The 70852-nt window shown below is 43.7% G+C and overlaps 3 protein-coding genes across 5 annotated transcripts; all 3 read left to right on the forward strand.

The window, feature by feature from the left end:
• The first annotated feature begins 7428 nt into the window (after positions 1-7428).
• ints1 (integrator complex subunit 1) lies at positions 7429-41555 on the forward strand. The gene is made up of 48 exons (XM_064314548.1): positions 7429-7583; positions 8136-8215; positions 8382-8669; positions 9371-9567; positions 10112-10249; positions 10656-10815; positions 11300-11405; positions 11845-12031; positions 12298-12443; positions 12544-12685; positions 13232-13408; positions 14120-14228; positions 14539-14659; positions 14967-15044; positions 15239-15396; positions 15545-15641; positions 16000-16091; positions 16370-16430; positions 16842-17039; positions 18337-18466; positions 18560-18739; positions 18868-19017; positions 19310-19489; positions 19916-20020; positions 20340-20507; positions 20772-20883; positions 21579-21737; positions 22245-22391; positions 23096-23194; positions 23707-23831; positions 25058-25312; positions 26135-26294; positions 27164-27295; positions 28729-28900; positions 29829-29952; positions 30047-30177; positions 31847-31934; positions 32618-32865; positions 33357-33486; positions 33970-34103; positions 34777-34969; positions 35433-35560; positions 37668-37777; positions 38420-38533; positions 39315-39385; positions 40224-40315; positions 40437-40546; positions 41062-41555. The coding sequence occupies exons 2-48, from the start codon at positions 8161-8163 to the stop codon at positions 41175-41177; spliced, it is 6573 nt and encodes a 2190-aa protein (XP_064170618.1). The 5' UTR covers positions 7429-7583; positions 8136-8160; the 3' UTR covers positions 41178-41555.
• A 7986-nt stretch (positions 41556-49541) lies between these two features.
• si:dkey-43p13.5 (homeobox protein unc-4) lies at positions 49542-53924 on the forward strand. The gene is made up of 4 exons (XM_064316265.1): positions 49542-49555; positions 50045-50162; positions 52207-52323; positions 53811-53924. The coding sequence occupies exons 1-4, from the start codon at positions 49542-49544 to the stop codon at positions 53922-53924; spliced, it is 363 nt and encodes a 120-aa protein (XP_064172335.1).
• Positions 50027-66669, forward strand: LOC135243533 (uncharacterized). Of its 3 annotated transcripts, XM_064315443.1 has the most exons (11): positions 50027-50162; positions 52207-52323; positions 55089-55198; positions 55496-55622; positions 56400-56569; positions 58510-58661; positions 61587-61740; positions 61977-62070; positions 62334-62409; positions 63938-64017; positions 64308-66669. In XM_064315443.1, the coding sequence occupies exons 3-11, from the start codon at positions 55117-55119 to the stop codon at positions 65155-65157; spliced, it is 1785 nt and encodes a 594-aa protein (XP_064171513.1). In that variant the 5' UTR covers positions 50027-50162; positions 52207-52323; positions 55089-55116; the 3' UTR covers positions 65158-66669. The 3 variants fall into 3 exon arrangements, with proteins under 3 accessions (XP_064171513.1, XP_064171511.1, XP_064171512.1); XM_064315441.1 differs by lacking the exons at positions 50027-50162; positions 52207-52323 and adding an exon at positions 54326-54482; XM_064315442.1 differs by lacking the exons at positions 50027-50162; positions 52207-52323 and having other exon boundaries at positions 54512-55198.
• Positions 66670-70852: the final 4183 nt, after the last annotated feature.

The raw sequence follows: 70852 nt of genomic DNA on the forward strand, positions 1-70852 counted from the left end.
AACGCCCTGTCCGAGCGAGCACAACGTGTTCTTCTCACAGAAAATGATCGTCAAATTCTTCCATCTTGGACCGCATAGCAGGAGTAGGAGAGTTTAGCGTTAGGGCATAAACTGTGAGGACTTGATGTTTTGTGTCCGTCGGTGAACACCAGCGCCATCTCTGGTTTCTGATTCCACCTGCTGCTGTTACACACTACACCCGTGGTTCTTAAACTCAGCCCTGGGGATCCCTTGGTATGCCAGTTTTTGTTCCAGCCACAATTGAAATCCCAGTGTTTTAACAAGCTGTTCATTTTCCCTGTTAGATGCTTTTCATATTTTGAGGGATTATTTACCCTCTTAAGCCATGTTTTCCCAGAAGTATCTATGCATACCATGAAGAATAAATGTCTCATATTCACATTGTGCTTATTGTACTGTATTACAAATAACTACATAAAAACTGTTAAAAGGTTACCTGAGGTGAATCAATAGGCTCCTAATTGGTAAGTGTGGATACCTGGCCACTAAAACCAACTATTTACTATATAATGAAGCATTAAAAGACAAAACAAATGATGATGAAAAATTATGAAAGAACTTAAGTACACGTGTTTAATGACCTTAACTGAGCAAGAGACTGGCTGTAACAAAAACCAGCGCACACAGGGGTCCCCAGGACCGAGTCTGAGAACTGCTGTTCTCACTCCACAAACGCTGCCAGCAGCTGTGGTATGAAGCCTGGGTTCACAGCTTCTGCCCTGGGGGACCCCTACGTTTGCTGGGCTTCATTCAAACCGCTGAATTGGAACAGGCTGCTAGCTGTTCTAAATTGGACACATTTAATGTTTATTGAGGGATGATTAACCCTTTTTTGTCAGAAGTACCACATTATGTCAGAAATAACTGCATGTCACAAATTGTTTGATTGTCCTGTTCTTTCTTTTAGTCCGTAAGATCAATGAACATTTTTTTTCTTATGGTAATGATTTTTTTAGAAAGAGGTTAAATTTTTTAATCGATCAGATTATATACTGACAGGCGACATTAGTGAAGCCATCATTGCTGGGAGTGTGGATACCTGTTCACCGAAGCTAACACAGTGGAGGTATTCAAAGACAAAGTAAATAGCAGCAAACCAAATTGTATTAATAGGTTTAAGGGAAGAAACGTGAAATAAGTTCTACATGTGTTTTCAACAACCTTATCTGATCTAGACAGTGGGTGTTTCAAATGGACATGCACAGTGGTCTCCCAGGACCAGTTCTGGCTGCCAGTGGCATAGTGGTTAGGTTTAATTCTCTCAATGGTGTAAGTGACTGAATAAGTTTCTCCCTCTTCACTTTCACTGATGTGTGAGTTCTGGTGGAAAATGTCTGCCATGCATCACCCAGGTGGGAGCCACACATTGGTAATCAAGGTAAATTTCTCCCTTTCACTGTGCAGCTCTCTGTGCATCTTGAATAGCTCTATGGTGCCTCGTAAAAGTATTTAGAACCTTTGAAGAAAGTTACAAAATTCTTCTGGATTACCGGACCAACAATGGTAACTGGAATATTGAAACATTTTTATATTTTTTGTTCCTTCTTCCTAATTTATGAAGCTGCATTACTTTATCTCTAACTTCCATAGAATGCTCTATAGTCTTTGTTTTCACACATTTCCCACCTTTCACGGTCTGACCCCATGATCTAAAGGTTAGTTTAATGGTTCACAGGTAAAGGCCAATGGTATGGTAATTCTGTCCTCATTAGGGCTAATTTTCATCTGTGTAAACTTGGAACTTCTAGAGCACAGGGGTTGAATACTGGTGCAAACAGAATATTTCAGTTTTTTTATTATTATGTTTTTTGTATTTATTTGCAAACATAAACCATTGTTATGTTAAATTAATTTATTTTGAGTTTCATTGTTTTAAATTAAATATGGCACAGAATGATATTTCAGAGTATCATTTGCAGGTCTGTACAATGCGGAAATTGTTAAGGGCCTGAATACTTTTTCAAGACACCGTAAATCCAATCCTTTTGACTTTTACCCAGAAGGCTGCAGGCTTGAATCCCCGTGACATCCAGAGCAATGCTTCACTTGGAATCGCTTCAGGAAAATATTCAGCTGCATGAATGTCAAGGGACAAAATGTGAAGTGTGCAAGTTTGTATGGATGAAAAATGTCTACTAAGAAATTTAATACAGTACTGTTTTTTAATGAAGAAAATCCTAATGTTGCAATGTCGATACTGAGATTTGTGCAGTTCTGCTATTGTAGGCTGCGATTGTGTCATCTCAATTTCTGTAAATGGGTTATTAACGAAACACTGTGTTGCCTTTGAAGTGTTATGCAGGAGCTTCCTTCTCCATTCTCTGTCAGTTATTTTGCACTTGTTCATAAAGGATACATTTTTGTTGCATTACTAATTTCCTCCAAAAGGAACTGACTAATGTGTAATGGAGTCTGTTCTACCTGGGAACAAAGCCATGAGGGCCCGTTTAAAAGCAATGCCACCGATGAGTCATCGTTGTGTTTTTTTGAAACGGGCCTGTGAGTGCGATTTCTCTCTGGGATGTGGGAGATTTTCATAGTCTGTGTATGTAAAGATGAGAGACGAGAGGTTCTTGGGGAGGTGAATAATCAGTTAAGCCTTTGTGTCGTCGATGGCTCATTCTAAATTGTCACTAATAAACCTGCTCCAGTGTGCGCTGTGGTACCCACATGTAAAGTCTAGGCTCGGTGTGTGCTGTGCGTCAATATTCTGTTCAACTGACATTTTCTCAATAAAGAGCGAATCCTACCGTGACTTTGTTTATTAGCACTGAGATGCTGTGTGCCGGGTGATACTAATCTACTGGGGGTTGTCTTGTATTGAACTAGCATTGTAGACTAGTGCAAAGGGTATTGTATTGGTATGTTACAAAAAAATGAAAAGAACAAAGAAAGGAGCCAAAAGGCTTCAGATGTGCATCAAAGCATAGAAAGAATTCCTTCTTAAAGCACAAATTCATATGAAATGTGTCCTACAGATGTTGCATTCCACGAAACCCAGTTTTCTTCTGATCCTCAGCTGGTGAAATCCAAGATGTATATACGTCTTTGTCGGGCATGGCCGCGGATCTGGAAGGGAGATGTATACCTGCAGGCTTTAGATGAGGTGGTACGACAGGGAGGATCAGAAAGGCTGTCAGACCTAAGGAGCCGGTTCATTTGATTGCATGCTGTGTGTTTTTCCTGCCTTCTTCACAAGCAAGTGCGTTTCCATTCAACGCTTCCATTCCATCTTTCCGTGTGCCACCTATGGCAATGACGCTGGGAAGTGAAGGATTCTGGGATGTGGTGAATGGCGCAAATGCTAACGGCATACCCCATTACTTGTCCTTAACGAAGGTCTGCGTTTTGTTTGCGTACGCGTGTTGTTTTTTCATGGCATGTGATTAACTTTCAGGATGTGCTGTGCCGTGACATCGTCGGTGTGGACAGTAGGGGATTTCACCTTTGACCCCTACACTTTTGCCACATTGTAAGATGCAGCTGAAAGTCAGTATTGCTTGACTGTACGTCATGGTCTTGGAATTTTCTCTTGCTGACATAGCAGATAATAAGTGTCAGTTTCATGCTGCCAATTGTGCTTGGGTTTACATTTTTCAGGTTTATTGTTTCTGATGACATATCTACGACTGTCTCTGGGCTACCGTAGAAAGAGGAAGCTGGTAACCTACCTGTTTTCTTTAGTTTTCTCTTACCAGTTCTGTACTAGTGTCATTTCTTTGAATGTGTTCTGCTCAGTGTGCCCTCTGTTTAGCTTGGGTTTCGTAAATAGCCTTTAGTCTGAAACAAAACTCCAAATGGAGAAAATATGAGTCAGTTGCTTTGGTTTGTTATTATAAAGGTCAAAGCTATTTTAATTTCACATTTGTACCTTCTCCTCATAGTGTCCTACTGATTTAACCATAAGCTTTTCTGTCTACTAAAAGTACTAAAGTTGATTCATTTCAAATGCCACATGTGGCGTGTTGCTTGTGTACTGTAGAACCAATTACTGATGGGAGACTGAGTATAATTTGGCTGGGGCTATTATAGGATATCTGTGAGTAATTGACTTGGGCCATTCAGTGAGTTTTAGTGCGAAGAACAATGCCTTCCTATTGTTTCAGTTAAGTTAAAAAAATTGCCAGTGAACTTTCCATTGCAGCACTACCTAATTTGCAGTTCAAGAAGCCTCACTCTACTGTTAAATCAGGCCCACTACAGGCCCAGGTTTCCATTAACCATAATGTTCTAAGCTTTGGTGGCATATTCACAGAGTGCAACTTGGTAGCACCCTCTCATGAGAAACTGACCACAAAACTCCTAAGCACATTTTCAGTTTCAATATCAGACACCCACTGTGAAATTTATTACAGGAAGTCCCACGAAATAATGAAAGAATAATTGGAGAAGGACACCTCACAATGAAACTGAAGGGTTGTGATTCTCAGTCTCATGACTTGACTTTTGCCAGCTTTCACTTTTACCAACCAGTGTAAGTTAGACATGTCTTCGTGTACATTAGAGCACTATTGAACAATTCAATCAGTTGAAAGAACAACTCAAAATACTTTCCTCATTTTACTAAGGATATGTAAATGCAAATATTATGACGGAATATTTGTAATACCTTTATTACCATATTTCAGATCATTTTTATCCTCAGCAAACCAGTTACATTTAATTTGAAATTTCTTTGAAAAATGTGTTTCAGTTGTGCTCAAGTTTCAATATTATTTTTGTTTTGCAATTAAATTTCTCCATTCAGACATGACAAAGTTTTGCTTGTTGATTAAAAATATTTAATCAGTTTCACTTTAAAATATAATTTTATAAGACTAAGATTTAAAAAATTAGTCTGCTTTCAAGGAAACTTGAAAAGTTTGGTGGTGACTTACATGTTATCTCCTGGTGACAATAATTAGGTTGCATCTTTCCCTACATATTTGTTGTACAGTATGAATGCTTTGACCTGGACAACAGGCACAGCTTTAGCCTTGCATTGCACTTCTTTGTACGTGAATAAAGTTTTGAATGACAATAGCCATCAGTTGGAAACTGAATCACACTCTGAGGCACTGGAGACTACAAAAACTGGCCCAAATAGCACCATCCAGTGTTTCTAAAGGGAAACTGCAACTCAGACTTGATGCCACACGTGCCGTGCTTACTAAAATGTTTTCGGCACACAAAAGCAACGTTTCTTACATGTTCAAAGCATCTATTTCTTTATATTATCTTTGAATTCACACCTCCTCAACCAAATAGATTTTCTAGAGATTTTCTAGAAATGGAGATTCTCAGTCTTCTTTTTTTGTGTATCCCATCATTTCCTAGAATTTTTCATTTATTCCTCTTTAAGGGGACAGCCAATCATAGTCCGGTTATTCCAACAACATAAAATGGAATTATATCGATTTATTTATCCCTCTATTAAATGTTCAAAGTAACTGTAAATGATGTCCAACAATAGTTGGAATCTGTGTGTCAACACGTTTGTAACTACTTTTCAAACTTTGCAACATAAAAAATATTAAACATAACCTTGCTTAAAATTCCTGATTTTTGCACATACATATAATTGCAGATTCTTGCACATATCCTTACTTAAAATGTTAAAATGCTAGATATTTGTAAAGAAGCTTGGTAGGTCATAGGAATCTACGCAGCGATCTATGGTCTAATACAAAGTAACAGGAATATTCAGTCATTCATAGCAACCATAACCATGTAAACACATACCAATACTTTCACTCAGTTATTAAATTCACATGTTTTTCAGTGTGCTTTGCCATGTGTGCTTTGTGGTGTTCTCCTTCAATCGCACGTTTTTGTTTTCTTTAGTCTGGCAGACCCGTCTGTGACTGTGTCCAAGCCTGACATCATTTTACAACACAGTCCTGGGACGTCTCTTAGAAACCCAATTCCTTTCAGTGAAAAAAAAGTGAAAATAAAGGGTCATAGTTTTTGCCTCAGACACACAAAGTCTCAAAACTCACATGGCTCATTAGGCTCATTTGTACTTGCTGTGGATAATGTACAGCATTTCAGACTTTATTATGTCAAAATAAATAAATAAATATAATTGTCTACTTTTCACTGTTTGTTTTATGTAATGGAGAAAGAGTTACACAGTGCTATATGATATAGCAGCACCTCTCAGACATGCACATCCTTACTCAAAGCTATGAAACTTAATCAACTTGCGGGGGGCTTTAGTGCCAATGTAGCCAGATATAACTGTTTTCCGGGGAATGTTGGGACCAGAACTGCTTGTAAACGAAACTGATGTAAATGTATTGTACTTTTTAAAGAATGCTTTTGTCCCCTTTCTATTTACAGGTGTAGCTCAACCATGGAGGTCAACAGATCTTTACTAGCAGCTGTTAGAGTAAACGAGCTTCAGAATGCCAGACCTTTTTGTTGCTGGCCTCTTTTGATATTTTTCCCCACTGTTCCAGGATGTCAACACTTGTAAAGCACCAGTGTGCTAAGGTATTTCATTTAGCTGTGGAGATGATGTCTGACCTTCATTGTCATTCCTTGTTACTATATGCATCAAAGCAAATAAGGCCAGTTATTGCAGTTTAAATAATGCCTGGTTTCTATGAGAGGCATATATTTTTCCAGTTCAGTACACTCTGGAAATTATTTTATAAAGTGGATAGAATGAATCTGGGGCAACCTCAGCTGTGTTTCGGCTCTTGTAGGTCAATTATTTACGTGTACACTACTTTTCCATTAAGAGGGTGTGTTGCTGACTATGTAGGCAAAACTAAGCTGTTATTTTGTTTTAATTTCTTAACGGTTGAGTTGAGTCATCCAGTGCCTCAGATCTGTCAGATGTTCCCTGTAGCCACCTACTTCCCCCCATGGCACTGTGCTTGCATCAGATGACATTTTGTTTTTTGGCAGGTTGTTATTTATTTTTTTCCTGCCCCCCCCCCCCCCCCCCCCCAATAAATAAATAAATAAAAATAATAAATAAATAAATAAATAAATAAATAAATAAAATTGTGCAGAACAGCACGTGAGCTAAAGATACTGTCAAATAAGCCCCTAGTACATACGCAAACAAATATGACTTTCATATTGTTTCAGTTAATCCTCACTACATGTGTAATGTCGTTAATAGTGTAATTGCAGGATAAATATACTGCGCGCGGTGAACAGCATTGCGACTCATCTGAATACGCAGTCACCACCAGGTTAGATTAAATGTCGCTTTGTATACAACTGGGAGGCTACACCACTGATCTATGTACTACACTGGGATGACGCACATTTCATCTGCGATAAAACGTCGTGCTATTTTTCTACGTATACATTATGAATACTTTTGATCTCTGCACTTTAACTGTATCTACCGTTTTCAACAAGTAATACCAAAGATATAATGTGTATAATTAGTAATCGAGTTTGTGGCTTGGCAGCGACTTCCGTTTTCTTTTTAAGCGAAAGTTGTAAGTTCCGGTCGTTTTATTCCGGGGTAAAAGGTTACTGTTTCTCAATCGCCGAAAAAATATGTCGCTGTAGCTGGTGAAATAACCAGTTAGTAAAATAACTGAGCCTGCATATCCTGGGTAAGCAAAACTACTTCTCCGTTGTTTATTTAGAATCCATTTATTTCATCTACTTGCAATGTTATTTGCTACCTTGCTTATTATTAACTGCAGGTAGCTAACGCTACAGTGGCTGCTAATTTAGCTGCCTGCCTGACTTGCATTCAAATATCGACAGATAAGCTAGTTTGCGTTCAGTGTCTGCAACTATCTATGTTCTTGTCAGCTATGGTTTGATTAACTTGCTAAGGAATCGGATGCTTAGCTGCTTAGACTTATCAATTTGCACGATGAACCTCATCAAGTTCTCTGAAGCAATAGCTTCTAAGACGGGAGTTTTGTATTTAGGCTATTAACCTAGCAGATAGCTAGCTGATGCTGTCTTCAATGAGTTTGTTTTCTGACAAGTATATTTTATAGGGAGGTAACCTAAGATAACACCAACCTTGTGTTTATTATTATTATTATTATTATTATTATTATTATTACCTTTTTTTGTTGTTGTATTCTTTACACATGCATAACTATAGATAGAGTTATGAGATTTTGACGATTTACTTCATAAACGACCAGGTATCCAGTATTGGCACAGATCACCATGAATCGCCCAAAGCCCCCCACAATTAGGCGTCCAAGCACTGCGAAACCTTCAGGTAAGTAACAACTGCGGGTGTCAACTAAATTAAAGATAAATACTGTAGATGGTTGAAGTAACTGCTGAGTATTGTCTTGAATTTGGTTAAGACACTGTGTGGCATATAAATCATGGTATTCTAATGCTGTCATCTTGAATTTCAAACATTATCGCTCGCTGTTCAGGTCACCCTCCTCCTGGAGATTTCATAGCTTTAGGGTCTAAGAGCCAGGCTGGGGAACCGAAAGCGCCAGCTGTTCTCCTGAAGCCTGCCTCCACGGGTTTGCCTCCTGATCGCAAGAGGGAGACCCCTTCATCTCTGCCCTCCTCCTCGGGCCTGTCCAGCCTCTCCAAGCGGCCCAAACTCTCCACCCCTCCGGTCAGCGCTCTGGGGCGGCTGGCAGATGTGGCTGCGGTGGACAAGCGAGCGATATCGCCCTCTATCAAGGAGCCTTCGGTCGTGCCCATTGAAGGTACTGTCAGAGTCACATGACCAATTAAAGAAAAGAGAATGGGCCTCCTTCATGAAACATGTATTGTGCATAAAATGTACAAACAGCCAGCGTTCATAATCTCATACACCAGGGTTATGCACAGAAACAAAAAGGTCTGCACATGTGTAATGAATCATCTTTTTCATAGGAACATTTTTAAGAACAAAAGTAAGAATAATTTAAGCAAAGTTTTGTGGATGAGGCCCAATGTCTTTGAGTGGGATGGGTATTAGTGACTTTTATTACAAAGACGTAATAAAAGTGCTGTGCGTTTAGTCTGTCTTTTATTTTTGTGTACAATATTTTTGAAATCATTTTAACATGATGAAGAACACATGGGGGGAGGAAGGGAGTTTGAGGGGAGGCGTGGTTTACAAGAATAAAAAGGAAGAATGAATTCAAAGCAACTATGCACCTCAAATGAGGTTGACAAGAACTGACCAGTGTCAGACAGACAACAGTGTTGCATTACTTGCCTGGTGCAGCCTAACCATGGACAAAAATAAAAACCCAAAGGTATCTTTCGGCTTTCATTTCTCAGGAGTCGGGACAGTAAGATATCTATTTGGAACGTTTAATTGAATTTAATTGAAGTCTCCCCTGGGAAAGTTCTTGCGAGCTCTTTCGCCGGTTCCGTGCTTCGCTTCGGGAGCTCACGCGTGCGCCGCTCCCCCCCCCAGTTTCGCCTGTGGTCCTGCTGGACGAGATCGAGGCCGCGGAGGCGGAGGGCAACGATGACCGCATCGAGGGGGTCCTCTGCGGCGCGGTCAAGCAGCTGAAGATGAACCGCGCCAAGCCCGACATCACGCTGTACCTCAGCCTGATGTTCCTGGCCAAAATGAAGCCCAACGTCTTCGCCACCGAGGGGGTCATCGAGGTCGGTTTCGTTTTTCTGTGTTATTTTTTCTTTGTTACGCGAGATATGCGCCGTATTTTTGGTTGACCTAGTGCCTGCCAGTTTATTTTCTGAGGATCTACGTCTTACTGGAAAGTTTTAAAATGGAGAAACTGGACTGTTTTATTGTCTGTTGTGTCTTCTGATGTTTTCATCTTGAGACTGAGGACCACGTTGGAAATAAGTGTTGCTAATTGAGTATTTTGTGGAACCTCCAAGTCAAAAGAAGTTGGCACAACCTCCGCAGGGTACAGATTTAAACAGCGCATTCCTGAAAATTTTAATGCACAGTTACATTTTATTTGCTTAATTTAACAGACTGAACGGATTACCCTGCAGAGGCTGTTTTAACTTCTTTTCACTTGGAAATTCAACAAAAACATGCAGTTTGACCGGACATGCCCAAACGTTAGCATGCCACTGTAAAGGGCAAGAAACGTCACCAAAATGCTTTTTCTGGAACTGCCCCTAAAACGCTTTGCTTGGAGCTGACTGGAGGGCGGTGTCCTCGCCCTGTTTCGGACAGGCCCTGTGCAGCCTCCTGCGACGGGACGCCTCCATAAACTTCAAGGCCAAGGGGAACAGCCTGGTGTCCGTGCTCGCCTGCAACCTCCTGATGGCTGCCTACGAAGAAGACGAGAACTGGCCCGAGATCTTCGTCAAAGTAAGAACCGATCGCTTCGCGCGCAGGGAATTTGAAACTTATTGAGAGGTGGGTGTGGCACAGCGGCCGGGAATGTAATGCTGAGGTTGCAGGTTCAACTCCCTGGTGGGGAAATGTCACGAACATAAATTTCTTTGGTGAAAATGTAGCTGCTCTGTGAATAATTAGCAGCCGTTTGAGAGATTGTGAGTTTGTTAAAACTAATGGTTAAAATCTGTTTTTGTTTAGGCCTGGCCTAAACATAGAGGGTAACAGGTGCTGGACAGCGCAGAGAGTGTCGTAGCATGGGATCGAACCGTCAACCTCACAGGGGCATTCTTATATGGGTTTAGAGTCGTCTACCCCATGGGCCAAGATTTATTTTTAAATTTTGATAAATTGATTTCACGTTTTTGATTGGGTCCAGGTGTACATTGAGGACTCTCTGGGAGAGCGCATCTGGGTGGACAGCTCCCACTGCAAGAACTTTGTGGACAACATCCAGACGGCCTTCACCACCAAGATGCCCCCGAAGAGCATGCTCCTGCAGACAGACACGGGCCGCTCGGGCGGGGACCTCAGCGCCGGTACGGGGGGGGGGGGGGCGCTCGCTCCACTCCGCACAGCTTGACTGCCAGGGCAGAGCTGCTGGTTCCACAAAGCCAAATAACTTCCAGAATGTTCTTCAGAAGTCGTTTGCAGGGCTCTACGCTAACATTTTTTCCAAGAAGCACATATGCTCCTATGTTGAGAAACTTTGGAGCACGCTAAAGCATCCCAGTTAGTAGATGTGCTCCTAAATTATTTTTCCGGTTAGCACACATCAGTTTCTGGGAGCGATGCTCCTGAAGTAAGAGCACTACAGAGCCCTGGTTTGTAGACATGTAACTAAGGTTGTGGTCGGTTATCCAGAGGGAAATTCTGCGTATTCTGCACGTTTCCTTTGTGTAATCGCTGAATGTTATTCCCATTTTTAACTGCCCTCAGTGAGCGCTGTTAGGCCGCTGTGCAGTCTGCTATGTTTTGGGGTCCGGCCTCTCACCTCTCACCCCTCCCCCTCCCCCTCGTTAGGGAGCAGCCCTCACCCCTCCACCCCGGACGAGGACGACAGCCAGACGGAGCTGCTGATCGCGGAGGAGAAGCTGAGCCCGGAGGACGAGGGCCAGGTGATGCCCAGGTAACCGGCATTGACAGAGAGGCTCGTCATAAAACTTCCCAGCAGAAATTAACGAACATATCCGCGGCCATGTTTTGTCTGAAACCCGCTGCACTGTTGCAAGTGCAGACCTTCTTTTAAAATGTCCACCGCAACATTGGCTGTGTATGCGCTGTGAATTATGAACAAGTTGGTAAAACCAAAATGTGGTTAATATGCTGCCATTTTCAGCTACTATTAAAGCACTGTTCCTTAATAGTGCAGTGCTTTTCAGTCATGGACCCCAACTCATACTACTGTACACCCACCCCAAACCAATGCAAGGTGTCGCATATTGGTGCGGGGCAGGCCTACAGTTCTGATTGGGCGTGCCAAATTTTGGCGGGAAAACCCGAAAGGTTTGGGACAGCCACACAGGCTTGTTGTTAGCGTGTTCCCTGACGTACCGCGCTGGCCGCAGGTACGAGGAGCTGGCGGAGAGCGTGGAGGACTACGTGCTGGACGTGCTGCGGGACCAGCTGAACCGCCGGCAGCCCATGGACAACGTCTCCCGCAACCTCCTGCGCCTCCTCACCGCCACCTGCGGCTACAAGGAGGTGCGCCTGATGGCCGTGCAGAGGCTGGAGATGTGGCTGCAGAACCCCAAGGTGAGAGAGAGAGACTGGGAGAGAGAGACTGGGGGATAGAGAGAGAGAGAGACTGGGAGAGAGAGTGAGAGAGAGACTGGGAGAGAGAGAGAGTCTAGATGAGAGACTGGGAGAAAGAGACTGGTAGACAGAGAGAGAGAGACAGGCATAGAGAAAGCGAGCATATTATCTGCATAGTACTCTCTGCCAGCACTAATGTGCTGATGATGTCATAGAAATTTGTCAGTTACCATGACGCTAGAACACGTGTGCCCCTGTTTCCACAGCTGACCCGCCCCGCGCAGGACCTGCTCATGTCCCTGTGCATGAACTGCAACACCCACGGGGCGGACGACATGGAGGTGGTGTCCAACCTCATCAAGATCCGCCTCAAGCCCAAAGTGCTTCTCAACCACTACATGCTCTGCGTTCGGTAGGCCTCTCACTCGCCCTCGCCCCCTGTCTCTTGCACGCGGCCGCCGCAGGGCGTGACGTTCTGTCTGCTTGTCCCCCCCCACCCCCCCCTCCCCCAGGGAGCTCCTGAACGCCCACCGGGACAACCTGGGCACCATGGTGAAGCTGGTGATCTTCAACGAGCTGTCCAACGCCCGCAACCCCAACAACATGCAGGTCCTGCACACCGTCCTGCAGCACAGCCCGGAGCAGGCCCCCAAGGTGAGACGGGGGGCATGGTTGGGCATGGGCGTGGCCTCTAGGGTACAGGGTAGCAGGGAAACTTTCGATGCCAAAGGTGAAAATTCTGGAAAGGTTTTCTCTGGAGTTTCTCTTCTTCAGTCATTTGCCTGTAATGAGTCCAGGAATACATGTTTGTTCATGCTTTGATACGGGACTAAAGGATTATGTGAAATTTGAATAATGGGCATGGGTAAAAAGCCTTGGATGCAGTTAGTAATGGGATAGTGAGGCATCATGAGCCCTACATTGGGTGGAACCCACAGGCTCTGTGGGGTCCTTCTTCCCCCTGCCTCTGTTCATAATTTCAGTGGTTTGAACTTGCTCCTAACTGGCTTGGTCTGGTTGAGTTTATTACATTGCCTTCACCTATATATCAAGTGAAGGAAAGACAGAGGGCGGAAAACGTTGACTTCTCTGACCGCTATAAAGCATGCTAATTGTGGTGGCTCCGCCCACATTGTCGTCGGCGACGCCTCCAGCTGTAACTCAGCCCTCCCCCTCCTCCTCTCCCCCCGCCCCCCCCAGTTCCTGGCCATGGTCTTCCAGGACCTGCTGACCAATAAGGACGACTACCTGCGGGCCTCCAGGGCCCTGCTGAGGGAGATCATCAAGCAGACCAAGCACGAGATCAACTTCCAGTCCTTCTGCCTGGGCCTGATGCAGGAGAGGAAGGAGGCCACCTACGTGGACATGGAGTTCAAGGTCAGCCTGTCCGGCCAGTCAGAAGGTCGTCTTACTGCTAGGTCAATCAGAAGTCGTGTGTTGGAATGTTATGTGCGGCAATACCCTTATACCCTACTAAGCCATTGTTTCGGTTATTATGTTATAATGTACACAGCCTACACACAGCAGTCCATCAGTGCTGCATAGGAGGCCCATAGGATTGTTGCCTGTGGCGTCAGTGTAAAATGTTAGCTCACACACGTTACACTTAAGCCTTTTACAAACACTCTCGTGCAGTTATGTACACAGCCTGCAGAGTTGTACGTACCAACAATTGGCCTTAAACTGCCAGTGTTTTTGTATGTTATCTTTTATAAAAAGCAAGCAAAAGAGTAACCTACAAAAAGGGTGACTTTGGAAGTAAAATAATTTTGTATGTAAAACTCTGCAGGCTGTGTACATAGCTGCATGAGAGTGTTTGCAAAAAATGCTTAAATGTGATGTGTAAGAGCTGACATTTTGCATTGACGCCACAGGCCTGTTAAAATGCTAGCTGCCACGTTTGCAGTCACCCTCAGCATTTTCCTTTTCATTGCAGTTAAGAACCCATCATAATAAATCTCACTAGTAAAGGAACGTGCCGCATGGCGAGTCGTTAGCTAGCTCAGTCCTGTTGCTATGCTGAAGAGCGACTGCCGTGTGCAGGTAGTTAATGCAGGTTTGTACTGAGCCTCTGTGTGCTCCCTATAGGATCGCTTCGTCATCCAGGTGACCGACCTGCTGACTGTCTCCATGATGCTGGGCATCACCGCCCAGGTCAAAGAGGCCGGCATCGCCTGGGACAAAGGAGAGAAGAAGAGTGAGCTCTACTAAAACTAATACTAATGCTACTGCTGTTAATACTGATACTACTCCTGCTACTACCACTGCTACCAATACTACTACCACAACCACTACTACTACTATTACTACTAATACAATTTCCACTACCACGACTAGTACTTCTATCGCTATTAATACTGCTACTGCTGCTACTACTACCACTACCACCACTACCACTGCTTCTAAAATTCTGATTGTTTATTACTTTTACCTTTTCAGTGGGGAGCGGGAAGAGACTCTCTTCTCTTGTTGCCCCTTCCCTGAGTGTGGTTTTGTGTGTGTTTCAGATCTGGAGGTGCTGAGGTCCTTCCAGAACCAGATCGCCGCCATTCAGAGGGACGCCGTGTGGTGGCTCCACACCGTGGTGCCCACCATCAGCAAAGTGGGACCCAAAGACTATGTTCACTGGTGAGTGTCACAGGAAACCGTAGCGCAGCGGCAGAGCCAAAATGGTGGGCATTAGGCAAAACCCCTAGCTGGCAGCCGTGCAGCCTCATGGGCTGTTGTAATTGTGTACAGGGTAGGAACTTCCTGAGGACTTCCTATTAAAAATCATTCTGTGTACACAAATCTAATATATGATAGCAAGTGTAAGCTGTCTCTATCGTTCTGGATAAGGGTATCTAGTTAGCACAGATAGGGTGATCGCTCATATTACTGATGTGTTATCTGAATATTATCTCTGATGTAATACGTGTGTATCTAATTTTTGCAGCCTTCACAAAGTCCTCTTCACGGAGCAGCCAGAGACCTATTATAAGTGGGACAACTGGCCCCCGGAGAGCGACCGAAAGTAAGACCTATACTCTCTAAATGTGGGAGACTGCTCTTCCTGTGTGGTCTGTCTCTCAGTTAGAGCTGTGGGAGGTCAGAGCATGGGTCAGTGACGTGTTTCTGGTGTGCGTGTGTGTGTGTGTGTGTATATGTGTCTGCCTTTATGTGTGTCTGTGTGTGTGTGCTTGTGTGTGTGTTTGTGCGCGTGTGCAGTTTCTTCCTGCGCCTCTGCTCAGAAGTGCCCCTATTGGAGGACACGCTGATGCGCATCCTGGTGATTGGTCTGTCCCGGGACCTCCCCCTGGGCCCCGCCGATGCCATGGAGCTGGCCGACCACCTGGTGAAGAGAGCCGCCGGGGTGCAGTCTGACGGTACACCCCCCGACCCCGCCCCGCCCCGCCCCACATCCTCTCATGGAAAAACGCTACAAGTATCATGATGGTGGATATAAGCAAAAAATCATTCTGAATACGCGTTGCTGTGAGATTGAATTGAGGCCCAAATCTTTCTCTCTTCTAGACTTGGACGTGTTGCGAGTGGAGAGGATCCAGCTCATCGACGCGGTGCTCAACCTGTGCACGTACCATCACCCTGAGAACATCCAGCTCCCCACAGGGTGGGGCTCTCGGCCTGCATTATAAGCCTAACTTCCGCTTTACAAGATGCATTTTCAACTGAAAAAAAGAGTGTCAAACTCCTGACATTTCTGTCGCATGACACTTCTCAATGTCGTGCACCTCTAGAATTTTTTGTGTCGCGGACGCCGTCTTACTTTGTAATTGGACAGTTTACAAATGTCTACAAACGGTCAGGAGTTACCAAAGGGACAACAGAACCCTTCCCACAGGCCTTTGCCATAGTATAAATTGGCTTTGCACTGATTACTGATAACAGCTCAGCAGGGTTGTCTTTTCGTTCATAATAGCGTGGTTTCGTGCTCACTTGTAATATTATTGTTTCTGATGCTTTTTAAGGTATCAGCCCCCAAACCTGGCCATCTCCACGCTCTACTGGAAAGCCTGGCTTCTGCTGCTCGTGGTGGCTGCGTTCAACCCGCAGAAGATCGGTAACTCGCATTCGTTTGCTTTGGCTTGCTGTCAAATCGCATTTGTCAGCTGAATAATTTAAATGCAACCTCACAATAATACAGCATTTCACTCTCAAATATCTTAGTTATATATATACCTATATACCTAGTTATTCATGGCTGTTTTCTTTAAAGAGCATAACTCGGTAATCTTAAAATAAGCCCAGTAAAATCCCAAAATATTTCTGGAGGCTCTGTGTTATTTTGAACATTAACCAGTGAGGTTTTACATCTTAATTGTTTTTTCCTGACTGTAGGTATGGCTGCCTGGGATGGCTATCCCACCCTAAAAATGCTCATGGAGATGGTCATGACAAAGTAAGCCATTTATAGCACTTGGACAATAAAAAACTTTTACTCTGAAATTTTATTTCTTTATTCGTAAATGATTGTTAATACCGTAAGATGGTCGTTAAAGACTGTTCAGTCTTTTCTTTTTTTTGCAATTAAAGTGCTCGTTTAAAATCTCAACTGAAAAAAATGTTCTGTATATCATAGTATTTTTTATCTTTTGTTCTGTACGCGTACGTATGAAAAAGATGGGTGTAGTTGCACTGGGTCTTCAGTATTTTTACTGTAGAAGTAGCTGTGTCTTATGTTGGTCGTGTACAGGTGTAGAGGGCTGCTGTGTGTGGTAAGAGCTTGGTTTTGACGTGTTTGATGTGGAAAAGAGTGTGTTGTACGTGGAGAGCTGCCCCTGATCCGTGCCCTGTGATTTTGCGCTGGCAGTAACTACTCGTACCCGCCGTGCACGGTGGCGGACGAGGAGACCAAGACGGAGATGATCAACCGCGAGCTGCAGGTCTCCCAGCGCGAGAAGCAGGAGATCCTGGCCTTCGAGAGCCACCTGGCAGCCGCCTCCACCAAGCAGACCATCACCGAGAGCAACAGCCTGCTGCTGTCCCAGCTCACCAGCCTGGACCCGCAGTGAGGACTACAGAAACATACTGCACATACACACACACACACACACACACACACACACACACACACCAGCCTGGACCCGCAGTGAGGACTAACACGACACACACACACACACACACACACACACTCACCAGCCTGGACCCGCAGTGAGGACTACAGAAACATACTGCACATACACACACACACACACACACACACACACACACACACACACACACACACACACACGCTCACTAGCCTGGACCCACAGTGAGGACTACAGAAACATACTGCACATACACACACTCACACACACACACACTCACACACACACACACACACACACACACGCTCACTAGCCTGGACCCGCAGTGAGGACTACAGAAACATACTGCACATGCACACACACACACACACGCTCACTAGCCTGGACCCACAGTGAGAGCTACAGACGCACGCATGCACACCCACCAACACACGCTTAGCCTTAGCCTAGTACAAGCCCATACGCACATGCATACACACCCATGGCCATACACACCTGAACACACTCTCCCTGAATATGCTCCCCCTGAACCCACTGTCCCTGAACATACCCTTCACGAACATTCCTCTCCCTGAATACCCTTCACCTGAACACCCTCTCCCGGAACATTCCCTCCCTGAACACGCACACGCACACACTCAGGCTCCATGCCCAAAGGACAGCTCTCAGACACTGATGCGGTCGGCAGTGTTACGGCTCATTTGCTCTGATTCACTGCGCTCTAATCCTTAATGACTCACAGGCCTCTGCTGTGATGTCCTCTTGTTCCGCACCGAGTCCTCTCCAGTCCGGTCGGCAGGGCTTTCTCTTGGATCCTCTCCTTTCCAGCCTTTCGTTAAATTAATCCAGGGCTGAGTCATTCGAGGGCTTGTGTTCAGAGAAAATGTTTTGGAGAAAAGTTATAAGAGGACTTTTTGCAATCTGTGCAGACGGGGAGAAAAAATGAAAACATTAAATTATTATAATGTCTTACTGGAAAAATGTAATGAGCTCAGATCGGAGGGCCTTACTTTAGTGACCTTTTGTCAGGTTCATTTTGGGTCATAGCTATGGAGAAATGCATGTGCACTTGCTGGTTGCATATACGCACTTTGGTATGGGAATGTTGTTGGCCAGATCTGGTACTGTTGCTCATATTAATTGGATGAAGGCCGGTACGCTCTCCTGCATTTTAAGGCCCTGGATTTGGGCATCTGCTAAATGAATGCAAGGTAATTTAAATGTAGACAGAATTCAGGACTCAAATGACTGTTGGGTATTTGGCTTATCCCCCAGGGGCCCCCCTCGCAGACCCCCGCCCCTGGTCCAGGAGCAGGTGAAGAGTCTCAACCAGTCGCTGCGCCTGGGACACCTTCTGTGCCGCAGCCGGAGCCCGGACTTCCTGCTCAACATCATCCAGAGACAGGCAAGAGAACTACGTCTCCCAGCATGCTCTGCGCCCCGTCACCTGGCCTCCTATTCGAAGACTTAATGACCCGTCCTCTGCTCTTTCCTCCAGGCCTCCTCCCAGTCCATGCCCTGGCTGGCCGACCTCGTCCAGTCCAGTGAGGGGTCCTTGGACGTGCTGCCCGTGCAGTGCCTGTGCGAGTTCCTGCTCCACGATGCGGCGGATGACTCCACTCCCGTGGAGGACGAGGAGGAGGGAGAGAGCAAGGAGCAGAGAGCTAAAAAAAGACAAGTGTGTGGCTTCTCTCGGAAACCGTCTCTGAACGAGACTGCACTGTGTTCTCTCCAAAAACAAATATAACTGCAAACCCAAACACTCAGTCACACAGTGGTATTCATCTGTTTGTTCCCCAACCGCAGAGACAGCAAAAACAAAGGCAGCTCCTCGGACGCCTGCAGGATTTACTCCTGGGTCCTAAAGCGGACGAGCAAACTACCTGTGAGGTCCTGGACTACTTCCTGCGCCGACTCAGTTCCTCGCAGGTTGCCTCGAGGGTGCTGGCCATGAAGGTACATCGTGCATAAGAGCTACATAACACCTTAAGATACACAGCACATCGCATCGTTATAATCACTACATAATACAATCAGAAGCAGTGTGTGAATATTTATGAACACATGTTGGGTAATGTCATTTAAGACTTAGAACTTAGTGAAAGTCTGTACCCAATGCCCTATAATGGTCTATACCTTGCATAAGCACTTATAAATAGCTATGTAGTGCTTATGAAGTGCTTGCAAAGTCGTTAGGCCTGTATGACCCTTCGTAGGCAGTGTTAAAGCGGTGTGGTTCTCCTGGCAGGGCCTGTCTCTGGTGCTCTCAGAAGGGGGCCTGCGGGACGGAGAGGAGCGGGACCAGCCCATGGAGGAGGACTCGACGGACGCCGAGCTCCTCCCGGGGTACCAGTGGCTCCTGCAGGACCTGTCCAAGCTGCCCCTGTTCGACAGCGTCCGGGCCATGACCTCCAGCTCCCTGCAGCAGGTCAGCCGAGTCGGCCGGAGCACAGCCGTTATTTTGCCTAGCGATCGGAGACGGCGCCCTCACCAGGGCTGGAGGCTAACTGCAAGCTGATAACCCCATTATATATATATCGTTGAAATTCAATTCATAAATGGAAAAATCCTCAAGTCATTTTTTAGATGTGTTGGTAATGGAAGGTGACCAAGGTGACCCCTGGACATTTATGCACTCTTAACCTCATTTTAGTTGTGTGTGTATGTTGTAACAAGATTGTGTTAGCTGGATCGAATATATTGATCATTTTTTACTGTATCCGATCATTTTGGATTTTATTGTAGCAAAATTTGAGCATTGCAACCCCTGGTAAACAAGACTGTTCCACTGGTTTGTGAGGGGGCTTAAACATTGTGTTTTCCCCCTGTTGTTTAACATTGTCTCTCCTCCAAGGCCATTCACATGGAGACGGATCCTCAGACCATCAGCGCCTACCTGATTTATCTGTCCCAGCATGCACCTGTGGAGGAGCAGGGTCTTCACAACGACCTGGCCTTGGTAAGCGCAGTGTCGATCCATGGTGTGTGCGTGTGCGTGTGCGTGCGTGTTTTCATTCTCCAAGCCCTTCTGCTCTTAGTGTTGTAGCTCTTTAGCTACGGTTTTTAAGGACTTTTCTTCTAGAATGACTGAAAAGCTTTTGTGCCTTCAGCATTATGTTTCACCATTTAGTTTTTTTCATTGCTATTAGCAGCAGGGTTTGGAAAAGCGCTTTGAACATTGTATTCAAAACAGCCCGACATTGCCGGCATTGCCATTCAGCCCTGTGATTGGCCAGTTTGCATCACTCTCTCTCTCTCCTTCCCTTTCTCTCCCCCAGGACGTGGCGCGGCTCATCGTGGAGCGCTCCACCATAATGAGCTGTCTCTTCAGTAAGCACTCGTGCCGGCCTGAGTCGGACGCTGTCCTCTCCGCCCTCATCAGCATCTTCTCCTCCTACATCCGCCGCATGAGGAAGACCAAGGAGGGGGAGGACCTCTACAGCTGGGTGAGCCGGGCCTTCTCATTGGACCGTGCCCTTTCTTTATATGGAAATGGGTTGTGTTGTTATTTCAGCCCTTCTGGGCTAACAGCAGAAGCCCATAGGTCTAAGGGGTTCAGTAATGGCGTTCAGAAAGAAGTTAGTTTAAGTTAGATGAGGTTCGAAGATTGAAGTGTGGGCGCATATTGCCGCCCACACGCCTAACCGTGCAGTGCAGCGCGGTCGCTCCGCGCTCGTTCTTGCATAACACGGGAGACGTGTTTTTTTCAGTCCGAGTCTCAGGACCAGGTGTTCCTGCGCTGGACCACGGGCGAGACGGCCACCATGCACATCCTGGTGGTGCACGCCATGGTCATCCTGCTCACCCTGGGCCCGCCCAAAGGTACGCTCCCTCCCCCTCTGCTCACCCTGGGCCCGCCCAAAGGTACGCTCCCTCCCCCCCCCGCACACCCTGGGCCCGCCCAAAGGTACACTCCTCCCCCCCCGCTCACCCTGGGCCCGCCCAAAGGTACGCTCCTCCTCCCCGCTCACCCTGGGCTGCCCAAAGGTACTCCACTCCCTTCCCTGCCGTTATTTCTGTTACCGTTACCTTGCGAGGCTGGTGTCATCCCGCTAGGTTTGTCGGGCGGGTTTTTTCATTTGTCTTCTAAAAACGATTATTCATTCCTGTGTGATGTTCCTGTAAAAAACTGCAGCCCTTTTTATGCGTAGTTTCCCCCTTCCTGATTTCCTCTGTTGCATATTTGTCACCCTGAATGGTTTCAGACCTTTGGATAAAATGTAATATTGGGCAAAGGGAACCTGTGTAAACACAAAACACAATTTTTAAACGATAAATTCATCTATTGCAGGAAAACATTATCAAACACCCATTTTCACAGCACTGTATATAAATGAAATTAATTACACAAATGCTTTCATGAAGTTCTTGTAAAACGTTCTCTGGTATGGTAGTACACAGGCCCTCTGGTGGCCGTGAGCTTCTCAGGCTCTGGCCAGTTGGAGGGAAGAGAAGCCCCCTGTACAGTTTTCCGCACTGAACGGCTGAACAGCGCCCTCTTGTGTCTGTTCCGTCAGAGGAGAGCGATTTTTACAACCTGCTGGACATCTGGTTCCCCGATAAGAAGCCCCTCCCCACCGCCTTCCTAGTGGACACTTCGGAGGAAGCCCTTCTGCTGCCCGATTGGCTGAAGCTGAGAATGATCCGCTCAGAAGTTTCCCGATTGGTGGATGCAGGTATGTCATCAAAAAATGGCATTAAACATAAAGAAAGAAAATGTGATGTGTTTTGATTCTGAAGAATCAATCGATAAATCTAGTATCAGGAAGAGAATCTGTCAATTTTGGGTTCCAGAAGGCTAGTTTGTCTTCCGTGTTGGGTTTGGATCAAATTGACTTATTTTAAACTTTTAGTAAAAAAAGAATGACACTTTAGAGTAACTAGACCAGTATAAGTTCGGTTCTTGTTTTGTGTTTTTATTTGTTGGTCATACTCTGTAGTTGCTTCATGTCCTTTTGAATATATAGTTTCATTATATGGTGAATATAATAAAAGGATAAAAAATAATCTAGAAGATCAGTTTAAAATAATAAGTATCAGTAATCTGCTGAATTATTTTTTTTCATAGATGAATATTTCACAAATTAATGTATTCCCCCATGCATTCATCATTCATCATACATTTTTGTCACATATTAATGACACTGTGATTGACCTCCCTGAACTGTGGTGCTCTCCCGCAGCCCTGCAGGACCTGGAGCCACAGCAGCTGCTGCTGTTTGTGCAGTCCTTCGGCATCCCCGTCTCCAGCATGAGCAAGCTGCTGCAGTACCTGGACCAGGCCGTCTCCCACGACCCGCAGACCCTGGAGCAGAACATCATGGACAAGAGTGAGCGCCCCTCCGGCTAGCCCCGTTAGCCTCGTTAGCCCTGCTAGCCCCACTGGCCCCACTAGCTCCATTAGCCCGGTTAGCTCCACTAGCCTCGTTAGCCTCGCTAGCCCCGTTAGCCGTGCTAGCCTTGCTAGCCCTTCTAGCCTCACTAGCCTGGACTTAATAAAAAAAACTTACATTCTACTATGCTGAAACATACACTACAGGGAACATAAAATATCATTTCAGGAAAATATTTTCAGTGCTACAAGTGAAAAGGGTTTGCCATCCAAGACATTTGTGTTATGTCAAAAAAAATTAAAATACTGCCAATTCTCAGGAGGATACAGCTGTGCAGTTCACTCTGGTCTATAGCACCTGCTAGATGTAATTCTGGGGAAAGGTACTTCATCACAATAAAATGTCCAGTGTTAATTCAACACTTAATAGATAACATTTGGGATCAATGTATCTGTTAAGCTACCTGCTGTCTGTTATCTGTTAAGAGTTGAATTGACATTGGATATTTTACTGTGCATGTAATGGAACCGAACCAAATGCAGGCTGCTCACCTCATGTCTTTATGGCACTTCCGCCCGCCATTATGCTAGATTGTACTTATCGTTTGATGTCAGCCACGTGTGGCGTATTGCGCCACGCCGGCCTCTGAACCTACAGTGCGCTACAGCGTACAGACTGTGTGCGTGTGTCTCTCCTCTTAGACTACATGGCTCACCTGGTGGAGGTGCAACACGAGCGGGGCGCCACCGGGGGGCACACTTTCCACACCTTGCTCAGCGCCTCCCTTCCTCCTCGCAGAGGTAAGCCTGACTGTCTTTGGAATGTGCTATATATATGTGTGCCTACGTTTATCCAACGTCATTTGATTTGTGTTATGTTTACATTTGTCCTTATGTTTTATTAAATCATTTTTTTCCTTGATGCTTAATGCATGCCTTATGAAGCAGGGGTTATGTGGTTAAGAGTTTACTACCCCAGGGTCTGCATTATCTGTGCATTTACCCTACATTATCCGTGGTTATTGTATAAATTATGCATTTTCTCCACACACAGCGTGGCCCTTTATGGTGTAATATCACATATACGTGATTTAGAATGTTCTTAACTGAACATTCTAATGCTGATGTCACAATCACTGCTGGTAATTGAAAGCAAAGTTCTATAACACTGACTTTGAGACAGAAATCCTTACTCTTCAAAGGGTTAAATGAAGCATTCCAGGCGATTGCAGGCCCTGTGTCTGCTGCTGAACAGTGTTTTAATCCATCCACGCGTGCACAGATTAAGCCTTGTTGCCTCATTCCTCTTGCAGACAGTGCCGAGCTGAACCGAGCTAAAGTCACCGTGGAAACGCCCCACGGCGCAGTGAAGATGCGGGCAGCCAATCAGATTCCGGCCATCGGGCCTGACGACGATCTCACCGGAATGCTTCTGCAGGTACGAACGTGATTATATTTCACAGGTTATTTCATCACAAATTCACTTTTTCCACTCAAAATACTTTCTGCACAAAAGAGCAAGGAATACAGCTACACTTCTGTGCTTTTTTCTTGCCTTTTAGAAAAAGCTGCTCAAGTAAAGAAAATCATTAGTAAATAAATGATGAGACATGATTCAATTATTTTGGCTTTCTTGCCAGGAGCCAGTCGTCTTGCGAAATTAGTGCCGTTATTTTCCATTTTAAGGGTCATTTAGCTTGCACTGCTTCAGCTAGCAAGCAAACGATAATTATCACAAATTGGCGAGGGTAAATACTCAGTCCTCAAAGTCTTTTTCTTTCTGTCCCTGGTGTTAATTGATTTATTTGTGCAGACGGTGAGACTTGAAGCCTGAAAGCTGCAGGACTTCGCAAGCTCATTTCTCACTCCTCGCTAGGAGGTCTTTTATCGAGAGAGCCCTGCCAGAATTGGCAGCAGTGTAAACACAAGCATTCAATTAAAAATGCAGTGTAATTCACGGACATACACAGATAATGGCAATTCAAGCTTGCTGGAACATTTCGTCTGAAGATTTGAAACAATTCCTCTGAGATAATGTTTTGTACAGTCACTTTGAAATCACTCAGCGATATTAGTGTATGTAGTTAAGCCTCTCTAGGTTTCTTTCCCACTAGATGTTATTGCTCAGTGGTAGCTGTTAATGTTCAGTAGAGCCTGATATTTCTCAGTAGTAGCGGTTTTTGCACAGTAGTAATGGATATTGCTCAGTAGCTGTTAATAGTCTGTAGTAGTAGTTATTGGTCAGTAGTAGTTGTTATAGGCCAGTAGTAGCTGTTATTGTTCAGTAGTAGCTGATATTTCTCAGTAGTAGCGGTTGTTGCACAGTAGTAATGGATATTGCTCAGTAGCTGTTAATAGTCTGTAGTAATAGTTAGTGGTCAGTAGTAGTTATTGTTATTGTTCTGTAGTACCTGCTATTGATCAGTAGTAGCTGTTATTACTCACTAGTCTTTGTGATTCGTCAGTGCTAGCTGTTATTCAGTACAGTAGTAGCTTTTATTGGTCCGTAGTAGTTACAGTTGTAAGTATTGGTCAGCACTATCAGTTGTGCATCATTAGCTGTTCTTGTTCTATAGAAGCTGTTAGCATTTGTGTTATGTTTGTGTGTCGTATGCTAATTTCCTGTGTTTAGCGGGCAGTTCTGTGCGTGCTTCTTTCCTGCAGCTCTTCCCGCTGAACCCGGACCCTCGCTGGCCCAGCTCCCCCCCGCGCCAGCTCACCCTGGCCCTGCAGCAGGCCCTGGCCCAGGAGCTGGCCCGCGCGCGCCAGGGGCATGCCCAGCCCGGGGGCGTGGCTTCCCGCCTCCTGCAGGCGCTGGCGGCCCTGCTCAACTCCACCCACGGGGGCGCCCTGGTCATGGCCATGCACCGCAGCCACGCCCACTCCTGCCCGCTGCTGCGCCAGCTGCACCAGTACCAGGTAGGAGGCCCAGGCTCGCCCGGCTAGCCCGGTCACAGGGCCCCCGACGCTCCAGTGCCAAACGATCCCACCTAAACCGTTCAGCAGCTCGTTCACAAATTTGTTTTCTCCTCCTGAATTTACTGTCTCCCTCAAACCCATCAGGAGACACCCTTCAGTCCCGCCCAGATATCCAACATGAACTCAAAAGCCTGGGTGCATTGGGTTCCATTTAACCCATTCTCTTCCCTTGGTCTCTTACCTCGAGTGAGCTAACTTGTGATGAAATTTGTGACGTGCGATAAGTGAACTTAACGGGTGCTCTGCATGTGAGTACAGACGAGGAACAAACCAAAACAGCCGAATGACCCTATCCTTTCTTATTCACGTGCGGAGCTTTGCATTGTGGGATTTACTTCTTGTTGGGTGGGAGGAAAAACGAGGAAGCGAGGAAATGTAATTGCTCCCTCCCCTTTGATAAATCGAAACCAAACACCAGTTTTTGGCTGCTGTATTTCATCCCGCCATTTTAGAGATTCCACCTTGAAGCGTGGGAACGGAACGTCGGGAAGAAAGCCTAAAACTCCGATGTGAACGCACGCTCGGCTCACGCAACCTCACTCCCTGCAGGCCGCAGCCCTGCGATGCCAGTGTTTGTTCGCTGAAAAAAATAGCTTGCATGTAAGACGTGCACACAGTGAAATGTCCAGTGTCAGTTCACTCTAACAGATAACGTTTGTTCCCACTCTGTTAGAGCTGAATTGACATTGGACATTATACTGTGTGCGTGTTCGTCGATGCGCGTCACGCTCATTTCCCTCCCCCCTCCCCCTCTCTCCCCAGCGGCGCGTGCCCCAGGACTCGGCCTTCTCCGCGCTCTTCTTCAAAGCCGCCGTGCAGATGCTCAACTGGCTGGAGAGCCCGGCGGTGGAGCCGGGGCCCCTGCAGGCCCTGCTCAAGGGCTTCGCGGCCCAGTACTCCCACAAGCACCGGCTCGGCGACGGTATGTCCCCCCCCCCCCCCCGCCTCTCGCCCGTTACGTTCACGTTTAAAATTTTACAGTTCAGATCAACATTTTACATTTACATTTAGGCATGCAGTCCACAGCATCCACAACCATTTACAGTACCCACTTACAACGATGTATTCGCTGGTATTGCTCAGTTGTGTCTGCCTATTGTTATTGTCAGTAGTAGTTATCATTGCGCATTTTTAGCTGGCATTGCTCAGTTGTAGCTGTTTATTGTCTGTAGAAGCTGTCACTGAGCCTTATTGCCGGGTATTGCACAGTCGTAGCTGTTTATCACGTAGCCGTTCAGTTTATGAGCCTAGTAGACACACACATCCTGGAAAGCAAGTGGGGCACAGAGTAAGTCCTAGAGGATCGAAAGTAATGGTGTGGGAAATACACAAAGAAATACGCAACGAATTTGAGTGACAACTGTTTGAGTAGAACTGCATTTTAGAAGTACCGTTTGAACGGTACAATGAGAGGTTCAGATGAGTTTTCCATGTGCATTACAGCCTTTATCAGGCATTCCTACCTCATTCTTGGCTCAAGTACGTACATGTAGCAAGGGGAGAAAGGTGCAAAGTCATCCAGGAAGTAGGCAGTTACAGATGAATCACAGGGCCTGGTTTAATAAGACCTTCAGCATGTGTAAAACCTCTTATCACACGCAAAACCAATAAAACAATCAACGATTGGTCCGGGTATTTGTTTTGCATTGGTCTTGTTATTGTTTTTGTGGGTGCTAACAGGTTTTCCGCTTGCTGAAGTCTTGGTAGATCAAGCCCAGAGCTGGTTATAGGGGCAAGTGTTTACCGTTGGTGACCCGGTCGTAACCGCATTCCCCCCCCCCCCTTTTGCAGTGCGCACCGGGTTCCTGCACCTGGCCGAGGCGCTGGCGTACGGGCGGGACTCGGAGGTGGGCGCCAGGGCCGCCATCGCCACCCTGAGGGCCGGGGAGAGGTGCAACGCCGAGCCGGACCTCGTCCGGAAAGGTGCGTCCGGTCGCCCCCCTTTCCCCTTCGCCTGGTCGGCGGAGAGTCACTTCACGGGCCACAAGCCCATTTCGAAACACTAAACCGAGGAGCCTCGTGCTAAAAAAAAAACATATGCAAAGCAGTCAGTTGACTTTTAAAAGCGCTGTAGCTGTGTTAAGCTGCAGCAGGTCTGACTTATGTCCCTCTCCTGCTTTGACGTCTCCATGCCGCAGATTTGCTAGCCCGCTACGTAAGAAACATGCGAATTAGCTGATTACAGTAATGAGCAATTTTACCCAGTATTGCTACATACAGTCTTCATTACAGTTGCCCAGGGAACAGTCAGCATTAAATCATGTGTAGCTAGCTGTAGCAAACTAATTCATTAAACTGTGTACATGGCCAGGGAAAAGAAAGTGTTATTGTCCAGTAGTAGCCGTTGGGTCATTTTTCAGTTGTAGTCTAGTTGCAGTTATTGGTAAGTAAGAGCTGCCATTGTGCATTATTAGCTGTTACTCAGTTGCTCAGTTGTAGTTATTTATGGTCAGTATTAGCTAACATTATCATCTCTTGTTCCTCTTTAGTAGCTGTTATCCTGTTGCAGTATTTGTGTATTATCCACACTTATATTGTACTTGATGTTGTAGCTTGTTATGCCTCATAGTTTGACTTAGTCAGAGTAATGTTTACTGTGTGAACTGGACTTAATTCATAGCTATGAATAACTTACATAATGAGTATTGTATCTGATATAATCAGTAATGAGCATCTTATCGGACCTGTGTTTTGTAGTTGTTCCAATGACCTTCAGTCTGCCCTTACTGCACGTCGCTTTGGAGAAAGGCGTCTGCCAAATAAATGTAATATAATGCAATCGGCTGTTGTTAATCTGTAGCAGCTGTTACTGTTAATGTGTAGCTGTCTAGTTTTTGAGCTTAGTTTATGTTGTCCTGCAAGCCTGTACACCCCGTGCAGTTGCCTCAGTATCTGACATTTGGGTGCATAATAAGGACACTACCAGTTAGCACAAACGTCCTCACAACGTTCCTGGAATGTTTTAGTCAGCGTTAGCCGCTACATTGCAACATCACCGTGAGAACGTTTTGCGTTAGCTGGGCTCTTTCGGGAGGAAGCAGTGAACTATTGCTGCAGCGGCCGGCCTCTGTTTGTTTTGGGCCAGCCTCGAGCCAGCGTGAGTCACGGATGACAAGTGAGTCAGCGCTAGCCACCGTCCGTTTCTCGTGTGTGGTTTCTGGCTCGCCGCGTGTTTACGCTCCTCCAGGAAAACTCGACGTGCCTCAGAACCGCCTGGCGAGGTTCGTTTCGGACCCCGACCCGCTTCGAAAGCGTCGGTGGGTAACGGGGAACGCGGAGGGTTAGCAGGCCGTGCTAGCGCCGGGCGTTTTTTGCGGGCTGTACCGCCGTAACTGCGTCCCTCTTCCTTCTCTCAGTGCTGCAGGGCCTGGTGGAGGCGAAGTCCCCGTACCTGGAGGAGCTCCTGTCCTTGCTGATGACCGTCGGCACGGAAACGGGGGCGGGCGTGGCGGGCCCCGTCGCCATGGTGATCTCCCTGCTGCTCCAGGAAACCGAAGAGAAGGCCGTCAAAACGGAGCCGGATTCAGAGTAAGGGGGCGGAGTTTTTTTTTTTTTTTTTAACGGCGAAACCCTCGGCCATCCGTAACCGAGGGTGACTCAGCCTTCCTTCTCCACATGGGGGGGGACCGGCTTTGTGAAATGTTGTTGAGTTAGCTAACAGACCTCCTTCGAAAGGAACAGGGAATATTTTCTTCCATCTCGTCCAAACCACCCCCAACCCCCCCCCCCCCCCTTTCCCAAACATGAAAAGGCTCAGTGTTTCCAGCTGGCACGGGGAGTCTGCTTCCATCTGGCAACGCCGAGGCCCAAATATTTACATGTAGCGGACGTGGCTTGTCGGCGTCGAACTAACAAAGGCCAGTCATCCCACTGTTCTGGTGGAAAGGTTTGCAAAGGGAGTTTGCAGCCAATGCCGGTAACTGCAGACCGCACGGCACAGAACCAGCGAGCGTTCGTAAACGCACGTACTCAAGGCCCTGCTCCCCCTGGGTTAGGGTCGGAGGGAGTGCATGTGCCTTACCTGTGGATATATGGGTGCAGGTGACACCGCACTGACTTTGTGATGTAGGTAACTTCTGTAACTTCGAATGCGTGCTTCTGAACTGGGGAGAGCGGAAATTGGGGGAAGGGATGGGGGTTGATCTATGTTTGTGTTGGTGAGTGTATGTATAAATATCTGTGTGTGTATGTGTGTGTGTTTGTTTCTTTTGCTTGGTATATCCCAACTGAATTCTCTCCCTCGGTTTGTTTGCGCTAGTTTAATGACTTCTTCCGCAATACATAAAATGGACTGAAAAACTCACAAGCTCAGATTAGCTCTTCGGGTTAAGCGGTCTTTGCAGAATGAAAGGCGGGGTCATTTTTATTCACTGGATGATCGCCAGCGCGGTATATTTGTTCTCGCGGCCCTTTACTGAACGAATCTCACTCAAAGCCTCTCTTTCTTCGGCTCCAGCGCGGAGCTGACGAAGACGGGGTGGAGTTCAGGGCTGCTGGTCGATTGGATGGAGCTGCTCGACCCCGAGGTGACCTCCGTGTGCCCAGACATGCAGCAGAAGCTGCTCTTCGCGCTGAACAAGGTGAGGCTCTGCTCTGCTGCCCCCTGCTGGCCAGGCGTAATACGTGGTCTCTGCCGCGTCAGGCGTCGCCTCATTGGTCCGTTTTTCCTTACAGGGCAAAGGGGCTCAAATGGCTGCCGCTCCCTCCTATAGACCCTACCTGCTGGCCCTGCTCACCCACCAGTCCAACTGGAAGACCCTCCACCAGTGCATCAGTGCCATTCTCAGCCAGCAGAGGGAGCAGAGGTGAGCTAACACCACACAAGGCACTAACACACGTGCCAACACGGGCGCATGTACGCACACACACACACACACACAACAGCCCTGAAGTGTTTCTTTTAGGCAGAATATGCTATAATAAGTGTCGATAGTGTGACGTTTCCATTCTCAGCCAGCAGAGGGAGCTGTGACGAGCTGATTCCCCACACATACACTAGGCCTGTAAGAGCTGTAAAAGTTCAGTAAAATGTAAAGTGCTGTGAACCTGTGTAGGTCCCTCATTGTACCTTGGTAGAGTTTTTCGGTGAATATGCTCAAACAGTTCTATTCTCAGCCAGCAGCTGATGTTGACATTTAAGAGATGCACACGAGACACACGCACACACTAGGGCCGAATACAAATAGCACATTCGGCAACGCTCGAATAATACTTCCTCTTGAAATGTTTTCTCCTCCTGAATTTGGCTAATATTATTTGGATTTGGATATATTTTGTTGAAGTTGATTCATTTGTGACCTTTGTTTCTTGAAAATAGTTTTGCAATATATGGTTTCGTAATCCATGAAATTAGGCCATTGCTTGCGCAGAAATCGATGCCATAATGCTCCCAGGTCAAGTGGAGGATCATGTCCTCACAAAATACAACTTTGGGAAGTTTGAGTAAGAGCATAATAGTTGAAGATGTGTCCCACCCTGGGAAGCTTTTCAATTTGTTCTTTAATTTATCCAAGCTTATGCTAATCAAACATACAGGTAAAGTGAGGCTTTGAGTAGTATACAGTAGTTCATAATGAAGATGAGGAACTATTTTATTATTTTTTTTTTTTATTATAAAAGCTTTTTTTTAAGTTTATAATTAACTTCAGTGTCCCTCTGGTAGAGGTGGTGGGTGGGGTTCATGCAGTTCGTACTATGCAATTTAGATTACGGGTAGGTAACTATGTTTTGTTTTAAAGAAAACATTTAGGATGTTTTGTTAAAACACATTTCAAACTGGATTTAACTGTTTACCTGATTGTTATAAAAGCCTGTTATGGTTATATAACATACAGGTCATAAATACAGCTTTAGAATTACCTGTTGTTAAACTGGATTATTATTTATGTTATTGTAAAACCATGCCTTTATTGCTTTCACGTCATAGTAATAGCAGTGCCAGTGGTTACTAATCAGAAATGTTTGCCATTTTATACAGCTAACAAACTCCACCCACTTCCGGCTTACACCCACTTCAAATTTTTTTCTAAATACAAATAATTTTGTTGATTGAACCAATACAAATACAAATAGTGGCATCTCCCTCCACCCCTAACACACACACACACACACACACACACACACACACACCAGGTCTGGAATGCTGTTGCACCTCACACACAGAGTGCTGGACTGCACCAGCGTGTTCTAAGAAACAATCCCTGGCGTGCCACATTGGCACAGTTATCTCTCAGACCTCAAACCTTTGGTCCAGGGAGTGCCAACCTGCTTTGCCTGCGGGTGCTGTTGCCGTAGTGTTGAAAGAAAGGTTGGATCAGATAATGCAGAATGTCACGCTGAAGAAGGGTGTGTACTGTTACGCGCGGTCGAGATATGAACCCCAATCGGTTTCGAGCGGTTTGCCCGTGTGCGTGTGTGATATTTGCATGAGGTGTGATTGTAAGTGTTGGACTTTGCCCCCCCCCCCTTGTCCAGGCTGGACCCCTCGTCAGCTCTGGACTTCCTGTGGGCCTGCAGTCACATCCCCCGAATCTGGCAGGGTCGGGACCAGAAAACCCCGCAGGTGCCTCTCCTCCGTCCAGTACGCTGCCGCTTTTTAGGGAAATTCACCCCAAATTAAAAAATAAAAAAAAACGTATATTTTTTTTTTGTCTGTAGCCAACCGTACAGTCACTGTGAATTATACATGGGCCTGAAGAGCTTGACAAAGTGCTCCTCCTACTTTGTGGGGAAAAGGCTGTTGTGCTGTTCAATGTGAAAGCGTACGCTCGTTGTTGTTTACGCTCTCTGCCTCTGTCCTTGTTTTTCTGATTTAAAAAAAACGTCTGGACGGGTGCCAGCGCTCGTCCTCTTGCAGTCGAGCGTTTCTGCGCACCCTTGCGATATTCCCCTCTTTCGAAATGTGTTTTTTCGAAAGCTAGCGTGCACAGCCATGTCCTTGCTTCCCTTGCTAGACCCGGGTCAAATATGCTTTTGAAGTAGTTGACTTTCTGGCAAAGTTTTAAAGCGTTTGTGTAGATCCTTGGGAGTCAGTACGTGGTACTAAAATGCACATTAATGTGAAAGAATTTTGCCCTGAACTTTACTCTTAACTTTTAACTCTTTTAAATTCGGCATAAATCTGCAGTAACATTACTGGTGCCTCTAGAGTTTGCGTGTTTAAAGCCACACGCGTGCGGCTTCTTGCGTTTCTCATCGCTCTCTCGGGGGCGGGGCTTCGATTTCCCGATGTTTCCGTTTTTCCAGAAGCGCACAGAGAAGTCGGTCCTGCGACTGAAGCCGGACGAGCTGATCAGCCTGGTGGACCTGATCCTGTCCGAGTCTGAGCTCAACAGCCGAAGCTCCGCCCACGGCAAGAAGAGCCTGGACCCCGCCTCCTGCTCCCTCATCCAATCACGCCTGCCCTTACTGCACAGCTGTTGCCACGGAGACCTGGAAAGTGTGAAGAAAGTGTCAGAGTACCTGATCAACTGCACAAAGAAGTGGGGTGACAGGTATGAGTGTTGAGTTGTTGAAATTAAATTGTTACTCAAGCACGCACCTCCAATTTAGCCATTTTAAAGGGATCTTTAAGACGCGCTTTGACTCCTGTGTTCTCGGTGTGATTAGTACAGACGCGCCGTGACTCCTGTGTTCTCAGTGTGATTAGTACACAGACGCACCGTGACTCCTGTGTTCTCAGTGTGATTAGTACAGACGCGCCGTGACTCCTGTGTTCTCGGTGTGATTAGTACAGACGCGCTGTGACTCCTGTGTCCTCAGTGTGATTAGTACACAGACGCGCCGTGACTCCTGTGTTCTCAGTGTGATTAGTACAGACGCGCCGTGACTCCTGTGTTCTCAGTGTGATTAGTACACAGACGCACCGTGACTCCTGTGTTCTGAGTGTGATTAGTACACAGACGCGCCGTGACTCCTGTGTCCTGAGTGTGATTAGTACACAGACGCGCTGTGACCTGACTCCCCCCCCCTCCCCCGTCCTCAGCGTGATGAGTAAGCGGTGCCAGAGCCTGCTGCTCCAGATCTACCTGCATTTCCCGGAGGTGATCCAGCACGTGACCCTGCCGGACGCCGCGCTCAACAGCGAGGGGGCGGCCGAGGGCAGCACCTGCAAGGTAACGACGCGCCCCTCCTCACCCCTCGAGGGACGCGCTTTCAACACCGTCTCTCCGAGAAGCGCTTTCGTTTTCGCCCGAAGTAACAGCCCGCGAAACGAAAGAAAAAACCCCTTTCGGCTCGCGAGTACGTGTGGAGCCAAACGTGTTCTGCCTGTTCAGCGCCAACTTGTTCGGGCAACTATCCAAAAAAAAAGAAACCACTCTCACTCGACTTGCCCTGGGCGTTTCCGGGACGTCAGCCGTTGAGACGCTTAACCACACTGTCCTGGCGGTTCAAATGAAAAATCTGAACAAATGTCCTTTTTAAAGCTGTGTTTTTGTCTTTTAACGTCCTGTTTTTTAAAAAAATAATGGAGCTTCAACACGTTATCCGGTAAACACGTGGGCCTGGTAGCTGGTGTTTGTGTAAGGCGATGTGGTCGCTAAGCGATGTGGTCGCTAAGCGATGTGGTAGCTAAGCGCGCGCACCGTGTCTCTCAGCTGGACGTCCTGGTGCATCGCCTGGTCACGCTGCTGGCCGACGGCGGGGACTCCAAATCGGCCGAGAACCGCATGTCCGACGCCAACCTGGCCTGCCGGAAGCTGGCCGTGTCACACCCCGTGCTCCTGCTCAGGTGCGCTGCGTTACAGTTACACTGTTACACTGACCATTACACTCACACAGGAACATTACACTGCTCATTATACTTATACTGGCATAGTACACTTAACGTTACACTTGTGCTCAAACAATACATTACACCTTACTCTTATACTGGTACATTGCATATTAAACACGCAAGCAAAGACATATTATACTTTACACATGAACAAGCATTGGACCTTACAGCATAATTTGCACATACACAAACAAAACATTAACATACACATTCAATTTTATACATTAGCGTTTGTACGTTAGTTACACACGTTAAACGCCAAAGGTTCACCTTATGTTTATACTCATACATATGATGTGTGTGCCCTGCGATGGATCAGTGACCTGTCCAGGGTGTATTCCTGCCTCTCGCCCAATGCATGCTGGGATAGGCTCCAGCACTCCCCACGACCTTGAACAGGAATAAGCGGGTTAGATAATGAATGGATGGATGGATGGATGGACATATGTAAACATGGTACCCAGTGAGTCTGAGCAGCATTGGTCTGTCAGCCAATCAGTAAGTGAGGGAGCAGTTACTAGGGCCACCACCTCCGTCACAGCCAAAAATAAAATGCTAGCACACCGCAGCAGTGCGTGCGACCTGATGTGAATGAAGCCGCTAACGTTGTGTGTCGCCGGCCTTCCAGGCACCTGCCCATGATCGCGGCCCTGCTCCACGGGCGCATCCACCTCAACTTCCAGGAGTTCCGCCAGCAGAACCACCTGACCTTCTTCAGCGACGTGCTGGCCATCCTGGAGCTGCTGCAGCCCTTGGTCTTCCACGCCGACCACCAGAGGGCGCTGCAGGACTCACTGCTGTCCTTCATACAGGTCCTGCAGGTGGGGCAGCCGCTCACGCGGAAGGTCGTTTTTTTTTTTTTTTTAAATCGGTTTGCATCGGTTCGTTTTCAGTTCAAAAATGTATATAATGGGTGGTGAATTGTTTTTTCTAAAATTTTTCAGTTATGAAAAAATGCATTTGAACGCTTGTGTTAAAATGTGAGTGGGGGAAGCAGATGTTTGTAATGTCCCTCTCTCTTAGAAGTGTTTGGCTGAGAGTTTCTTAAACTCCTTTCCGCTGTTGACCTGTAGCCCGACCCTGTCTTGCGGGCATAATCACGGCTACGGCTGCGTTTTAAGTAGCCACCGGGCTGCTTAAAATGTCGTCTTCTCGGAGAAGCTCGTATGGGTACGACATCAAGTCCACTCAGACTTTTCAGTCCCTCTGTCGCCGTTGCCGTGGTGCGTTTCCCGGACCTCACCCCCCACTCCTGACCGTTGTCTGCGTCCTCTGACCTTGCAGAACTTCCGGAAGTACTCCCGCCAGCTGTCGCCGTTCATCAGCAAGTTCGTGCTGTTCATTCAGCGGTACATCACCCACGACGCTGGCGCGGCCGTGCCGTACCTGCAGAAGCACTCCGACGTCCTGCAGTGAGTCCGGCAATCCAAATAAGTCACTGTAGCTAAATAGCAAGCTAACTAATAGCTCACCTAGCTAGATGGAACTATTTTGCAGGAAAATATAACTGATGTGCTTGTAATGTTGCATGCGTAAGAGCAACCAGATCTTCATAGCACATTCAAACATCAACATTAGAAAAGTACAACATTTGCTCGATAGGAATTGAACAAAATTTTATGTTGTTTTGTCATTTCACAAGCTAGCTATATTTGGGTAGCTAACTAGCTAACAAACGCTACAGTATATACATAGCTAATGTTAGCTATCTAGTGTATATTCACAAATGCAAGCTAGCTAGGTAGATAGCCTTGTTAGCTTCCTTTATTACAAACAAAGCTATCTGCAAGGCTACTAAATTAACTACAATAGCAGTAATTTGTACATGCGCATGTATAAGACAATGTGCCGAAGTACACAATAATGTGATAGTATCCAATAAAGCCGCGTTTCCACCGCAGGAACTATACCCCGGAACTAGGAACCTTTTGAGGAACTCAGTGCGTTTCCACCGCAGGAACTAGGGTCTAAATTTAGTTCTGGGGGCTTTGTTTTACCCCCCAAAACGTTCCTGCTCGGGGGTAGTACTTTCCGAAAGTACAGGAACCTTTGGGTGGAGCCTGCAGCGCTGAACATTTCTGATTGGTCGAGTACTCGTAGCATTTGTGTTGTATTTATTTTCCGCCATTACCCGCTATGTTTGAAAATATGCAGCGGCAAACCAATTTATTTTCATAATAACTTCAAATCAAACTTGTATGTTATGCGGCGCAGTAGCCTACTTTTGGTTATAGCCTGTCAACGTCTTGGAATTATAACGTGTGCTCTTCTGTTCTTTTCTTGCTTTAGTATTCGTTTTATAAAATGCTAAGCATTCATGCTGGGACAGCATATTACGTAGGCTACCAAAACATTCAAACGGATTAATTCGGTTGCTGAATATTTTCTTCCGGATTTTCTTTGTTAGCCCGTTGTAATTGACTCAAAACGTTTGATACAGTTATGTGAGGTATGCGGTAGTTCTGCGTAATTAACATTGGTGATACAGTAAAAGCAAACTGGAAATCGCCTTCCGCACTTTTTGTCAGGGTAAAATAACAGGTTAATTCTAGTAATCGTCCCTTCAGCTTTTTCAGACTGCCGTAATTTTACTCCATTTTACTGCCATTCTTCAATTCCACGAAAAGACCAGGAAGACTATGGACTAATTTATGGTGCATGGTTCGCATCTGGAGGGCACACTTCGCTGCTCGGCTAGCAGTAACTTCGAAGGAAAGCAAACGGTGGCTGTACCCCTGCTAATTTTAATGTTCACGCCAGTCCGAGTTTTCGTTCTATTCTTGTAATTTTGCGATTAGCCTATATGGAATTGAGGACGAGAAAGTAATAAAACAGCAAATTGTTTACAACGTGTGCATGTTTTCTGCTGTTAATGAATGTGTTTGAGAGGATATATGAAAATCAATAAATACAAAAGTAACCATATATAGTCATTGTTGGTAACCTGTTGTATATAAGTGGAATAAACCCCTCCGGGCTGTCCCGGTTATTAGAAAATAATGTAGGCTACTTCGGTGGTAGTATGGGGTTATAGAAGAAATCATATGACAGATGGACCGACGACAACGTCAGTGGGCTAATTTGCCTAATCTTCGCGGTACTTTAGACCCCGGTGGAAACGCAGACAACCATTGGCTGAAGGAACCTTTTAGTTCCTGGTAAAGTAGTTCCTGGGACTGAAAGTTCCGGGTAATTTTGGTGGAAACGCGGCTTAAGATGTCGATATATCAGAGTTGGAGATGCTCCGCCCCACTTTGAACGTCTAATTTATTCATTTATATTTTAAAAAACAGTCAATTTCAGTCCTTGAATTTGATTTGAAATGACAGAACAGAGTTGGAATTAGAATTTGAATGAAAGGAAATTCAATGAAATTCCAATGAATTTTTTTTCATTTATCACATTAAATGTTGACTTTGATACCGAAGAGATTGACACAAGTCTAAACGTGTGTTCCTGTGTGCGTATTATTTGTTTTTATTTGCGTGTGCGTGCGTGCATGCATGCGTGCGTCTCCAGGGGTCTCTCCTCAGAAAACCCTGACCTGGTTCAGCTGAAGTCTCTGTTGGCTGGCCTGACTCTGCCTGTGAGGACCGGTCCCTCAGAGAACTCTGCTGAGGACCGTGATGGTAACTATGTGTTCCACTGTGTGATTGCACACACTGTACTGTAGGCCCCAATGATCTGTACCATCCACTGTGTGATTACACACACTCTACTGTAGGCCCCAATGATCTGTACCATTTACTGTGTGATTACACACACTCTACTGTAGGCCCCAATGATCTGTACCATCCACTGTGTGATTACACACACTCTACTGTAGGCCCCAATGATCTGTACCATCTACTGTGTGATTACACACACTCTACTGTAGGCCCCAATGATCTGTACCATCTACTGTGTGATTACACACACTCTACTGTAGGCCCCAATGATCTGTACCATCTACTGTGTGATTACACACACTCTACTGTAGGCCCCAATGATCTGTACTATCTACTGTCTGATTACGCACACTACTGTAGGCCCCAATGAGCAATACCATTTACTGTCTGATTTTACAAACTCTACTGTATTCCCCAATGATCTGTACCATCTGCTGTGTGATTACACGCACTGTACTGTAGGCCCCAATGATCTGTACCACCTACTGTGTGATTACACACGCTGTACTGTAGGCCCCAATGATCTGTACCATCTGCTGTGGGAATGAACACACTCTGCTCTTCTTCCCCTCTCCCCCTCTCCCATCCTCCTTCCCTGAGCAGCAGACCCCTCCACAGGGTCCCTGCCCCTCGTCAGCATCTCGGCCTCTGCTTCACTGACCGCCGGAGACATGACCAAGTACCTGAAGAAGATCTCCAGGGGAGAGGCCATCGAAGGTAAGCAGGGCTGCCAGATTGGGGTAAACCCCCCTCCCCTCCGTCGGGTCCCACTGCTAATAGTCGCAAAGTGAAGACATAGTCAAAAATGCAGATTCCTGGCTTAATCATTTCCTCAGAATTGAAAAAAAAAAAACCTGTAAACAAATCGGTTATTACTCCAAAATGAGTCAGGATTACTAGAAATCCATACAAAGCTGCTTGCTAGTCTCCCCAGACTCACCCTGTGTGGTTTTTTTAGAAGGATACTTTGCATAAGCTGAGGGGGTTGGGAGGAATGCGGGCGCTTTCATTTGGGCTAGATCAAAACTGTGGACTGGATTCCTGGGAATGGAGCCATCTGGAAGGAATGTAACACCCTTTCTCCACCTCGCTGGTCCTGTTTTACGCCCTGTTAGAACCAGTCAGATTGCGGCTCCCCTTTTTGAAATGCCCTCTGGCGTAGAAACTAAAGGGTTTGTGAAAATGTTCACGAGGGACATTTGAGCATAAATGCATATAGGAGCTGGAGAATTAGTGGAACAGTCTTAGAAATGATCATGGGAGTCTATTGAAGATGGGGGGTTTTGATGTAATAAAATTAAAGGGGAATAAAAGTGCAGACATCTGGCAGCCCTGGAGATGGTGCTTGTGTGTTCCCTCACACAGAGGAGTTTGTTATGAAGGGGTTTATGTACGTGCCTTCCTGCATCAGTCATAGCAGGTCTGAACTCAACATTCTCCTGCCAGTGAATCCGTTGTACCAATCTGAACCCCCCCTTCTTCCCCTTCCTTCTTAAAGACGTCCTGGAGGTTCTCAGTGAGGTGGACGAGAAGTCGCGGAGAAGCCCCGAGGTCATCCAGTACTTCATCGTAAGTGTTGCTCAGGCAACGTTTGCTCTTAATGGGGCACCGACGGCCATTTTCTCCAGGAAATATTTCTTAATTTACAGCAAGGCTTCGCCCTGCATTTCTAAATGAGAAAAATAACACAATAATAACATGCTCATCTAAATGGATATAAAACACCTGTTTTCCCTAAACAAATTCTGTGTATTTGAAAGTGAACTACAGGGAATTTGTGTTGATATAACTTAGCCCTCGAAATCCATAGCCCTAATAATTGCACGTGGGGATCTGAATGCTCTCCACTCTTTATAGGCTTCCACTTGAATAAAATGAATTCAGAATGCGACGTCCGGAAACTTAAAATGGTTAGAAATCACTTTGTGTTTTGCAATTCGCATTTAAGCTGAGGCCTTCATTAACAAAAGTAACGGAGCAATAGCACTATTGCCTCCCGAGCACCAAAGTCTTCTTTCTCGAAATGGCATTGCCTGTTCTTGTTATCCAGGGGTGCGGTTTTAATGGTTGCTTGTTCATAACGAGCGTGTTCAGTTCCGTGTAAATATATTAATGAAAATCGAAGAGCACATGGATACTGCAAATTGACCACGCCCAATGAGAAAAGGATGACTTTGGAGCCAGCAATCCCACAGTGCACCCCGGCCCTTCGCATTTGTAAGCGAAGCCGTTTTAAACGCAAAGTTAGGACATCTTTCAATGGAAATGAAATGAAAGACGACGTTGTTGATTTACGCTCAGAATTCTCTGCGTTTCGAGGGAAGGTTTTTTTTTTTGTTTGTTTTTTCCCGTCAGTGGAGTTTGCCGCCTCTCTTCACCGTGTTCTTGTTTTCGTGTTCGTCCGCAGAACGATCTCCAGAGGCTGATGAGCTCGCCGGAAGAGCTCTGCCGCAACATGGCCTTCAGCTTGACCCTCCGCTGCATTCAAAACAACCCCTGGTAACCACCGCGCCGAGCTCGTAGCTGCCCCCCCCCCCCCACCCCGGGGACTGGCGGCAAAACTAAAACAAAACTTTTTTTTTTTCTCCCCTTTCTTTCTTTCTTTTCTCTTTATGCTCAGCATGGCGACGGAATTCCTTCCCACGTTCATGTACTGCCTGGGGAGCGGGAACTTCGACGTGGTGCAGACCGCCTTGAGGAACCTTCCGGAATACGTGCTGCTCTGCCAAGGTAGTGGCGCGGAGCGGCGTCCCACTCACGAGACGGGGGTGGGGGGGCGGGGGAGTCTTCTACCACATCCCCTCCGCTCACTCGGATTCCCCTGTGTTTATCTTGTGCGGCCTCATGAGAAAAAAGACTTTGAGCGTCTTTTTGAGGCACCGCCTGGGAACGTCTTAGTTCCGCTGTGTTCGCCGATGCCAAGGCACGCTATGTGAAGCTGTCGCCGTCCTTCAGCCATTTTCATTTCTGTGTGCGTCTGTTGGAGGGAGAAATGAAATGTGCGTTCTAGACTGCAGTATGCGCTGTTCAGTGTAGCCGGACACGCGCAGCGTAAATGGCATATTCTGTCAGAAATCGGTTTGGGAACCTGTTAAAAAAAACTTTTTTAACAGCTGAACACAAGCAGAAGACCGAGCTCTTTTACGAGTCGCATCGCAAGCGTTGACCACCAGTTGTAATGCACTGTTGAACCACTGTAGAGATAATAAAGTCTGTATTCTTTTTTGTCCCCCCCCCGCCCCCAGAACATGCGGACATATTGCTTCACAAGGCCTTCCTGGTGGGGATCTACGGGCAGATCGACACCAGCTCCATGATCTCGGAGTCCATGAAAGTCCTGCACATGGAAGCGACAACGTAGAAGACCAAAGCAAACCGTCTCTCTTTCCGCTCTCTCCGTTTGCCGAGTCTTCAACTTACCGTGTCAACAAGGCCTGGACAACCAGCCTGTGGTTGTTTTTTTTTTTTTGTTTTTTTTTGAAGCAATGGCACAAGTATCATCTGCCGTTTTCTTTTATTTTTTTTCAGCTTTACGTACAACTCTGTTACGGGAACTCGAACTCCGTGTGAAAACGTGTAGGGGATCAGATTGTAGGGATAGATCGGTCTTTGTCGCAAAGCGAAACATTTGTCAATGTCTTTTAGTAGTGTTTTGTATCCCTTAGAAGGAATTCTTTGTGTACGATAACTATTGCTGTATTAGAACTCCAATTAAAAGAATAATAATGATAATGGAAAAGTTTTCAAGGAATGTCTTTGATGTTTTATTCGATAGCGGTAATTTAATTTAGGCGATGTCCGTTTGAAGTGCTGAGAGATTCCGGGAGCTGCCCAATAAGGAGTCTCAAAGTTTAAATACGTGCCAAAGTTTTTGTCTTCTTGGTGGCAGACGAGGACCATTGGACCAAGCTAAGTGAGTGCTGATGGTGCAAGATGCTGTCAATTCTCGTAATCTATTACTGAAACAGACCTATTGCTGAAACCACATTGTTCATCAACACGGAGGCCAATCTGCCGTGTTTTGAAAACAACGCGGTTTCCGTTCTTCCTGGAAATTAAGACTTCGTGCCATGTGGCGTAACTTGTCCTGGAAGCAATTTTGAACCCACAAAAAAGCTGCATATCGCTTTGTTACACAAAAATATATACTGTGTAGTCTCTAGGTCAGCAGGTTGTCAAGCTCTTTTGATAAAAATGAAACATGGGGTTTTCTTTATTGTCTGCCGCTTAAAAAACAAACAAACAAAAACAAAACATCAATGACGACTTTATTTGTTTCTGCCATGGCACTATGCTCAGATTTAAGGTCTGAGTGTTAACCACATTGCTTGTGTCTCAGTATTTTGAAATGGGGCAGTAATTGTCCAGAATAGAGGAACTCAACCTTTAACTTAAGAAAGAATGCGTATGAGCAATGCTTTTGTGAAGATGTTTTTGGGTGGACGTTAAAATTATGTGGGGTTGGCACGGTGGTGCAGTGGGTAGCACTGTTGTCTCACAGCAAGAAGGTCCTGGGTTGGAATTCCGGCCTGGGCCTATCTTTGTGGAGTTTGCATGTTCTCCTCGTGTCCGCGTGGGTTTCCTCCAGGTACTCCGGTTTCCTCCCACAGTCCAAGAAGACCAGATCAAAACCATGTGATCCGGCCGACCACTCACTCACTCACTCAGTCCCAGACATTTGCGTTTGTAGGGCTGGCCCCGCTGTTGCGGTCCAGCCAAAAATGTGCAGATTAGTTTTATATGTGGGTTAACCCTAGGTATATACCTAGGGTTAGCTCTGCTTACCTACTCAAGGTATGAGCGCATGAGTGAATGTTGTGTGTGCTTGCATCCGTTTGTGCATGCGGGGGGAACTGGCACCTGTCCAGGGTGTATTCCTGCCTCTTGCCCAATGCATGCTGGGATAGGCTTCAGCATAATGACCCTGCGACCCTGACCAGGATAAGCAGGTTAGATAATGGATGGATGGATTAAATTAAATATGCAACTGATGTAATAATGATATTGTACCCATATGGGTATAAATTGAGATCATCAGGACTTTTCTGATAAATATATATATTTGTATATATTTACAGGCAGAAATATTAATTTTATGTATAACTTAGTGATTTAATTCATTTGGTTAAAATCATTTAAAATTGCTGCACACCCCTGGTTTATGGGGTCGTTTGTTTCGGCCAACAGCTAGACTTTGAACGCTGCATATTAATTTGGTTCAACTTAAATGGACCGTGATGTTTCGCAAACATATCGTGTGTACTTTTTGTTTTTGGTCAGCTGCATTCTCTGTGACAGTTTTAGGTGGTTTTTTTATTTGAGTATAGGCTACACAGCAGAAGAACAGGTAATTCAACTCGGTGTTTCGGCATTTGGTTGCCATTTCGGTATTGTTCATTGTTGTTGCTGTCAAACTGATGGAGTGAATACCAATCGCCCTGGCAACCAGTGTGCCATGACTGCCTTGCCACCGTAGGAATTTCAAAACAGAAATTATGGCGTTGAAGATAAGGATGACAAACGACAGTAAAGAACTCCTTTTGACATTTTAATAAAAGGACCGGTCGGGAAGAGGTACAAGTACAGTCTTCGACAGTATTAGGTCCAATACATGAGTTTATATAGTTTTCAGAGACAAAGAGCTATTGGTCCAGATTATTCAATCGCCGTACAGAAAACTTCCATTTATAGCCAATCGTTGGTTAGGGAGTCCATTCCACGACTGAGCATGGGGGCCAGTTAGAGAGAAATAGAGATCCCTTAATCCTTTAATCCACTTGATTACTGCAGCTGATGTCTGTACCCTCTTGCATGCATTCCAACAGATGAATTGTCTGGGGTGAAACAGCGTACACTGAGACATATTGGCTATTAAACGTAATTGCTTATATAACGCTTTATGTAAGCCAGGTTTTTTTGCAATGACATGCTCCTATAAGTCTCCTCAGAATTTTGTTGTTCAAGTGTGTCTCACGTCTACCAATCTCCAATTAGCTGCATCTATAATGGTTTAGTTATGAATGTGTGGTTGTTCTGAAGTAGAAATTCCATCATTGTACTTCCTTAAACTGTCTTTGCCAATCAGTTTGCATTAAGGGAAAATGGAGGAGGCTTTTGTTGTTTTAACCCTTTATGGTGTAAGATGGCAAATATGTTATTAGTGTTCTTGCCTGCACATTCTAATGCTGATGTAACAATCACTACTGGTAATAGAAAGCAACGGAGTTCTAGAACACTGACTTGGACTTTTGGGAAAAAAAAAACATTCCAGAAAAATCTTACTCTTCAAAGAGCGAAGGCTGAAATCGTATTCAGAGTGCAGTGGATTCAGTGCTTTCTCCACTCCTGTTGGCTGTCTAGAGGAACTACGTGCGTAATGACAGGCATTTCCTCAGATGAGATTTAGCGATGTGTCGTGCGGTGGCATCCGTTTAAAGTGACAGAGCTGTCTTAAGAGATGATGGGGCTGATGTGCTCTGATGTTTACAGCACTGCCACCTGTCGTTTTGTTTCCCGCGGGAGATGACTCAACCACGCCGCACTGGCCGTTGTTATTGAAAGCCTGGAAAATGCGGCAAGACGTGAATGTGGATATAGAAGCTGTGGTGGCGTGTTGAGATTTATTAAAGCTGCCCATTGAAAACAACCTAGAAAAAAAGCTGTAAACCTCATTTCAATGGACTGAAAACAGCATTTTTATTTATTGACTTTGTAAAATACAACCATAAAATGTGTTTGTCATTCCCCTAACCTTGTTTTTTTTCATGAATATAGTAATAGCAAACCCGACATAACAGAAATACAAAGTACCTGTAAGCAAGGAATAAGCTATAAGTAAGATCGCTGACTAAGTGCACAACGCCTGAAACGTTCAAACTGGTAAAGCTGGTTTTGTGCTAACTTGCTATCAACTTCTCCAAAGACGCCTCGACATCAAAATAGAACGTCCATTGCATCCATCTTTTTTCACTTCAGTATTTATTTTTGGATGTCGCAAAGCAGGCCAATGTCTGAAAACAAATATTTTGAAATGCATTTTGTTTATTCGTCGGGTTGTGGTCTGCGGGCTCTGGGTGCGGAGCCGGCTACCGATTGGCCGTGGTGATGTGACGCGTGACGGAGTGGAATGACGGCTCACAAAGAGCTGTCGTCAAGAGGCTAGCGTAGTGGAATGATGAGCTGTGTTGAGCCGGTAAGTGCGACGCGTTGGGCCCTTGTCTTAACACGCTGAACTGACACAGCTATGGCTCTGGCCTGTCGGCGACATAGCTCAGGAGGTAAGAGCGCTTGTCTGGCAGTCGGAGGGTTGCCGGTTCGATCTCCCGCCCTGGGCATGTCGAAGTGTCCCTGAGCAAGACACCTGATCCCTAATTGCTCTGGTGAATGCGAGGCATCAGTTGTAAAGCGCTTTGGATAAAAGCGCTATATAAATGCAGTCCGTTTACCATTATCCATCTCTACCCGCATGAAGTGTAGGCCCTACGTTTTCTCCAGCTGGGTTTTATTGCCTGCATTCCAGACATTCAGCAGTAAGATGGTGCTATGGGCTCCTCATCAAACCTCCTGGTTGCAGTAAATAAAATCTTCACTTTTTTTTCTTTTCTTTTCTTTTTTCACACGCTGAAGAGACAACGTAAGGCAACCTGCCACTGAGACAGACAGGAGCCGAAGATGGCTGCAATACAGGCCTGGCAGAGCATCACCCGAGAGCATACTCAGCACCTGGTGATATCTGTGGGTCACAAACTTAAAGCAGCCATTGCTTGCAGAGGATATGCAACAAAGTAGGCCTACTCAACACGACTACTTTAATTTGCATAAATATTCATATGTTCCAAACATTGTGGTGCCCTGAGATGGGTTGCTATGTATAAAAAGTCCTGTGATTTCTACATAGTAAAGCCAAAATGTATAAAAATGCTCTTTAATGTGTCCCAAACAGTATGGTGCCATGTGTAAAAAGTGCTGTAATTTCAACATGGTGAAACCAAAATGTATAAAAATATCCTTAAATACAAGCTGAGAATCGGCACTCATCCATATATAAATTGTTTGATTACAAGTCTAAAATTGAGGAGTACAGAGCCAAATATCTTTGTCCCTAACATTATGGAGCCCACTGTTGTTTTACTCGTTAGCATTAGTCATGGGTGCATGTGTGTGCGCATGCCTGCGTGTGCGTTCGTTCATTCGTTCATGCAAGCGTTGGGGCCGAACGGGGGTTCCAAGTCCAAATATTTGTGCAGAATTATGCCCCGATAAGGTACGTGAAAGGGTCTGTCCTACGCACAGTCCTTGTTTATTCGAACTCCATTCAAGCTCCTCTGTGTAATGCCAAAAATGGCAATGTCGGAGCCCCCACCCCCACCCTCCAGCTTTTACATGTAAATGTCTCGGATCTGTAATATATTATTATCTGGCCAGAGGTAGAGTACAAGGAATGCACTTTCCCGGTAATACGTAACGACTTTGTGCACTTACTATTCAGCTCTGAATCGTGAAACGTCTCAAAGAAAAAAAAAAGAGATAGTGCATTTGAAGCTGAAGGTGACGTTTGTGAAATGTTTATCTTGCCGCTCGGAAGGACGTGACTGGGCTGAGCCGCTGCTTGGCCGCGCGCACCTGCCCTCTTTCTCAACTGCGTCCCTACTTAGATCGTTTGGATTCCTCTTACTCCGCGCATGAGTTGCGCTCGGCTAGCATGAAAGTTTTAAATTCAGTCTAGAGGCGTTTACCCAACTCTGTTCTAAGTGTGATCGCGTTTGGTGTCTTTTTAAGGTTCAACGATAAAAAAGCGACCGTAGCCTTTTAGCTCATTGCTGGCAATACGCAAATAAACTAACCGTCCCTCGCTGACTGCTGAATACAGTTACAGGAGAAACGGCATTAAAAGAGGAATGGGCTTGCAGAAAAATAACCAAATCCCCACCGCGAAGTGCAGTGCTGGGTCTTACAATAAGTCTATATCACTCTCATATTTCTGAGCATAGGAAACATTTGCTAAACAAAAAGTAAATTTTATCCAGCATTTTTGCTCGCATTAACTCATGATGCCAATTAAGGGAGTCTTGTGGACAGGGCCTTTTTATTTATTTATTTATTTATTTATTTATTTACTTACTTAAAGCTTCCGGGTAGCTCACTCTGCAAAAGCACCGCTTTTGGCATATGAGTGACCACCACAGACTCGAACTCGCCCATGCCAGCATGGACTGTGGCTGGCAGCTCTTTGCTGATGGTGCACAATCGGCTACGCGTGGCACAAAGGATGTGGGAGGGATTGTTGGTTGAAGAGCTGAAGCACTTGGGCCATAGAATTCCCCCTCCCCCGCTCCGAGGGGAATTCTATGGCCCAAGCTCTTGAGTCGATGACCGTATTTCACACCAAGCGGAGTTGGCTCTGGGGTTAACCAAGTGCAGACCCACGTGCAGTTTTATTCACTTTCAAATCACTGGCCACATGAGTAAGATTTTTTTTTTGATCATATCAGCCACATGTAGTTCCCCGTGACATTGTGAATAAGATAACTGCTCCTTTTTTCCCATGCAAGACATTTCGCAGGCACGTTAGCTGCTAAAGTGTAGCTGTGATGGATATGCAATGCATTCACTGTGCTTTGAGGACCCGGAGGGAACCGCAGCCCGGTTTCTCAGGGACACCGGAGGGAGAACGTTCTGGGAAGGGGAGTCGGGGTGCGGTTCCCAGGAAGTTAATTGCGAGCATTCGGGGAAATGGGAATGAAGGATACACCTGTCAGTGTGTTCTGGCTTTGGCTGCTGAGAGGTGAAATAAGTTGCACAGGAGCTGCATAGTCATGTACAGAAAAAGTGTTTATTTTTTCTAAACAACGGTTGGCCAGGATGGCTTCAGACATGTTGCAGGGCACGTCACAATATGCGATGTTTAAACATAATATTTGATGGTTATGAAGGTGCATATTCGTATAGAGAGTAGTCATTCGTCTCACCCTCTCTCGGGTGCATTATCCCCGAGAGCTGAGCCTTCCTTTCCTTAGAGGGAGAAAGTAAGTTGAATTGTTTACCGAGAGATGAGAGGTCAGTAACTAGTGAAAGATCCCAGGCCCAGGCCCCGTGACATGCACACACAGACCAGACCTGGGTCAAATACGTATTTGTTTTGGATTCAAATACTTTTTCTGTGCTCTATTGGTCTTGCCTGGTTTAATTGAGCCTGCCAATATGACCGGAAGGCGGGGTTTTGCGATTTTTGAGACCATTTGATTGGTTCCAATACGCCGGACAAGACCACTAAAGCGTAGAAAAGTATTTGAATCCAAAACAAATACGTACACACTGTTAGCATGAGTGCAGGGACCGGTGAAAGTTAAAATCACTCACTGTTACGCCCGGTGTAGTTCTGGCACATTCAGACAGTACCTTTTAGCAGCATTGGCTCAGAGAGCCTTCTTTAAAAATGATGGAAGGGACCGGGTTAAGTAGAGGCCAGATAAGGAAATATTTGAAGTTTGTCGAGGCCTGCTGTCTCAAATAGTAGATCATTGTCTGTATAGGCCCTTCTCATCTGCATATACAACTGGACACACAATTAGGTTTGCATATGTATGCATACCTTTGCTAACCTTGAAGAAAGTGACTACATAATCTTTGTACATGCATTTGTGGTTGGCTTGCATTTTTTATTATTTATGCATTGGTCTATGATATGTTCATAAACAAGGCATTAGTTCATGTCAGTTAATGGATCAGCATTACTGCCGATGAACAAAGATCCTACACATCCTCTATTGATGCCCTAGCTAAAACAATTACCTCCTATGAATGCCTTGTTAATGCACTCGTCATCGATTTGTTCATATTGCTTTCCTTTTTGGCAATTAAGAATATGCCATTACACAGAACTGACATCAGTATTAGCCCTCTATTTTCCACGAGTTGCGGTATAATTTTTGCTTGTGTCATTATTGTGTTCAGCAGTTGGAGGGCAACCGACATGCCCTCACCACCGAGTGCTGTGAGTGCTGTCCTTCTTAGTAATGTTTTGGTTTGTCTTTGATTGTCAGGTTTTGAAATGCCTTATCCTTGTTTTGTTGCCATGGTAGGCTATCTGGATTTTAAAGTATATTGTGTTCTTTGTGTTATTTTGCTTTCATTAAAGAGCAGTTTTAATACCTAGGCCAGGGAATTCCCTAATGCTGAAACCATAAAGGTAACAAGATGATGAACCATTGTTTCAGATATCAATTAAAACCAAATGTCTCATTCAATCAGTTCTTAAATGTTAATGTATGTCTTCCATTGGTTTGTGATCAATTCACCAGTTTCTCACAAATCCAGCTCATGCTGATACACGATAAATCATCTCAAGCATTTTTTTTGGGGGGTGGGGGGGGAGGAGGGGTGAGGGAGGAATCAACTGTAGGCACGTAAATGTCAAGGAAATTGATATGTTTACAAAGCTCCAACTTTGTATTTGAACAGCTGTATTTGACAAAACCTTGCGGTCAAGAGAAGTCGGCGTCTCAGCCGGTCGGGTCGCTGTTAGAACCTGGCAGGAGCGTGATTCACCGGCCGCGAGCGGAGAGCACGGTGCGGCCCAGCTGTCCGTTTCCTGTAGGAAGCGATCAAAGCCGGCCTGGCTCTCCAGCCGGTCGAGGCGGAGGTGACGACGAGGCTTTATCGCCGCGGCGCAGTGGGGTTATTAGTCATGCATGTCGCGGGGCTGCGTGCGACTGTGGAATGAATGATGCCGCACCCGCGGTGCGTTCTCTCATGCCAGTCATATATTTTAAATAACAATAAGAAGTCAGTTTAATCTCTTGGCACGGTGATTAGGCAGATTTTTGAAGTTTTAATCAACCGTTTGTGTTAGTTTACTAATTTATGCATTCACACAATTTATTTTAAATATGGAAATTCCTAAAATGTACTTGTTATTCCCTTGTATGGTTCTTTTTCAGCTGTTACAGCGATTGAAGTCCTAAAACTGGCAATGGACACAATCTGAAAGCAACGACCACGCAAGTTACAAACAACTCGTTTTACAGAAAGTGTGCGCATCATAAAAAGTCTGTAATGTTAACTGAAAAACCTTAACAAAGCTCAGCTTTTCCTAAACAAACCCCATGAATAGACTTTATATATGATATTTTCAAAGATATGCACTTTGAAATGAGATAAGTATGTTATGTCTTTTTGACTTGGGACAAAATGTTTTTACATTGCTGGATGTGTATATGGGGTTTTCAGCTACAGTGGCTGGCAGCTGGAGGAGCTGGAGAAGGCCTTCGAAAGCATGCGTTACCCAGACATCTCCATGAGAGAGGTGCTAGCTCTTCGGCTGGACCTCATCGAGGCTAGAATCCAGGTATGGCTACTGCTGTTGTTGTTTGTTGTTGTTGTTGTTGTTGTTGTGGTAGTAGTAGTGGTAGTACTGACATCAAAATAAGGGCAACAAACAATTTTGTCAATCTTAGCTCACACAAATCAAACAACTCTATTCGAAAGCAGTGTTATTCACTTTCTTATATTATTTCAAGTAAGTTGTCCCTGTTTTTTTCATCTTGGATGTCCATTCTGCATGTGTGTCTTAGTATTCTTCAAGCAATTGGCTACTTTCAATATCTGATATTGTCATGAGCTGATGTAGCTAAATCTCCAACAGGCAGAATTACTGATTGTGGTACTGGGGCATTTGTGATGATGTAATCGGCAGGAAAAAAGAAAAAAATAGTAACCCAGGTTTGGAGCTTTATTGTGTGGACATGTGAAGTTATTTGTGAATTCTGTCTGTTTCCATGAGGTCAGAAGGTACAAAAGTGCATTTTCATAACCCTTGTGTGGTGTTCTTTTTTTTATTTTGTTATTCACCCAATGTTCACCGGTCTGGTGCACCCATAACATTATTGGGGTTTTAAAACAATACAGCCTAACAATTTGTGTAAAAATACTTCATGGATGTTGTCTCAATTACAAGCAATATAGACAGCATGTATGATTCATATTTGCCAGTTACCTCTGCTAGACCACATTTTTCAACAAAAGTGCTATTTATTTTTTGTGATAAAATCGGATTTTTGTAAAATATAACTATTATAATCAAGAATAAATTTGACGGGTGGAGTAAATAATGTTTATCTTGATGTTTTGAATGTTTTGAAATAAAATGTGTGCAGGTTCCCGCAAGACACTGTGTACATTCACACACTGCACAGGGTAATGAGTGTGGCTAATGCAGCCACAGACTGGTTCTCGCTGCTTGAAATGTAACATGTAACACGTAAACATTGAAAACAGGCCCACAGACCCAAACACCGCCCAAGGGTAAATAGCTGAGAGTCTGTGGTCATTGTTTATTTAATTAGGAAATCATGAAAAGTGGCAAACTCTTGGTACTGTAGGTATGGGGCATGCCCCGACAAGGCGTAACTTGCCGCATACCAGCCATCCCAATGTACCGGATCAGTAAGGTGTTACAATATGCTGACTAAGATGTTATAAATTTTACAAATGCTTAATGATTATACACTTCGTGTGAAGTGTGACCACATCAAGCCTTTTGAGTTTGAGTCATTAAAAGGTCATGAGAACTGGACACTTAACAATTAATTTCTTTTTTTTCTATCATGTTTTAAAGAGTTGCTCCCCCATTGTTGCCGTGAACTCAAGATTTATTGAAGATTGGTTTCATTTATTGTGTGATCAGGGATCTGGATGTCGAATGACTGGCTGCAGTTTATGTATGAGATTTATGCACAAATGGCCAAAGAACCTGAGAAGGATCACAAAAAGGCGTGCCCTCCTTTTGCATAATTTATTTAGTTATTTATTTTTATTTTTCATTTGCTTTAAATTTCTAGCAGAAGGTTGCATCGTTTCTTGAGGAAGATTGCGTAGGCAGAGCTGAATAAACAAAACAAAATCTTGTTTAAACTGATATGCATAACTGGGTAAAATGATCAAGAAACAGGTTAAGGATCTAATAGTCATTTATCTACCCTTCCGACTTACAACTTACCAGCTACTACTCATAAGCACTTTCTTGCTAATCTGTGCATCATATCGACCCATTTAATTGTATGTCTTCCCTATATTTCAGTCAATGTAAAAATATCCCCAAACACGAAATAGGTAATAATCTGTTACCATGCAAGATCAATCAAGTGAAAAATTCTATGTAAATGAAATATTATTTAATATTTTTACAGGCAGGTTTGTTTACAAAAAGCATTAGCAGTAGTTCAAGTCTTCGCACAGGTCATGTGAATTATAGCTAGTTATCGGATAGCGTTCATGCTGACTCCCTCTGTGGGTGAGTGTGGAGTATTTTCAGCGTTCACGGCATTTCCCACACCCCTCCCCTCCTCTCTTCTCCCCTCTTCTCCCCTGATCCTCCATTTTGGTTTCCCTAGGTGTGGTTTCAGAACCGCAGAGCGAAGATGAGGAGGCGGATGAAGCTGCAGGGTCAGGTAGCGGAGCGAAAGGTCAAAGGGGACGGGGAGGAAATCGGCAACGGACCCAAACCAAAGGTATGTGGCAGTGTATGCAGACAGAGACTGACACACAGCAATTTCCCCTCCTCAAAAAACCACCTGACACAACACAACCACATTACCTCCAAATGCAAAGAGCAGCAGGTTTCCGTCCAGACCCACGGCGCAACCCACTTCTGCAGACACATTAGCTGGCACCACCTGCGCTTGCGTCCTACTAAACGAAGCACCACATGCGCATGCGTCCCACAAAATATCCCTCAAAGGTTGTCCGTGAGTGAGTGAGTGAGTGACCACAATTTGCCATGCATAGCCCACGGCGCCAGTTCCTGCGCGCCATGGGAAAAACAGATAAATCTTACACATAATTTATTTTTTACTTTTGTCTTTTCATCACATTTTAATTTTACTTTGGTTTCAACACATGTATTCGACTTCAGTTTTTATTTCAACAGTATATAGTGTCTGCTTCAAGTTCTTCAAGATAGCTGTCTTTTTAAGTAAAAATGTTTTTTTGACTGTGTCGCTCTGTATCGCAAGGAGCCATTTCCCAAAACAAAAATACGGCTTTGGCTAAACACGCAAACAAACATTATGGACAAACGCCATCTGTATTGTTTGACGGCAGAAGCCTGTGAATTTCCTCTCCATTGTTTCCGCGATCGTTTTGGGAACGCGTGTAAAATCGGCATTGCTTTTTTGGGAAGCACACTTTCCAAAACATTGCGACAGTGATGCATTTCATCGTTCCACAGGTCTCTTTCCTATTCCCGATCATGTACACCACAAGATTTATTTGGAATCTGTGACCAACGGAACCTCTTCAGGTAGTTAAAGAGAATGTCAAAATCAGTCTGAATATTACCGACCATTTTGTGTCATGTTTTTATCGTCTACTCAGCTACTGAGTAGCTGGCAATCCTTGTGATTAATCATGACAAATGTGGGACAAATGTTGACAAATTAAGAAAAAATGTCTATTGAACATTGAACAGCTATTGTGTGCTGCATATTTTAATTGCATACATAATATTGTGCTGCATACAATCTGAGCATTCTAGGTGATTATGGTGCAAACATATTTTTTTGAATGATTGCTTGTTGCTATTGAAACAAATAGGGGCCTACTATATTGTATATTTATGCTATTATAAATATTTCCCCATTATTTATTGAATGTAAACTGTGTAAGTCTTTCTGGTTGAGAGCATTTTTAAATGCCAGTAATGTAATATAATTACAATATCATTATCTGTCATACTGTTTGCTAAATCTGAAATGATCCTGGGAAGATTCTCGGAATCCTACAAGCCGCCACAGGCGCCACCAAATACGCTCAAACTCGCCTCGTATGTTTCACTAATTTATTCAATGAAAGCCATTCGAGTTAAGTTGACCCAGTGACCCACGGGGCATACGTAGCTGGGAATTGATTCACTTTTGAATACCTCTGCCAATTCAGGGAATGAATAGAGCGCATGTTTTACGCTTCTGAGAAGTTAAGAGATTTGGACTGTTTACAGAAGGTCCTGATCCAGACAGCAACGTCGGAGAAAAATACATATCATAAATACACTGAGCACCTGTTTAAGGCACAGCCCCTGTGGATGCCTGAAAGGACAATGGAGGTTTCCTAGGGGCACTGGGTAGTCTCACCTGATGGTGAGGCAGATTCAACAAAGATAGACTGAATGTTTGGATATAACAATTGGCACAATCTGCTCAGAAACTAATTCAAATGCATTATGCTCAATATCACTTTATGTAAATAAATAAGTAAAGTAAGAATTAACGTAAATCGTCAAAAAAGAAAGATGTTGATAGGCTACGATGATTGGATGTTAGGCGATGGGGTTTTCTTTTAAAAACACAATTATAGTTTTACATGACGAAACGTGACATGCTGTGCCATTTAGACTGCAGTATGTCATAAATAAATGAAACCAACAACGACCACATCTCCATCTCTGCCGACGCTCATGTGGGAAGTAGACTGCTGGACCTAGAGTCCTCAATGCTTGGAGCGTCTGGTTAGACTGGGACCGCCCCTAATCGCAGCAGAATAATTAACTTCCCTTTTCGCTCCAAGGAGAGAGAAAACACGCGACAGAAAAGACTCGCTGCGTTCAAGGTTCAAGATTACATTTTATGGGCTTTAGTTTAATATAATTAACATACGGCGAACATCGCAGAAGGTAAGTTGTTTTCAAATTGTCCGTTTGCGTTTGTACAGATAATACATGTTCGGGTACATTGCACAACTCGTATGAAGCCTGGATACGTTGTTTAACCAACCTGGGATGGGAATAAGGAAATTGATTTATAGATAAACTTTGGCCGTCGTAGGCTGGTGGATATGTTGCTCTCTCGAGCGCAGGAATATGGTGTGCCGTGTTTGTGCGTGCTTGCGCACGATTTTCCAAATAGCAGATTATTCGAGTGAAAGATACTTTTTAATTTTTCAGTATCGTAAGAGCGCTGAGTAACATTTGCACTTACTGATACTGACTTTTTTCGTTGCCGTCTATCTTCAAATTTCCTCAAGATTTGCCGGTAGTATCTGCAGTAACCTGGCATGTAAAATTTCCGGTGTCCTCATGATCGAACTTTTTTTTCCTACTCAGTGCGTTCTAATGAATTTTTTAGCACCGCAATTTATCACGAACGTTTCCATAAGGATGATATATGCAATGAAGCGCACTGGATTGTGATGTGACCATTTATTAACCGCTAACCTGTACGGGTAGGCTATCTAGGGTGCTTGACATTGATACTCGTTTCCTTTTTCTTTTTTGTTCAAGACAAAGGACAAACGTCGTAGATCACAAGATGAAGATAATACATAACACTGTAAATATGCCATCTGTAATCCTCGTGTTTTTCATCGAGCTTGTTTCACTGATATGGTGTGGTAAGTTATCCTTTTTTTAACTGTTCGGGGGCTACAATCAATGTATGGACCATCGTGGATCACGAACATTAGGCATGTTCTTTGATTGTGTAGGCTAATTCCTTGCATATTAGACATTATGTATGGAATTATTAAACAGCCTACATTTTAACACTTTCACACTATAACACTGTTATATTCAGTCTTATGCCATTACATGCATTGTTGTTTGATATATATATTATATATATTAGGCCTACTAAAAGCATCTTCCGGGGATGTTTTCACTTACAGTATGTTTGCTCATTATTTTTGCAGTACCTTTGAACGTTTCAAAACTAAATTGCTTTAATGACTATGTCACAACAATGGTTTGCGACTTCACCTCCGACAAGTTCCTCAACTGCAGTGGATATAGCTTAGACTTTCAATCACCAAATATGGAGTAAGTTTTCCTTTCTTTATTAATTAACTGTGTACTGTCGATCCGTTTGTGCAAGTTGAAAAACACATGGTTTCATCGGAGACGCGTAGACCTGGATGAGTCAACATTTCAAGTTAATTTGATCAGTTGCTAAACGGTCTGTGTTTCTTTAGAAAAAGAAGAAGTACAACTTTTTTTAAGAATAGAAATCCAAGTCTTCATCTTCAATGAAAAATGTGATGAGGGGCAAGGGGGCTTGATCAACAAATATGTCTCTCCATTTCGACGGGTGCTGCTTCCATGTTTCCAAATTCTATTTTGGAAGGAATTTTGATTACATTGTCTACTGATACTGGGTCTTATTTTGTTTATATCTTAAATATTTAATGAAACAAATTCTTGGCGAGAACGCAAACTGCCAAACCACAGCCGTCTTTAACGTTAAAACATGTTCTCACATGCCGTCAAATTAGTGCGTAAACAAAGGAAGCTCACGTACACAGACATAATGCACTTAGACTTTCTGTGTGTACCCGGAGTACGCTTTTGTTTGCACACGGTGCATAAACAAATGCATTTATATTGGAGTTATGTGTATTGTTTGTGTGGTTAGCGTTCTCACTTTTTCAATCTATCATTTTGCCCCTGCAGCAAATGCTGACAGCTCCACAGCACTAAACCTGAATTAATTAATGATATAAATGTTAGTGTCTCGGTGTGTATAATGCATTCCGTTATGTAGACGACTAATTATTGTATCAACCTATTTCTTCTTTCGTTTAATGTGCTTCTCTTCAGCTCTTACAAATGCAGTTTAATAAACTCTGAAGAAGATGTAAATTATTATCGGTCCAAATGTGGATGCACAGTTGAATTGCCGGAGTTTGTTAACGCTGAGGAATACAGAGTGAATCTGACGGAAGGAGGGAAAGTCATAAATTCAACAATTATCACTGCGGTAGACAACAGTAAGTAGGATTTAAGTCCAATGGCGAACACGGAGGCTGTCATTTTAATTTCTAGAGACACACTGGTTAATGTTAATTAAATGAATATAAATAATATATTAACAACAAAAATGAAGACCGATACAGTTTGACTTTGAATTTGGTGAAGTGCTTGTATTCATTACGTTACTTAGACTAATTATCAAGAGAAATTGCAAACAGTAGGGTGGATTCAGCAAATGTGGGACATCAGCAGACGTGGGACACAGCTTTGCATTACTATGCCATGTAAGAATCAACAGCCGATCAAAAAAAAAAACATTCTTGAATTGTTGCTACAATAGTTACTGTCATTCAACAATTGTTTTTGTTGGACTGCCGTCTTTACAGTGGGCGTGGTCAGCCGTCAAACTAAGACTGATCATTGCGAGTGAACTGTAAGTGGACCGGCATGTGAAATGACACTTAGGGATGATAAGGTTACTTGATTAATAAAATCGAGTCAAAAACGTCCTCTTTTGATCTGCAATATAGTGGCTAAAACACGGGTCAAAATACAAATGTTTTTTTTTGTAATATTGGCTTGAGTTTTTATGATGAAGGGGGGATTTTGCACTGTCCCACTTCTGCTGAACATGTTAGGTAAAGTGGGACAATGTTTTAATCAGTCCTGGTGTAACAAACCGACAATTTACCACAGTTTTATACACTTACGTGCTAGGTTAAACCATACTGATGATTATTTGGTGTCTGTCAGTACTTCACATCTTACTGTTTTTATAGTAATAAGTACATTTTTTTACACAAAAAGTATGATAAAATCATAAATCTTATTGATATGTTTTGCTCATTTCAGGAAAACTGTGCCACCCAGTGATAGAACACAGTTGCGTGTAAGGCCAGTGGGAGAGAAGAGACAAATTATGAACTGTTCAGCATTCCTTGCCTTTATGTGAATTTAGTTCAGGTTAAATTGTCTGCAATTCAAGTACAGCTTTTCAAACTTGTTTTTCAAATGCAATCTAAATGCAGTGTAGTTTAGAAACTTAACACTACATACACTACTTTTGTGCTTAAAGCTTTATTTTTAGTTTATACAGAAATTAATGTAAAATGTATCATATGATGAGAACATCATAATAAATACACTGAGGTTACATAAAATCACATGCATCGGAGTTTGTGTGTATGTGTGTGTGTGTGTGAGAGAGAGAGAGAGAGAGAGAGAGAGCAACACATTTTTAGTGAAAAATAACTTATTTAAAATGGAAAGAAATCACTGTTACAAATCCCAAGAGTCTGTGTACCAAAAATGATAACAATCTGACACTCCTAACTTATGTTTCTAGAGATTATTTCATGGATAATCAAAAAACTTGAAACCTTTTCGACTAAATACTGAAAATAGTATGTTAAGAAAAACAAGCAATACTGCCTTATACGTTGGCCGATTTGAAGAAATTTAACAGATTTGCGATGAGCTCAACTAGCTTGACAAGTGTACCAAAGGAATTTCAAAACTTCCACTAAGGACATTAATGGGTTAAGCTTTGAAATGACTGTCCCACTTCACCATATATGCTGTCCCACTTCACCTGAATACTCCGACTGAGTGAAAGAGTGCCATGCTATGGTTAAGGGTGTTTATCTTCTATACAAAAACACATTTCAAAAAAATCTCCACACATAGATGTTAAGAAGCCTTAAAACAATTCATATAAACATCACTGGTGCAAGTAAAAAAGGTTTTCGATAGTCTACTGAATTTACCAAAAAGTGTCCCACATTTGCTGAATCCACCCTAAATTTTATGAAATACAGTACTGGATTCTCAGAAAATGAGTGTTAAAAAAAAGAAAATTGTTATTTTATAATAATAATAGTGCAGATATGCAGTCTTTTGAATCATTATTGTTTGTTTAATATACTGCTGCCATTAACTGTGTTCCTGTGTTCTGCAGTCAAGCCCAAAGCCCCTGATATATTATTGGTGATGCCAATGGAAAATGGAAACTACAAAGTGACATGGAACACAAATTACCCTGACTATAATGGCCTTTCTGACAACTTAGAGATTGAGCTGAGCTACAAAAAGAAAGGAGAACCAGACAAGGTGAGCAAGTTATATACATATATATATATATATATATATATATATATATATATATATATATATAATACAGGCCATGTGCGAAAAGTGAATAAACCAGTGGCAATCAGGGACCATATTAAAAAAAAAACATCTTAAGGCTAGAAGTAGCAGCAACTTGCTGATTTAGGAGAAGCTACTAGAAATAATGGACGTGTAAATCCTAACTTTAGGACTCCTAAGTTTTTGGTCAAAGAGTAATTCACAAAACATTTTAGTGTGAAAACTGTCACGGTTTCTGTGCAGGGTAGATCATTTTTCTGTGCCTGCACCGGCTGAGTGGTTAGCATTCCGATTAGCCACTCAGCTAATCGTTATTTTGGTGTGTGGGGACGATTAGTTCGAGCTTGCAGATTAGCCACTCGGCTAATCGTTATTTTTGGTTCCTGTGGGAGGATTGTTCCTGCTTGAACATTCCGTGAATTCCTGCAGGGTTACCTCTGACCTGTTTCACCTGTGGGTTGCTCACATCTTCCGCTGATTACCAGCCACACCTGTGGCTGGTAATCAATTCTAACTTCAGTTTGTTTGTTTTTTCTTTTGAGAAAAAGGTATTAGGACGGTATATGTCCAGATTCCGAGGCTGGCGGCTTTAAGGGGTTATTGTGTCACCGTTGGGGCACAAACCTTTCTGCCCCTTACTAACTAGTTTCCCCCCTGGTTTTAGTTGGCCTCAGAACGTCTTTTGTTTGTTTTTGAAAAGACATTTTCTTTTTCTCTGCTTCGGGTCGAAGTCGTTTTTTCTTCTTTTTTTTCCCTGTTCCTTTATTTTCTTTATATACTCTTTCTTCCTCTGTTACCCGTTTAGGGGTTTATTCATTTTTTGGGATACGTCCCTTAGGAGTATAGCACCCCCTTCTCATTTCGTCTCTCACGAGACTCAGTGGTTACTGGAGTGCCCCTTTGGTAACTTATAGATCCCCTGTTTGGTCGCATCTGGTCTTCACACTTCCCCTCCCTCACAGAAAACCAGCTCCTATCTGCCAAAAAGTTTTTGGTAGTCAAGAGGACTCCTGAGTCACTAAGGCAAAATCACAAACATTCCTGAAAACGGCTGCTGCCAGCAATTTGTCTCGTAATTAGGTTAATGTTTTAGGAACATTTAATAAAAGCAAGCTTTTCAATAGGCATTGCCTTAATCACGAGGGTATTACAATTGTGATAGAATGCACACAGAAGTGGTGAAGCCTGTGTGGAAGGGATTTTCCCTTTAACAATGTCCTTCCTTTTATGAACCAGTTGGGCAAGAAGTAAAAGCAGTTGTTTTGTTCAGCTTGATTTTTGTTTTTGTTTGCAGGGCATTAAGGTTGCACACTTGTTGCCACCATGGCTATTCCAGCCTAATAATTCAAATGCTGTTTAAATGCACACCCGTGAATAATTTCATGAGTTGCCAGACAAGCAAGAGGCTTTCAATTAGCCAAATATATACTTGACTAGTCCGTATATTATTTTTGGTTTCATGTTTAATCAGCAACACTTAGCCTACATTTTAATTTAAAAATCTTTATTTGAATATTATGGTAACATGGTGCTTTATTTGAATATGGTAACATGATGCATATTGTGACAATTGTTTGCGAAATGCGCTATAAATACATTTTGATCTGATTTGATGATTTGTACTTCCTGCTGCATTTCTTTGAGAAATTTGCCGTGAAGATAGTGAGTAAGCTGGTTCATGATACAAGATGTCATCCGTAGCAATGAGGTCAACCCCGGCCCTTTCTCTGAGCTTATGAATTCTCCTCATTCCTTAGTAAGAGATGGTCTCAGAAGCTTTGTGAATAGGTTTTGTATTCTTCCCTTTGTTTATATCGAACACTCTGCCCCATGGATTGTTTAGCATTAATGGTAAGGCGTGTCCCTTCGTCTGATACAGATAGCATTCCAAGTAGGGGTGGGCGATGATAGGACAATTTTATGTCATAGCCCGTAACGTTTCAGACATGACCTGCGTTTTCAGTCAGATAATGTTCCCAGTTCCTTCAGTCTTTTCAAAAATCTATTTCTAGAATTATTTCTAAACAGCTAAGCACTGTTAGCTGCTTTGAAAAACTTATTGCTGAGTAGCTGTTATGGTGATGGATTTTATAACTACATTGAAGTGTAGTTGTGTAAGTCGCTCTGGATGAGCGTCTACTAAATGCCTGTAATGTGAAGTGGAACTCCAGTTTATTGCATGACCATATAAAGCTGCATTTGAATTATTTGTGAGGTCAGACAGCACAGAAGTGAACACTGAAGAAGTGAGACTCCAGGATCTTTTTAGTTATTTTTTGTTTGAAACCCTGAAAAAGACTTAACTCTTGGTAGCTTGATCATCAAAAATCAACCGTCATCAAAATGTATATAGCACAGTTCACACACACAATTGTCACAAGTGCTTCATAGACAACCCTGGCCTAAACCCCCACAGGAGCAAGCCTAAAAGCAACCGTGCAAGGAAAAACTCCCTGGTAACAGATAGGAAGAGACCCGTGGAAGGAACCAGGCTCAAGGGGGGAACCCATGCTCCTCAGGTCGGCTCAGGGTTGTAGGTTTGTGACCAACATGGTCAGTCAGTCAATGTACACATTGATCAAATGTGTATCAGGGTATCAAACCTCACACGCCCCCTCTCTTTCTCTCCGCGGACACCCAAAACCTTAGATGCGTAAATATGGCTTCCTAGCCTCAAACCAAACGAGCAGTTCAGCTTCACAGTGCATTCGAGGACATTCACATTCATTATATTATCATCTGTACTCTGGTAGCATGGTCTTTGTGAAGTGAAGAGCCTTGTGGCCAAATGGCCCCTCCCCCACCCCTGGTTTTATTCTCCATTGTAAATATTGAGCCAGTCTGTGTTGCTATAACCCAAGGTTTTTTCTTTTTTTTTTCCCGCAGGCTGCAAGGAACGTAAGTGCCTCTCTGCCTTTTCATGAAATACTAGGCAGCGATTTAGAGCCAAGCAGCAAATACGTTGTGAAGGCGAGATCGCACTCCACCCATTACAACACCCAGTTCAGCGACTGGAGCCGGGAAGTGGAGTGGACCAGCCGTAAGTCAAACATGGAGCGCATTGAACGTCCGCGCGTCCAGTAAAAGCACGCACATTACGAAAACAGCGAAAGCTCCGTTATTTCTGCTAGTTAACCGTTATTTCTTATGTACCTGCCGCGTGTGTTATAATGATCGTTGTGGAACGTTCTCTGTGGCTGGAAGTTAGAGCAAAGTGTTTGTCATCCGACCGTTTGTTGAACCGCTGTGTTGACAGTTGCTTTTCATTTTGCCTAGCTGCCCCTGTTGGGAGCGTGTTGAAAGCCGTCATCCCCGTCCTTTGTGTACTGCTCGTCATCAACATCTGCGCTCTCTATTGGTGCCTCACTCGGTCAGCGAAGTGCTCCGACACGATTCACTTTTCACTCGGTCACATGCTACATTCGTAGATTATTCAATGTGTATATTATCATACAGACACAAAGGTAAAATCAAATAAGACCGAGCACAATAAAAACAACAACAAAAACAACAACAGTAATAATAATAAAATTACAGATTGCTTTTCAGATTTAACAATGAAACAATAAAAATGCTAATTGTATGAATTTTAATAAAATTAACAAAAACGTAATTTTCTCTTTTGTCTTTCAGACTCAAGGCTAAGTGGTGGGATAAAATTCCTGCTCCGAAGAATGACATAAAAAACACGCTTCCGCGAAATTTCGAGGTAAAGCCATTTTGTATTCCAGCTCGAGACTCGGACCCACATAGAAAGGCAATCTAATCTGTAATCAGTGGTACCCCAGATGTGATGTCATTAAGTGTGAAAATGACATCATTCATTGGTGCATTTTTGTGCATTTGTTTGTGTGTGAGCAATGTCAGAAATGTTTTGAAAATATTTTCTTGATATTTCAGTCAAAACCAGTGTACACCAACTCCAATTTTTAAAACGCATTTAATGTTTTGTAACCATGCAGTCCCACAGAGATTTAGAATTTCTTTTACAAGTAGACTTGGCCAATGGGGCAAAATGCAGAGAATACAACAACAGACATCAATGATACATTATAGAAGCAAATTATATGTACAGGATAGTATGCAAAGAATGAGTCAGTAGAAATAAACCTGGATATGGTGATGCAATTGTTTCAAAACAAGCTCTTTCATGTTTACAGTTGATAAGTTGTAGAAATATCAATTTGCTCAAATTTGCTAATTTCCATTGATTTACACGGTAAAGTGTCAAGTGAGCGGTACTTATTCCATGTGGTGGGAATTGCTTGAAGTTTTTGAATCTTGACATTTGAGTTAAACTCGTATTTAAGTAATTCAAGTAAACATTACTGGTAATACTTAAGTTGGCACAACTAAAATTGGAGTTGTGTTAACACAAGTCATTTTATATGAAACAAAAGTTCATAGAGGTTAAACAAATTAAGTGGCATTAACTTAATAAATGTAATCTTAGCAACTCTGATTTGCGTTGGGTTAACTTGTCACAATGAAATATTTTGAGTTGCTTTACTCAATTTGTGTTAGGCAGCGGTTCTCCTGTATTGTTTATTTTAATTTTTCTTGAGTAAGCTGAACTTACTGTGTTTTACAGTGTAGATTCTGCCACAAACATAGTTCCAACAAGCAGCAATGGCATTTAGCATTCTAGAAAAATATGGTAGCGCTTGGCAGCATGCTGTTTTTAATTTGGGCATATCAATACATTTTTAAGCATTTCATGTTAAATGGAGTCTTTTTTGGGATGTTGATGTCCAGCCTTCTGGTAGTTTACTTTTCTTCTTTCCATCACCTAGATAATGTTAACATTAGATGCTGAGAGATTTTGCTCCTTCTGACCAATCAGAATTGAGTACCCAACAAAGTCATGGTGTAAACATAGTTTAAAAAAAAAACAATTCCACAATTGCTTTCTGAATTCATATTGATACATAGTCATAACACATTATTTCAGTGAAAATAATCTCTCGAGAAGGAACCAGAAAGTCAAAAGCTTATTAGTTTCCTATCAATGATTAAGAGAGGAGATTATAAGAATTATGACTGGGTGGATTTGGTGTGCAAAGATACGATGGTAAAATTCCAAGAACACAAGGAAGCGGTTTAACGCATGCAAAAATGTTGCTGCAGCATGCAAAAAGATTATGTCACAAAAATCTAAACATGACTGCTCAGGCCTTCAGACTTTGGTCCACTGACGTCACAATGCTGCCACACTTACCTTCTATTGTTGCTTCCAGAATTTTATCCCGAAAGATTACGATCTACCCGCCTACCACACTGACCTTCTGACCATTGATGAAACCGAGGAAAAGCCAAGGTGAGCTTGTGGATATCACTCTGTCTGTCTATAAGTGTGCTTACATTGACCAAATCGTTCTACTTAATGCAGTGGTTCCCAAACTCGGCCCTGGGGAGTCCACTGCGCATGCTGGTTTTCAGTCCCGCCACAAGTGTAATCCCAGAATTTTAAAAGGCCGTTAATTTTTTCCTTAATTAGTTAGTGGCCACCCGTCGTTGACTTTGATACTCGTGTTAATAAGCCTTCTATGCTGCTGCTGATTTGATACACTACTCATATAAATGCCCCTGTTGTAATCTCCCACTCAGGCCTACTCCAAGCACATCGGAAAGCGAGCAAGATAGCCTGTATAAGAATGTCTCCAGCCACGTGTTGGCGAAGGACAGCGGCGTCTTCTCGTCCGACGGCGGGTTGAGCGATTCTGCGGGTTCTTGCAGTTCCTCTGAATCAGGGTACAAAAACGTCCTTTACTCCAGGCTGTCGGCAACCTCTACGCAAAACGGCGGTTCTCCAGAGCTGCCAGGTAGCGGGACCCCCTTCTTCCCGGCTCCACCCACGCCGGGCTGTGACATTTTCCCCATCTACAGCGAAGTTGAGGTTCTGAAGGCACCCAGTCCAGACTTCCAGAAGACCCGGCAAACCCCTGATTCGTCGAGAAAAGCTTCCGGAATGACCACGGACTGTAAGTATTGTGCGGCCAGCACGCCTCCAGGGGAGGAATCCTTCAGCCCGCACATCCTGGGCACCATGCTGCTTCTGGAAGCCTGTGGAAACATCACCAGAGCTGATGATGGATACGAAAGCTTTGCCAAGGCGGTCAGCAGAGATGCTCTGGGAAAGGCTAATTTCCCAGCGTGCACACTGGAACCCTGTGAAGATGGCTACCAGGATCTTCAGACCATTTTAGAAAACAGAACTGACTGGCACTCTGAAGCAGGCAAAGCAGATAGGGAGGCCTCTTCAGCGGAGGGTCCAGAGAAGAGTTCTGGGCAGGAACGGGAGCTCTCGCAATGCCCTAAATGGGATATTTTGGAGTCCATCACCTCATGTGCCTCCCCGTTCATGCAAAAAAGCAGCATGGAAAGCTCCGCTAATCCTGCTTTGACTACATGTCCCATTATTCAAATTTACACAGACAGTTCCTACCATAGAGTGTAGCAGTGTGCAAGATGTCCTTTACAGCCAATGCATACTGAACTCTCTGATTATCTGGTATCATCAGGACTGTAAAATATAAACGTGCTTCTGTGATGAGGACTCACCAACTCAACTAAGGGACTGATAAGAGTGTGGTTATTTTTATGCTATATGTGTACAGTACACGCGTTGGAGTCTTGGTAATCCACCAATCCAACTTTGGTAGCCATGTTTAAATGTGGTACATATGTTTTTTGTTTTTTTTTTTCAAACATTGAGACTGAGAGTTTCCCTTCATAATACTGGGGCAATCATATTCTTAATCAAGGTGAAAATTCTAATGAAAATATGTTAGAATTATAGTGAAGTTTATTAATTGTGGCACGGCTAATGTTTATTTTCCTCAGTTGACAGCGATAAAAAGCACGATTGACTGCTAAGAACAAAAACATAAATAGTTCAAAAAGAAAACATCTCAAAAACTTAAATAGACTGGATCAGTGTCATTTAGTTTCATTTTCTTTTTAGAAGGCATGTAAATTGGGAATTGGGGGAAAACAACTTTTAGTTTTAAAATTGCTACTTTTAATCAGTTTTACATTATATTGCATCGCAGTTAAATGTAATTTATATTATGCTGCTTTGCAGTAAGACAAGCCTAAAAACAAACCCCATTTTCTGCTTTTTAAATAAAATGTAAATAAAACATTTCAAGCTAACATTTCTGGAGATAATGTTGCAATTAGCAGAAAATGAATCAGTGCCATGGGTACTTAATGACATTAATTCAGTACTTAGTTTTGTAAATAGGTTTGTAAATATGTAGGAAGTTTCAGAATAACAGTAGAATAATAAATGCATGTAAGTTATTTGTTATATCACTCCTGGTTTGTTTCCTGTAGCCACCCATCGGCAGTTATGGCAGCGTAACAAGCACACAGGCCTGTTGGGTGAGGTGACTTAAGAAAACAAGTCCAGGTGGCTCATGTTACTGGTATTGGCATGTCTGAAGCTTGACTTCCGCATACCAGGAGTCACGCTATTGCCCCTTTGCATGTACATATATACATCTTGTTGCTGTTACTACCATTTATGTCATGATGTGTCACATTAAGCCTTGGACATCTCTGAGAGGATCTGGCGAATAATAAGATAAATGTATCTTCTGTGAAAGTATGATGATCATTTCAGTAGCCCTGTGATAGCAGATACAACCGTTTTCAGATGCAGAAGGCTGAAGTAGATTGGAGATTCATTTGTTTTGCAATTTCCGTCTTAGGTTCAGTGGTCAGGGGTCATTAGTAAATAATGTGGGAACTGTTTTCACGTGTCTACTGTTAGCACTTTAGCTTGCATTAGATGTTAGAATTGATCATTTTTACAATGTTGTTTTTTTTTCATGCACTACAAAACTGAATTATTCTCCATCATGACTTGTGACTTGCAGCTGGCTAATTCTTGCACATTTGCAATAATGTTGATTGATGTGCATTGTTCTTGTAAAAAAATGAAATAAAGATTTAATTTAACATATATGCACAGTGTTAAAGTACCAAAAATTGGGATGCGATGTGCTCTACTAATCCTAGTAGAATCCTAGAGATTACTGCATTTCGCTGCCCTCCGGAAATATTGACACCCTTGGTAAATATTATCAAAACAGACTATGAACAAATGTTTGTTTGTCTATCAGCATTATCTTACACTCATAATATGAGAGATATCACGTTTCAACCTTTAAATCAACCTTTAAATTATTCAAAGAGAAAAAATCTTCATAAGACAATAAACTTTTTTTTCTTCTCAAAAACACCTGTCAGATTTATATTGGCAGCCCTAGAAGTTCTTATGAACAAAATGTAATTGACCCACATGCAGTGGCCACTTATTAGGAACATCTTGCTGTCAGACCTATCACAATAAAACTACTTCATTTTCTCATATTGCTGAGCTCAGAAAACATGTGTTCCTTATGGTACCATCAAACGGATCCTAAAATTTCTCACTGCCATCCACCCTGGGTTCAGCCAAAGTGTTTGTACTGTTCATTACAATTAGGACAATTAATTATCAGTTATACTATTGTAACTATTAATTATAATAATTTATTTGGTGAGTTTGCTTACTGGTTTGTTGAGTGTTGGCGATGAACCAGGTTTAGCAGTGCAGGGGAGTTCTTTACAATATAATATGAGTTTCTCATATCAATTTTTAATCATGTGATAAAGCTTCAAGCAACAGAGTGCATCACAAGCACGCGAGGTGTTTCCATTGCTGGAATGAATTCAAAATGATTTTAGAAAAGACCAGTGGTGTTGTGTCATGGCGATCAAATTAAGAGCATTTCCCTATGTGCAGACGTAATCTAGTCCCAATAGATTTGGACGCACAACGCATACAAACTGTTGGCTTCTACTTCTCGGTTGTTGTTTTTTTTTAAAATAATGCATAACATGCACTGTTTAAAAAAAATCTTAGGAGATTGGACTTTGGACCCGAGTGTGAATCCACCCTCTAGCTGCGGAACCTGCGATAGTTCACTGCAGGAACTGCTGCCTGTGTGTGCAGTCACCTGTATGCTGATAAACCAGTACTGAAATGTCAGCCCGCATTACAAATAAAAGCTTTCCTCGCATGCTCTTTCTCACTTGCTAGTTTGCTGTTGTATTTACTGTGGTGACAGATGGTTTGCATGGTGGCATATATGTTTTCATTTGAATGCCTTTCATTGTGTGAATGAGGAAGCAAGTAATGCTTTGCGGTCTGAGCTGTACAGACAGACAAATGAATCTTATTTGGTTATGGAGAAACGGCGCGAGCACAGAAAGGTGGGGTTTGTTCACCATAACAGAAGGCCATGCTGTAAATGGACAGTGTACAATAACATCACAGTGCTGTCATTCAACGCACATGAAATTCTGTTCAGTCCGAGGCTATTTGTGAGCATAAAGACCAAAGGGAATGCGGAAGCTACAAATACAATATTTGGGGAACGCTAGGAACTTGTGTCAAAGTGTATTTCGTGTAATGTCCGCGACTGATCAAAAAAAAAATTCAATTCAGTATGTTTACACAGAGAGAGTAAAACTGAATTGCACTACCCCCCTGTCTTCGTTGGACTGAGCCACTGAGTAAGTTGCTGCTCACATCCTTTTTAAAAGTGAATACTGCCACCTTTTGGTTGGTTCTAGCCATAGCTGTAGTACTCAAAGTCTGCTTGATGTTCGTCTGCAGTGTCGGAAATAAAAGGGAAACAGTCACCTGTGTGAGATATTGTTTCCATTTGTAATATAAGTTTGAATAACCTAACAATCACCATAAATTCCTTGTACTGACATAGCATGCAGCATCAAATATGAGTGTGTGTGTGCGTGTGCGTATGCGTGTCTCCTTTTTGTAATTGAAGTCACAGACAAATTCAGTTTAAAAAAACCTCAAAAAAGAAAAATACTAAACACAAAATTAGATTCGTAGACACACAGAACTACTGCAGTTTCTAAAATTTTGCTCTATAAGAAGACATATTACAGTAGCACTCTGAGTATAAGTCGCGGATCTGGGAATGCTGTTAGCCAGGTCGTACACTATTGGACTGATGTACAGGTTCAGTGTTATGGGCACAGTGTAAACCGACAGTGTCAGCTGCCTTTGTTCTGCTTCCTGCTCTGGCTCCTGGTACCTGTAGAGCAACCATTTTAGAACACTCTGGGGGACGATCAGTTTTGGGAATTTACGTCAACTTCTGGTCTTAATTATTTACATAGCCCCAATCATTTATTTGATCTGAAATCATTATTTCTTCCTTAATCTGTGAGCTACAACTGCAGACTGAGGATGTATCCTCGGTGAAGCAATATTAATAAAAGCACTGGCGCATCTGTTCAAAATTTAAGCCAGAAGAACTGGTTATAGCGAAAAAACCAGCAGAAAACACCAGGCAACCGGAAATTGGATAGTGTGCCTCTGATCTAAATCTTGATGAATGTTATGAAACGGCTTCCAAATTTCCTGCTACTCAATCCTTAGGTCACGGGGAATGAGATCTAACCTCACCTGTTGCAAAGATTGGCCTGAAGTGCCATATAATCTGTAGTTGTTTTGGTGTTCTGTTTCAGCTCTGCTGGATGTTTGCCATTTGTAGACTAGACTTCACCAACCTGCCAAAATGTGGAGTACTGTGAGACTTTGATGCCATTTTGGCTCCTTCAGTAAGTTCATGTTTTCTCTACAAATGATTCCTTCATGCTATTCTCTAGTATTTTAAGGGGTGCTGCCCATTGAATTTCCTGTAACATGATTTACTTTAAGTCTAAAATTATGAATGTTATCATTTTTCCCATTGATGTAAATAATTCAAATAAGGAAGTCATTTAATCTGCATGGATGCATAAAAGCTTGACATTAATGTATGTATATGTAGTGATACATAAGTATTTTGTAGTTAGTCAGTTGAGTTTTGCTTCAGATCTGAGGGGCCTTCTTGTGCAAAAGGCTGGGACTTCACATTTCCACCCACCACCCCTCTTCACATTTCCACCCCCCACCCCTCTTCACATTTCCACCCCCCACCCCTCTTCACATTTCCACCCCCCACCCCTCTTCACATTTCCGCACATTTAAAAAAATAATTATTCATGGACAGTTTAGTACAAATACACAGTGCACTATCTTCCAATGACAAAACTGCATCACCTTACCTCAAAAAGGTTACAGTGAAATCTCACAAATATTGTGAGCGAGATGAAATGGCAAAATTTAGACAAACAGGAGACGTTACATTTTTCCTTGATTGCTAACACACTAAAACTGGTTCTTTTAGCAAAAACTCCCAAATTATTACTTCAGTTCTCAGAGGACCAACACATCTCTCAAAACTATAAACACTTTTCACTTGTTTTGACACATGCTGCAAATTGTTAAACTTTTTCTGCAAATCTCTACAAACAAATGCTCTCATGAATCACTGGTTACACACTGTGCTCATGCAACAAACACTAGTAGTGAAAAACAGTTAACTCAAGTCATCACAACCTAAACTCAGGTAACACACCTTTCTCTAGGTGCAAACACTTGGCAGCAAAATTGTTTACACACCGGTCACAACCTCTGGATCAATAAATAGGGCCACAGTTTGCGTCTGTGTGCTTTTGAACAATGGATCCTCAAAATGGACAAGCTGTCCAAAGATCAGGAAGACAAAGGAGACGAAGAGGCAGGAGACAATTTGTCCCAGATGAAATACGTGCCACCTTGATTGACCATGTGGTAGTGCATGGTATGATGATGAGGGGAGCTGGACAGAGAGTTCAGCCAAACTTGAATTGTTTCACAGTGGCATCCATTGTCCATACTTTCAGACAAGAAAACAGGTACTATAATTTACTGTAATGTTACATATTGTATCTGCTGTACTACTGTGAGAGGATATGCTGTCTATGTAATGTTGAAGTGTATTTACAGACTATGTTCTTTAGATTTAATTGCTGTTTTTGTTTATAGTGCTGCATATACTGAGTTCCTTTTATGAATGCTACTCTCCTTGGAAAATACTACATTTTTGTCCTCACTGTGTTGTGTTACTGTACAGTACTTTTCAACTCAGCATCCTTTCAGTACTACAACATAACATATTTGGGAAATTTGCACACTATCATTTGTTAGTAGTGTAACATTGCAAAGATCAAAATCTGAAAACCATAAAATAAGTAGAATAACC

The sequence above is a fragment of the Anguilla rostrata genome, chromosome 17 (assembly GCF_018555375.3).
Source record: "Anguilla rostrata isolate EN2019 chromosome 17, ASM1855537v3, whole genome shotgun sequence".
In the NCBI taxonomy this organism is placed as follows: domain Eukaryota; kingdom Metazoa; phylum Chordata; class Actinopteri; order Anguilliformes; family Anguillidae; genus Anguilla; species Anguilla rostrata.

Bases quoted from the DNA above. Each gene is read 5' to 3' on its own strand.
- si:dkey-43p13.5 (XM_064316265.1), top strand. The intron at 50,163-52,206 runs GTATGGCTACTG...TGGTTTCCCTAG, and splicing joins TCATCGAGGCTAGAATCCAG to GTGTGGTTTCAGAACCGCAG. The intron at 52,324-53,810 runs GTATGTGGCAGT...GACTGTTTACAG, and splicing joins GCAACGGACCCAAACCAAAG to AAGGTCCTGATCCAGACAGC.
- ints1 (XM_064314548.1), top strand. From the start codon at position 8,161: ATGAATCGCCCAAAGCCCCCCACAATTAGGCGTCCAAGCACTGCGAAA. The intron at 8,216-8,381 runs GTAAGTAACAAC...CTCGCTGTTCAG, and splicing joins AAGCACTGCGAAACCTTCAG to GTCACCCTCCTCCTGGAGAT. The intron at 33,487-33,969 runs GTAACGACGCGC...CGTGTCTCTCAG, and splicing joins CCGAGGGCAGCACCTGCAAG to CTGGACGTCCTGGTGCATCG.
- LOC135243533 (XM_064315443.1), top strand. From the start codon at position 55,117: ATGAAGATAATACATAACACTGTAAATATGCCATCTGTAATCCTCGTG. The intron at 55,199-55,495 runs GTAAGTTATCCT...TTATTTTTGCAG, and splicing joins TGTTTCACTGATATGGTGTG to TACCTTTGAACGTTTCAAAA. The intron at 61,741-61,976 runs GTAAGTCAAACA...CATTTTGCCTAG, and splicing joins GGAAGTGGAGTGGACCAGCC to CTGCCCCTGTTGGGAGCGTG.